Genomic DNA, 72,089 nt, shown 5'->3' with positions numbered 1-72,089 from the left:
TTCTACTCCTTTCCTCCTCCGAAAATAGATTGACTTACTATGAAGTCTAAGCCATGCCATATAATCTAAAGACGTTGCCAAATCCGATTAGACAATTGGTTCACACATAGGTATGAAAATCATACTTATGTTCCTAGATGTAGATATACTTGGCATGGAATTTAGGCCAATCTCCATTGGTTCTCCCCATAAGTCAATTTTACGAAGTTTATCGAGTTCTTGGGGTAAGGGCAGAATACTTTGTATATACTCAAACTGGCGTATCACTCGATCAGATTCATGCATCTCAACTATTGAAAAAACTATCAATAACACTTTGATGTGCCAAATATTGCAATTCGCCAAAAATTTGGTCGGGATGCATTCTTGAATTTTTGGATGAGAGTCTGACATCCATTTAAACTACAATATGAAATTATAAATTTTATTACATGCCTAATATTAAATTTCAAATTCTTACGTAAATATTATATAATTGAAAATTTTAAGAACTAACCTCAACTTTTGATCGTTGATCTAACAATAATCGAATATCTTCGAGCTCGTTCCATATACCCACACGACTCGTGTCTTCGTTCCATCTATTCAAATAATATTTTATTTCAAAAATATAATAATGAAAAAATAATATTAAAACTATATTATTAAATGAATCTTACCTTATTACGAGTGAGAATTGATTATGAAAGTTTACTCGGGGATGTAAAAATGGTAAGCAGTACCATGCCCATGACTGATGAAGGAGTACACAACCACCGATTTTTATTTTTTGTGCTTCTGTTGTCCGACACATTGCTCGATACAATGTAGCCAAGATAGTTGATCCCCAACTGAGTCGCTCGACTTCTTTTAAGTCGATTAGTTGTAAGAGCCACCTTAAATGTACTGGATTTAAAAGACCCCTGATTAACCTCAGTATGAATGCTCGAGCAAATTGTTGTCTTTCAATCGCACAAGAAGAGATGTCAAGATGTAAGAAATTGTCTTCTAACCATTACCATTTCTATCCAGCTACCACTAAACTTGTTTGGCACGTTGCCTAATAGTTGGTGGCAAATTGTGCTCCAATCGCCTTTTAACCGCACTAGAAGAAACGTCAAGATGTGAGAAATTGTCTACTAACCATTTCATTTCTATCCGGCTATCACTAAACTTATCCGGCACCTTGCCTAATAGTTGGTGGCAAATTACGCTCCAATCGCTGATGTGTACTGCCCTCGTAACGACTAACTCATCAACCGTAAACTGTGTTGTAATGTTATATCATCGAGCATAATTGTACACTTATTGCAAGAAAAATGGAATGTGTGTCTCGGGTCTCCATCTTTCCAACAAAACACTTATAAGTGTGGACTCTAATTTAGTCCCCCTGAGCATATGAGACACATGCAAGAATCCCTCCTCATCCAAGTGTTGTTCAATAACATGCGGTTCCCTCACACTTAAATTGTGTATATATGTCTCGATAATTTGATCTTTAATTTGATTATAAAAACATAAAAAATTTAAAAAATTAATAATATTTACAACTTAATAATTATATTAATTAAAACAAAAAATATAATAATATTTTTTACCATTTATAATTGGAGGTTGAAAATGTGTTTGAAATCTAAACAATTTAGAGGCACTGACATTTTTTAAATTATAAAAATCAAATAAAATCAAAGAAATTAGAAAGTTAGAAAATTAAGACAAGAAGAATTTGATAGAAATTGAATGAAAAAATTGAGAATAAAATAGTTGAGAGAATTGAGAAAATAAGACTGAATGAAAAAAAAAACAGCAAGATATATATAGGAAAAAAATAGATGTTGGAAAAAAATTAGCAATTGAAGAAAAAAAAGGTAAAGATTGGGAAAATCTACAGTTGGTAATGTAGTTGTTGCCCAACGAATTAAAGATTTTAAATTAAAAAAAAAAGCTAAAATGTGTTCAGTAGATGCATTTGATGTTGATGTGACAAGACAAAGATGAAAGCAATTTTTTTTTTAAAAAAAACCAACTTATTTCCTTAATTTTGGGGAAAACAAGCCTACATTCCTAATTTCCGTTTAAAAATGACATTGACTTAGGTCTCCCTTGACTAATGTACTAAAACATAAGAGAAATATAATACTCTTGTCAAACATAGCATTATTGTGAAAAATTCGATTTGTTTTTTTAATTTCTGATAAAAATGGTCTTCTTCTCGTCCTAGGGCTACCATGTTTCAGGTTTAGTTAGAAGCAGCAAGCAAGCAATTAATTGTCTTTAAGTATAACTATGTCAACTATTTTTCTTTCATATTTACAGACAGACAGAAAGAGTTACGGACTTTACCAGTCTTAGACAAGGATGAAATGGTCTTTGAAACTTACAACTGAAAGCAGCTATTCTTTTTAACCCAGTTTTACTTAAAAGGTGCCAGGAAACCTTAAATATGATCCAAGTTACAAGCTAGCATCGAGGTTCATTGGTTCATTATCATCCCAGTTAAAGAAAGCTTGTATAAGATCTTCATCAACAGGCCAGTCAATGTCGGCAGCAGCTGCAGCCGAAGTTTCCTGATGTGGTGCACTTCCAGAATAGCCATTTGAAGTTGAGATATTGCCTTGAGGTGCAGGGCTAAATGAAGTTTGTATATGATCTTCATCAACAGGCCAGTCCGTGTCGGCAGCAGCTGCAGCCGAAGTTTCCTGATGTGGTGAACTTCCAGAATAGCCATTTGAAGTTGAGATATTGCCTTGAGTTGCAGGGCTAAATGAAGTTTGTATAAGATCCTTATCAACAGGCCTGTCCATGTTGGCAGCAGCTGCAGCCGAAGTTTCCTGATGTGGTGAACTTCCAGAATAGCCATTTGAAGTTGAGATATTGCCTTGAGGTGCAGGGCTAAATGAAGTTTGTATAAGATCTTCATCAACAAGCCAGTCTGTGTCGGCAGCAGCTGCAGCTGAAGTTTCCTGATGTGGTGAACTTCCAGAATAGCCATTTGAAGTTGAGATATTGCCTTGAGGTGCAGGGCTAAATGAAGTTTGTATAAGATCTTCATCAACAAGCCAGTCTGTGTCGGCAGCAGCTGCAGCTGAAGTTTCCTGATGTGGTGAACTTCCAGAATAGCCATTTGAAGTTGAGATATTGCCTTGAGTTGCAGGGCTAAATGAAGTTTGTATAAGATCTTCATCAACAAGCCAGTCCGTGTAGGCAGCAGCTGCAGCCAAAGTTTCCTGATGTGGTGAACTTCCAGAATAGCCATTTGAAGTTGAGATATTTCCCTGAGGTGCAGGGCTAAATGAAGTTTGTAGCTGATAACCAACAGGTTGCTCTTGAAGGCCAAGGTTGGCTGGGGTTGTCAGTGTGTTGTTATATGTAGGATATGCATTCTGCTGCTCAGAATAAAAAGGTGGCACTCTCGTGGCTGATGTTCCAAAACCCGATGGACCAACTGGTATTGTCGCGAAATTTCCTAGACCAGCCGAGGCTTGCCCATACAAGATTGCATTTTCCACAGCAGCTGCATCACCTAGATACTGATTGGCAAGCGTCTTGCACGCGCGTTCCAGGGCGGTTTGTAGGTACCTCCTTTGTTCTTCCAGACACCTTTGAACATTCCTCTCAGCCTCCAATTTTTTAGCTCCCATATCCTGGATGCTCATCTGAGAGCATGTAAGACTTCCCTTTTAGATTTGAATATATAATGACTGCATTTTCAAAAATAGATTAAAGATCATCCTATATACAATTCTAGTAATTTCCTGAATTAACTCACCTGAAGTTTCAGATAGAGTTCTCCATGAGTATTTTTGAGATTTCTTTTAGCTCTCCTGCATATTGTATGCCAATAGTCCACCATAGAAATCAAACCTTGAACCGGTTAAGAAAAAAATATATACATACATGATTAAATAAAACCTTCTCAATGAAAAGAAAGACATACCTGTTATACTGATTGGTACACAATGGTAAAGGAATAGCACTGCTTGAACTTCCGAAGGTTCCTTTCATTCAGAATCAATACCAACATGTCATTCACATGTTACTCATCTAAGTTAAACATCACTACACATAAAGGAAGATAGTCCTTATTTTTGCCTCAGTCAATATACATTTATACATGCATCCATGCTTACATATATAGATAGATTAATAGAAAATCTTATTGTAGTTCTTATTTCTGTAACACATAAGTTTATATCGAACAAGTTTTTAAATAAGAGCATAACAAAATGATTCAAATTGCATGTTAAAATGAACAAAACATACCAGTTTGGCCTCCCTCAGTCGAATCCTTATCTGCATATTTGCCCAGTCTATATTTCTGGAATACATCGATTAACATCATGGACATAAATGTTAATCCTTCATACGGAAACTTTAACAGTTGGTTTTAAGAGCTAAAAAGGAAACACTTAATTAAATACAAAAACTTACTTGTAAATGACTCTTGACATGGAAAAGATTGAGTCCATCAATATCCATCAGGTCCAGGACAGCCTTTGGTGTTGCTCCTGCAAATAAGATTTACAGTCAGATCATTTTATATGTAATGGTAACTACAAGGTTACTTACGGACAGCGAAGGCAATATGAGTCCTCTGGTAACAACTCATATTAGCATGGAATTTAGTAAACTATCGAGAATTCAGTTCATGCATTAGGATTTCCTGGCAACTAACAAATGAGCCATAGGAAGGATGCAAATTGTATTACCAAAGAATATGGATATTACATCAAAATTATCACACAAACAACAACCATTAAAGAAAAACAAATTGTAGTATTGTTAGGAGAAGGTGAAAGACTGGCATCATCGTCATCTTCTTTTGGGTCGGTCCATCATTGAACAATCAAGCTTTATATCCTCCCATTACTCTCTATAATGTCAAAGAAATTCAGGGTCATTGAAGATATTTTTTCACTAATTCTTTTTCAATCTACAGCCTCATATAATGGATTCATACAACAAAAGGGCCTAAATATATTTGTGAATCTCTAATCATCTCTTTCAGTGCATTTCCTATCGTTCCCCTCAAGTTACCAATATTCAATATTCAATATTCAATATTAAAAAGTAAATGTTCTATATTCTTCCTCACTCTGATCAAAACAAAATCTAATGACAAAGTAATAAACTGAATTGAAAAAAAATGATTAAAAATGGCTAATACTAAGCAGAAATGGTAATACTATAACTATAAGTGCATGAAACTGATAAAGCAGTGATTGGAAAATACAGCGAGTGCATATACTGCATTCGTGCCATTGCAGACTCATAAAGACACCCTATTTTCAGATGATGTGAACATATCCAAAGTCATCAACGCGTGCGTGCAACGGAAAACAAGCCGACAAACTTGCAGTTGGTACCTTCAAATACAGTATCGAAGAAACAAAATTTGACATACATCATCAATACTAAGTAAAACTATGAGATCGTGACATATGGCATTTAGAGAAGCGACAAAATACAAGCCGACAAACTTTTCATATGTATTTGGAATAGTAAAAACATTATTCCTAGAATGCAATGTAACGAACAACAAGGAGATAAATAAATGAGACAGGAAATGTTTAACAGCCACTAATCGACAAATATTTTTTCGGCCTAGATCAGGAAGTGACACGGACAGCCTAGATTACTTTACGTCATGCGTAGAGAGGTAGAATGACACTGCAAAAGCTAAATGGAGCATGCAGCAAGCAAATCAGCAATTATTTTTAGAAATATTGCACATAAAAAGAGATCACATGGACGAAAAGCAAACCTTATTTGAAAATATGATCAAAAAATTATCTGTTTTTAAAAGCAAAGACATATAAGGTAAGCAGTAGTACATTACAGGAACTTAAACAAAGGGGAGGAGGGTAGGGAGAATAGCATCTACCATAGATGATTTGGTTTGATCTTACCTGCAAAAGGTTAGCTATGCAAAAACTAATTCCGTATACTTATATTCAAATGAAGAAAGGGAACTATCAGCATGCAGAAAAAGTAAAACAAAATCTATATCAGGAAAAGAAGATGTATATGAATTTTATGATAGATTATTTAGTTTGATCTTACCTGCAAAAAGTTGGCATATGCAAAAGCTAATTCCGTATACTTATAGTCAAATGAAGAAAGGGAACTATCAGCATGCAGATAGATAAAACAAAATCTATATCAGGAAAAGAAGTTGTATATGAATTGAAGCAATCTGTAAATGCTTAAAACATATATGTTTTGCAAAAATCTTCAGTGGAAAAACTTGTCAAGATGATCCAATTTGACCTTACCTGCCAAAAATTAGCAACTTATGGAAATATTCATTTGCACAAGCTTATGTTTCAAACAAAAAAAGGGAACTAGCAGCATGCAGTAAAAGATAACTTAAACTATATCAAGAAAAAATCACGTATAAATCAAAGTGTCTTTAAATGCTTTAAACATACAAGTTCTCTAAAAAAGAGGACAAATTCAGAGAAGGCTCATGTCCTTATGTAAATGAGGATGATTTAGTTTCTCCATCATCATTTTAAATTACTCTAAAAATTTGTCGGCAAAGGTTATGCATGTTCCTTAAATAGCCTGGAAAGTAGTAAGAGTTGTTACTTTCCAAAGAAACAAGCATATATCATTATACCAAGAAAAGAAAAAAAAGAAAGGAAAAGAAAATTTTCAGAGTTGAGCAAGCAGAATGCAGTTAGAGGAGAATTTAACTATTCAACATAGAAGGACTAAATTCGCTGAGCCAGCCTAAGCAGTTGATCCATGTTAGATATGGATGAACAGGGGAAAAAACACCCCCTAGACATCTTGCTCAGCACTTAACATGCATGTTGTTTCCAATTGAAAGAGAAAATCAAGCAATTTTATGAGTCATTTTCTTGAGATTACTACATGCAGAAAAAGGATCATTTCCACCAATACAACATATATCACTTACATAAGATTGTTTTTGTTTGTCTTCTTAAGAAAGGAAAGGGATGTTCACACTGGAAAAACAATTTGGAAAGAATGAAAAAAGTATGGCAGCGAATTCAAGGAAATGAGCACTGACTCTGAGGGCCACCAAGCCGATTGCAAACTTCAACAAAGTAAGAATGGAGTTCACTAGTCCATCGGAGGCGAGGTTTGATATCATTAGTGACGATGAGCTTAGGTTTCTCCCTCACCCTTTCCACCACCTCGTTACCAAAAACAGGATCGCCATTACTAACTGTAAAAGGAGGTAAATTTCCAGGGATTTCTTGCAAAGCAAGCAATGTGTTGTTATTACCACCGCCCTGTTGAAGCTGCTGGTCGTGTTGATTATGCCCATTGACATGATCACCTTGACCAGCCAACACTTGTTCTCCAAACACCGACACTTTAAACTCATCAGAATTCTGACTCACAACATTGTTTTCCACCGAAACACTGTTCAATTCACTCAGAATCTCACCCATTTTCTCTTTCCTAGTACACTTCAAATCTCTTACAGTTTTGCAGGTCTGCAACACAGAAACTAAGATTACCCCCAGATATATACAGCTGATGGATAAAGCCTGGCCAATATACAACATACCCTACAGAAACAAGAGAACTGAGGACCCCACCAGGAGTTTCTGTGGGGGCCACGGAACTAATAGTGTTAAAAATTATATATATTGTGATAAATAAAAGTAAGAACAATCCAAAGAAGGACACAACGGCTGTTTTGTAATTATCTGGATACTGGAAAAAAAAGGGTGGAAGTGAGACTTTTGAACCAGGACAAGCAAGGAGAAGAAATCGAGGAGAGGGAAAGGGGCGTGGAGTGGGGGGGGAGGGGGGAGGGGATTGCTATGCTTACCGGAGAGGTGAGTGAAAATGCACATGGTAATGGAGTACATGACGTGTACGGAGGGCGGAGGTGTCGCCGAGTGAATGGACTGTGACGGTGGGGAGGGCGGGGGGGGGGGGGAAGGGCGTTGTGGGTTTCAGTTTGTGAACTATGGATGCATGAAGGGAAACGTGGAAGGCAGTAGCCATTCGGTGTTTGGATTTTTGTTCGTAATTACAATCTTCCAGGTTGTGTTTGTATCTGGTTTCCGATGAGGAATGAATTTGACAAAAAAACTGTGGGTTAAATTGGGTCAAGGCCATCTAGCCCATGCTTTTCACCATTGAATTGAGTTGGCCGGAGAGTCAAAACACAATTCTTCCTTTAGTAAAATATCTCAAACATGTTATAGATAATGATATCTTGTCACCCAAATTTACATTCAAAATAAACAAAAAAAAATGGATGTTATCATATATTTTATAAAACCCTGTCATTGCAAAGAGAAGTGGACAAAGATTTAAAGAATTACCAACCACTGATTTTATGAAAGTAGAATTGGTAAAATATGAGAATATAATCCGGAGATCTTAGTTGTAAAAAGAGCCTCTTAGGAAGGTGTTTAAAGACAATTTATTATCTGAGATTTGAACAAAATTTGTCGTATTGCTTAGGTTGAAGTGCAACAAGTTGGTGTTGCTGACTTATGCTATGTAAGAGATGGGAGTGTCGAGTGTTTCTATTTCATCTCTAAGCAAAAGTAGTCGTGATGCTTTTCTTTTAGCACCTGCTCACTTCACTCTTCCTTCCATCTCTCTTACGTTTTAACTTTTACCATGCCTTAAATGTTGTTGACAGTGTCGGATTTTTGGGGACGCTGGCAGGTGCCCCGCACCCTAAAAATGGAAATTTTGTCATTTTGGTCTTTTTAATTTTTTAAAATTTTAAATTAGTAAAAATAAAATTATATTTTAATCTCCTAAAAATAATAAAAAATTGATTTAATTTTTTAAAAATTATAAAGATATAGATAATTTAATTTCGTCCCCCTTAATTTTTTTCCTGGAATGTAATAAAACAAATTCTAAAAATTATTTTTAAATGAGAAAATGGATCATTAAAGTTTTGCTCCATAGAGCGGAAAGATAACAAATTGGAAAGAAACCTAATTTTCTCTCCCTTCTTTCCTACCAAGTACAATCCAAATCTATTTTTTTTTCACTTTTCCTCTCCCTTCTTCCATCCCTATTTTTTTACTTAACCAAACACACCCAAGTCAACACTCCAATCCTTTTTATTGATGTGTGACACATCATACAAAGAAGGAATTATTCTTTTTTAGCGTTGTTGTGCTAAAAAGCAACACACCTTTAAGGTTTTATCCTTTGGTTTTGAAGAAAGTTGGGGTGCATTTCGATACCTAAACAAGTAAAACCATGACTACTATTGTGCATGGGAAGACTTGACCTTGAATTTTTTTTGTTAATATGTGAAACATCAAACAACCTAATAATTTTAACTTTTATTACCATTGTGCTAGAAAGCAACTATTGAAAAGCAGTGCATTGTCGAGATTTTGTCCTATAATTCTAATGAGAGTTTGGGGGAATATTTTGATGATTGAATAGATGAAATCATCTCTTTATGTGCAAAGCTCTTCAGGTTTTGCCTATTCAAGCATTAAGAGATGTCCCCTAATTCTCTTTAAAGTCAGGGGACAAAACTTTGAGGGTGCTCCTCTCGTAAATGGTTGTTCTTCAATTCAACATCCCTCAAAGAGAACAATTTCCAACTCACGTGATATTTTAAACATCAATAAAAGAAACAACAAAATGTGCCTTTTTTTGTCAATAACACGAAGGTATTGTCCTCTTTGGGTGTCTTGAGCAATGCACCTTCAAGAATTTGTCTATTAGCTTTGAGGAGAGCTTAAAGGTGCATCTTGATGTCTAAACGAGTGAAAACCATGATTATTGAAGAGTTTTGTGCATGAGAAGACTTGAATCCATGACGTTTAGGATATAGATAAATGTCAGGTGGACAACTAAATAACCACTTGAAATAGTCACCATAACACTAAAGTCCTAGCCTTTTCTAGTAATTCTCTCTTTAATAGCAGGCTTGCCTGTAGAAGCCGGAAACTCATCATCAAAATCATCATTTAAGTCCTCATTTGTAGTGCTAGTTAAGGACCTCTCACTGCTTTTCTTTACAAGCCTTCTTTTGTAATGATTGAGAATTTAATAAACAAAATCCTTAGGCTCCTACAGGTCACTAGTTATTATTTTATCAAAATCATCCCAAGCCACCCATTATCATGTTGAGGCCATCTCTTCAACTCAATTATACTTAGGAACCAAAATATGTTGAGGGAGGTCATTTGAGCTCTTTTTTCTTTAAACAATGTCTCAAATGTTATTTAGAGTCAATAACTCCTCGATTTCCAGAGTGTTATTTTTTGGTAATGATGAAATTACGTAAACTTAATGGCCCCTTAAGCTCATGAGTTTTTTTTACAACATTTTGTAGAAGGGAGCATCCACTTCGCGGGGAATGCAAACTTTATCCTCCAACTTATTTCTATACAAACATAGAAAGCAAAGCAAAATAAACAAGTAAATATTGACCCACTAATTATCTAGCGTTTAACTAATATTAGGTTGAATCATTTGGTCAAATCATGATCCGAGAAGATAACTTATATTAATAGGTAATCTAAATGACCCATAGTCTAATTAAAATGGAGCAAATCGATTAAAAAGACTATTATACCATCTATTAAGTCCAAATAGAAGATTTTTTATCTTGGGTATTGGAGCAGATGACTCACAGAATATAGAAACATAAATGTGATTGCCTGAACTAACAGTACATTAGACATGACTCAAGTAGAATAACCCCTAGATTCATTTATAGATTTATTCACTTGTGACATTCATAATGCAACTTACCTCAATCCTAAGTAAGTGACGGACTATGTATGAGTGATTTGTATACTTTAATGTATTGAAAGCTTGAGTTCAATTGATAATACAACTGAAAGTTGGTACGTTAGGTATATGACTTTTGCACGATGTAGCTTTCATTTACAATAGTAGAATTTATAATTCAATAAAGAGTAAATGATATCCTCTTATTGACATTATATGATAGATGGAAAAGTAGCATGGTCATACATTATTTGTCTAGGATGAATTATTTAATTACTATTTATTAGTAATTAACTTTTTCATGAAAAAAGATATAACGGTTACCATGAGATAAAATAAAAACATACTGGGTGAACTAATTTAACTCCAAAAGATTAAAGATACCTTATGAGGGTAACAAACATATGACAAGTTTATTGGATGAGTGTTTGGTAAGTAGCTTTCGAAATGATATTTAATAGGGAGAACTTAATCATGTACTTTAGTGGAATGACACTATGACTAAATAATTTTGTAATTAACAGATAAATAGTTAGAACTTAATTACAAATTATTTGAGCCTTAATTATATATATTCAATATGTCCCTCCGTTAGCTTGGTACAACCTTGATGGTTTGCATTTGAATTGGTGAGATAAAATAAATAAATAATGACTAATTAGAGGAATAAATTGCATGTATCACTATATGCATTTAATAAGTTTTTTGACAATGCGTTAGAGATTGCTTAGAGATTAAATTAATTTCTTTAAATTATTATTTAATTATTTGTAATTAAATAATTGAAGTTTTGAGACATGTACGGATTGAATGAAGTTTAATAAATTTCATCCCATCTGTGCATGTATCAAGTTTGAAGTAGAAATTAAATTAATTAAGTTATCACAGTTTTAATGAATAAGTTAAATTAAATTTACTTACTCATATATTCTAATACGATAAAATTTTTATGATTTTAACAAAATTAGAATTGAGTTGAAAAAATAATTTAATTAAAATGAATAATATTTTGGAAATAAAAAATTATTTATTAGGTTGGTTAAATTATATGAGTTGGTTTAAAGATCAAATAATACATATAATTATACAAATACATGAGACAGGCCTAATGACCCATCTGGCATGTAATGGGTGGCGACATTAGTCCCAGAGACAAGCTGCTACCACCGCCCCTATGTATTTCCAAAAACAATATTTTGTATTTTCTATTAAAATATGATTATTTTGTTTAATCTTATTTAACTAAGACTCTTATGATATTCTATATAAATAGAGATCATTGGCTAGGTCAAACACACACGATATTAAGCGTCAATACTTCGTCAAAATCTAGTGATATTTACTCTTCTAAATAAATTCTATATCATGGGAGAGTTCATTTTTAGTTTATAACCTTTGAGAGTTACTGATAATCTCACTGAATATCAATAAAGTTTTCATAAGTGTTCGTTGGTTCATGATTAGATCTACACTCTAAGCAAGTTGAGGTTCGAGAATAGTAGAAAAGATCGTATTGATCGAAAATTGAGAACTTTCTTTACCACTTATTCCTAAACAAATGTACGGTTGAGGTAAACAATTTATTACTATAAATAAAATAACCACTCAATTTTAGGGAAAAAAAATCAAATTTTGACTGTACAACAAAATCGACTATACCAAAATTTTTCAATACTTACTACTAACCCTATACAATAGGAAGAGGGGTTTGCACCAAGCTCCTTCATTATATAATCTCTCTCCATTAATAAGAAGACTCTAAGTTTACACTCCACTATCTAAACTCTAATCAAAACTCACCACAATTCTAAAAAAAAAAAATTAAAATTTAACGACCACTAGCGATTTTTGGCACCTATCTGAATTACTCTAACCTCTTACACCACATATTATTTCAACAACATATGTTTTTCAATCTACATCGACGTTTAGATTCTAAGAATAGAGGTTTTCACGTTGTTTATCGAAAAGAATTTTAGGGTTTTATTTTTTTTCAAGTTTCTCTCTTTCGAGAGAGATTCCAAAAAATTGTTCTTCAAAATTTTTTTCTAAGGTTTTGTCGGGAAATATTTGAGGAGAAAAAAATGTGATTCTTAGAAAAAAATCAATGTTTTTAAAATTTATTTGATGTTGAACGAATTTAACCTAAAAACAATTAATAAAAATTAAATTAGATCGACTAATTAAATCGATTTAATTGAAAATCAATAAATTCTCCATTTCAATATCATAGGTAAAATTGAAAATCTAATCAAATCCAAAATCAGAAAAATGGGTCCCCAAAACTAAAAATAAGTCCACATCTTCTGTAATTTGTTATTCTCTATTGTGATAAAAGGAGACATATTAGAAGTAACATCAGCTAACACAAGACATTGTCTCAAACCTTGGAAGTAGCTGAGTTTGGAGGAGAGACTAAAAGATTTCATCAATCCTTGGATTGCCTTGCGAAAGAGAAGAAAGAGGCATAATAACCTTGAAAAAACAAAATGAGCATGAAGAGGCATAATAACCTTCTGACCACAAGTAAAAATTAAAAGACATAATAGCCATATGAGAATTTAAAAAGCTAGCTGGCATAAGGTCTGCTTTATCAAGTATAAAATCCTTTTTTAAATGTTTTGTGGGACTTCTAAAACCCAATTACATCATTATTAGAATTTCAAAAATTATTTAGATCAATATTATGATATCTTAATAAAGTTTGTATTCCTACATTAACAACAATAATATTAATTAAAAAAATTACTTATTAAAGAAAATGTTTAACAAACTATAATATCCCCTTTATTACAAGTACAAGTAAAAGGGGAAAGAATAAATGAAAAGGATTCTTTTATAAAGCAAACCGAAAAAATAAAAAATAGAAAAAAGTTCAAACTAGCCGTTACCATATTTGAAGATCCAAAAAATTAAAACACAAACACGCTCCTTCCTTTTTCATCTCTTCTCTTTCGTTACTTTCAGCTCCTCTGATTCTTATAGCTCAAAGCTCTCTCTTTCTCTTTCACTTTCTGCTATTCTTTCTAAAAAAATTCTCACATTATGTTCACTGAGGGGTTAGACGAATCTGCAATAAACTGGATCAATCAGGTTTTCTTTTGTTTTTTTTTCCTTTCTTTGTTTCACTTTGGTTTCCTTTGATTTTCAATTAAATTTTGATTTTTTTTTTGCAGGGAAAAGAAACAGATCAAGAACCCAGAATTAGATCGCCATTGACTGAAAAGCTAGCACCTCACGACTCATTCCCCAAATCACCTCTTATTTACAACACTGCCACTCTTTTATCTCCCCATGTCTTGCCTCCTCCTCTCAAATTCCGCTCTGGCTTGCTTGGACCTCATAGTGTTATAGCTCCTGCTCTCCATGAAGATGACGATGACAGCAACGATGACGAAAGCGTAGCTTCGGTTTCTGATGATATTTCCGGTGGAGATGCTGGGAATGGGATTTTTTCTGATGAAGAGGAGATGTTTGAAAGAACTAAGTGTAGCTCAGAGTTGACTAGAGGGTTTTCAAAGCAGGATTTGAAGGTTGAATTGCCTGACAGTAATAGAAGATTTACTGATGGTGATTTGGGTATTAGGGATTTTGCTAAGAAAAATCTTACTTCAGCTGCCACTGGAGGGGGTAGTTTTGGACTCCGGGAACGAGTTCAAATACATAATGCACATGTAAGGAGTCTTCTGGCATCTTTTCTTTTTCTTTTTTCGTGTGTGTGTGTGTGCGCGCTTGTTACCTTATGTTTTACTTTCCCAAATTGTAAAAGCAATGCATTTGAATTCGAAATGATGGTTTAATTCCTGCCTGCAACATTCATATATGTCTAGATTGGTGTTAATATTGAAACTATCAAATTTGGTTTTGCTGCTTTTACTTCATACCAGATTTTATTTTATGATTGGCTTTGCTATGAATAGAAGATTATCTAGTCACTTAGTGGAATGGCTAAAACTTGTCTTTTTCCCTGGTTGTTTTGCTCTTTTTTGATGGTGATTGTAGGGAACTATTCTAGGTTATGTTAACAATACATTTAAAGATGTTGAAGATTTGGGGACACCAAGTGCACCTCCTATATTGGATATCGGAAGAGAAGGGAGTGATGAAGAAGAAATTGAGCAAATTCAGGATGGAACCTACAAGCCAGTACAAGCAGATTGTTTTGATGTCAGTGCAGAAGGATTACCAGATTTGAAATCTGAGTCGTTGAGTTGCCCTGAACTTGCTGAAGAAAGGTGATGTAGTTTTCAGTTTCATAAGGCACAATTCACATGGAAGCCTCTTATGTCTTTTGGCCTTTTTTCTTTTCTAGTTTAGTTTGGAGTATAGTACTATTTCTAATATTTCTTAACATTGTCTTACGCAGAGTAAATGAGACTGCAAATACAAACAAAGAAGAAAAGATGCCTTACTGGCAAAGTAACATGTCTGATGACTTGCATCACTATAACGCCAGGTGCACTCTCCATAGAGCTTTATTGAAAAAATTGTGTTGTAAACTAAGTTGATGTTTATTGAAAATTTTGTGTTGAAAACTACTTATCTCATATTCTTTGTTTTGTAATTCTATTGTTCCAGTGGTCAATATGCATGGCAGACTTTAATTGCTTATGATGCATGCATCCGGTTATGTCTATACGCATGGGCAAGGGGCTGCCCTGAGGCTCCTGAATTTCTGCGTGATGAGTGCCTTCTACTGCGAAGTGCCTTTGGGTAGGTTCCTTCTCTTCTTTGGAACATAAATTTGTTCCCATTAGCCTTTCAATGATCTCTCAAATCTCAATGAGTATTAAATATATAGGCTACACAAATTTTTGCTGCAACCACGAGGTGTACAACCAGTCGAAGTGAGCACTACAAAAAGTGTAGAACAAGTTTCATTGAAGGCAAAGAAGATTGTTGGAAAAATAAGAGTGGAAGGTAAGATCAATGTTATTATGGAAATTGTATAAAGAAATTTAATATTTGGAAGGACGGGTGGGGCTGTGAAATTATTGCTTGTTATAATAGAATTTTTATTATTTTGTTACTTATAGCTTTATATTAGTTTTGAAAATGACTCCCATATCTTTTTAATCTCTTGTAATTTGAGGCTGAAAGATAAATCAAAGCTCTTTCATAGGATGATTTCTTTTAGTTTAAAATCTAAGTTGTTCATGTTGGATTATTGCAGTGAAGAAACTTCGCATTATTCCAAGGAGGAAACTTAGGAGTATGTACTCTCAGCGAAGTGCAATGTACATGCAAGTGGGAGCGGAGTATGTGCGGCATGTCTCATCACTTGTGAAAAGCGGCATGAATTCTCTTAAAATAGCCTCATTTCCAGTGGCGTCTGAAGGTTTGTGTTTGTTATGATATAATATTTAATGTATTTTAGTTATTTTATAACTTTGAGCTTAAAATGAAACTGACATCTAGAAGTGTAAATCAGACTGTAGCTTCCTTTTTTTTGGAAGTTATGCTTAAGCTGGTTAAACACTTGTAACAGCTAAATTGTTTTACAACCAATTGAAATCTACCTACCTCCTCACAAAATGTTTCAGCATGTCTCCTTCTCTTAACAAAGATAGGGACTACACATATTGTTGGAACTTCCATACCATAATGTTCTCAACTAATATGTTATTTTTCATATTCACAGAGCCATTATCTTGCTTATTCCAGCTGAAGAGTGCTACAGAAGATACCAAAGTTGAACCAAGTTCAGCCATCTGCTTGCACCCGGGGGGTGGTGATTACCATGTCTTGTGAGTTGCTATCTCTTATCTTAGACTTAGGCTTGTACTTTGGCCGACAGGAAGTCTGTGTATGTCATGTCATAATTGATAATATTCTGTCATGTCTGTCACTCTGTCTAAGTTAACATAGCTTGGTTGTGCAAATGAGAGACCTTATCTAAGATGAGAGTTATGCTTTGAAAAGTAGAAAAATCTTATACTTGCATGTGCTTTTAGTTTCCCAGAGACTGAAGGTGATGCTCTTTTGGTGGAAGTCCAAGACAAGAAGAAATTAGTCCAGGGAAGAGCAACAATACCAGTTTCATCTTTGAGTGATAATCCTGTATGTATCATTATCTATTTTTAACAATCATGTTTTTGAAGGATGAAAACCATCCTTCATAATCTGATGTGCTCGACTGTTTCTGCAGAATGAGAGAATCAGATGGTGGCCCATATACCATGAAGATGAAGAATGTGTCGGGAAGATCCAGCTATCAATTGGAAGTACAATTACTAGTGATGAGACGAGTCAGATAAAGGTATTATATTTTCCACATCTAGGACAATTCAATTGACTTAATTATAAGAACTAGATATGCTGTATGGAGTTCTCTTGAAAATAGTCCTTATTTTCTCGAATCAAGTTCCATTTGTCCTTTCCTAAACCAGAATTGCGTTCTTCTGAAAGTCATACAAATTTCTTTTTGCTTTTTTTTTTTTTTTTTTTTTTTTAAAATTTGATGCTCATTTCATTAGCAGTTAGTTAATTAGTTTCCATTATCTACAACAAGAATTTTCTTTCACGTGCATGGATAGTTGTGCGGAGCTGGACTAAATTGTTTAAGTATGTCAGTGTCTAAAAGCATACAAGTGAGCAAGCATGAGTATATTTTACCTACTGAGTTTTCCATCTTTTTAGAGTGGGCCTGTTGTGGAGACTCTAGCCTACGATCTACTCCTTGAGGCTTCAATGCGTGCACAACGTTTTCATTCCAGAAACTTGAGGTTACAGGGGCCATGGCAGTGGTTATTGACTGAGTTTGCTGACTACTATGGAGTTTCTGATTCATATACAAAATTGAGGTATGTGATCTACTTATTCTTTTTCAGAAACATTGTGATTTCTATCATACTCCTTGCTCTTTCCTTGTAATGCTTTAACTCTTTTGGTTTCTTGTAGATATCTATTACATGTCATGAATGTAGCCACACCAACAAAAGACTGCTTAGAGCTTGTAAATGAGTTGCTTATACCCATTTTAAAGGCCAGGAATGAAAAAAGCTTGACAAGACAGGAGGTAGGCATCTCTGGTTACTGTTTTTGTCAATTTCATTTGATCTAATGGATTTTTTTTCATATTGTCTTTTAAAATGGTGAGAGAGTTGCCTTAAAAGTACCAATTGTGTTTCTAATGCTAAGTTATTTTGAAGTTTCAAAAGCTTTGACTGACAAATGAACAGAATCACTAATTTTGGAAGTGAGGTACATTAGGTTGTGTTGCTTCCATTCTTTGAAAATGAAATGTGTTACATATTTGTATGCATCACAATTTTCTGTTGTGCCAATAAGGTAAAGGAGAGTAAATTTTTTACTAGAAAACTACACTAGGTTATATTAAAAAATCACACTAAGTTTCACAAACAGTTCCACCTAAAACTCAACCTCACCAGAATTACGCCTACGATTATACCCGATGAAAAATTGAAAGATAAATAAAAAGTGATAAAAAAAAACACCAAAAATTTAATGAAAATTTCATTTGATCTTAGAGCTTGTAAATGAGTTGCTTATACCCATTTTAAAGGCCAGGAATGAAAAAAGCTTGACAAGACAGGAGGTAGGCATCTCTGGTTACTGTTTTTGTCAATTTCATTTGATCTAATGGATTTTTTTTCATATTGTCTTTTAAAATGGTGAGAGAGTTGCCTTAAAAGTACCAATTGTGTTTCTAATGCTAAGTTATTTTGAAGTTTCAAAAGCTTTGACTGACAAATGAACAGAATCACTAATTTTGGAAGTGAGGTACATTAGGTTGTGTTGCTTCCATTCTTTGAAAATGAAATGTGTTACATATTTGTATGCATCACAATTTTCTGTTGTGCCAATAAGGTAAAGGAGAGTAAATTTTTTACTAGAAAACTACACTAGGTTATATTAAAAAATCACACTAAGTTTCACAAACAGTTCCACCTAAAACTCAACCTCACCAGAATTACGCCTACGATTATACCCGATGAAAAATTGAAAGATAAATAAAAAGTGATAAAAAAAAACACCAAAAATTTAATGAAAATTTGAAAATTAAGTTTGGGGATGATTCAAAGAACAATCCCTATTTATAAAACTTTGTAGTTTTTAGATGTGAGATTATGTTATTTTAACAAATCTTCACCTTAACAAAACTCTAAATCTTCAATCTCCTTGCAAAACAACATTTGATATTTATATGCATCACAATTTTCTGTTCTGCCGATAAGGTAAAGAAGAGTAAATTTTTTACTAGAAAACTACACTAGCTTATACTAGAAAATCATACTAGGTTTCACAAACAGTTCCACCTAAGAAATTTAACGAGATTCGATAAATTATGCCTACAATTATACCCTATGAAATATTGAAAGATTAAAAAAAATGATAAAAAACACAAAAAATTTAACGAAAATTTGAAAATTAAGTTTGGGGATAGAGAAACAATCTCTATTTATAGTAGTACATAATCTCCAAAATATTGAAAGATAATTGCCTTATGAAGAATATGACAAGTTTGGAGATGATTCAAAGATGGAGAAACAATCCGTATTTAAGTAGTACATAATCTCCAAAACTTTGTAGTTTTTAGATGTGGGATTATGTTATTTTAACAAATCTTCACCTTAACAAAATTCTAAATCTTCAATCTCTTTGCAAAAAAATATTTGATAGTGTCTTCAAATTTCAATCTTTTAAGTTTTAACATTGATCAAGTCCAAACATAGTTGGAACTTGACTGCAATCACAACCTTATTAATCATATCGATAAGATTCTTGGTGGTTGAAATTTTCTAGATTTTTACCCCACATTCTTTTAGAATCTCTCGTACAAAATGTTATCGGACTTCCAACTAACTAGGAGTTGATTGTACAAGAGATTCTAAAAGAATGTGGGGTAAAAATCTAGAAAATTTCAACCACCAAGAATCTTATATGCAAAGTAGACTTCCAACTAACTAGGAGTTGATTGTAGTTTGTCCAGATCACCAGTATAGTCTGAATCACAATATTCAACCACACCCTGATTATCTTCTTGCCAAATTGCCTCTTTTACAGTCTCTTTGATTGTCATATATGCAAAGTAGACTTCCAACTAACTAGGAGTTGATTGTAGTTTGTCCAGATCACCAGTATAGTCTGAATCACAATATTCAACCACACCCTGATTATCTTCTTGCCAAATTGCCTCTTTTACAGTCTCTTTGATTGTCATATATGCAAAGTAGACTTCCAACTAACTTGGAGTTGATTGTAGTTTGTCCAGATCACCAGTATAGTCTGAATCACAATATTCAACCACACCCTGATTATCTTCTTGCCAAATTGCCTCTTTTACAGTCTCTTTGATTGTCATATATGCAAAGTAGACTTCCAACTAACTTGGAGTTGATTGTAGTTTGTCCAGATCACCAGTATAGTCTGAATCACAATATTCAACCACACCCTGATTATCTTCTTGCCAAAAAATAATCTAATATCCATTTTATTTTGGATATATCGCAAAATCCATTTCACAGCTTGTCAATACTCATTTCTTGAATCATGCATATACCTCGTATGATATCTTTGACATGTTTTCTCGTTTTGCATAATTCTCTTACGACAGAAGCATTAAGCTTGAAGAGTAAAGGAAGTGCTAACAGGTTTTAATTTTTCATTTATACCAAAATGCTTTAACAATTTTCTCAAATACTATTTCTGATTCAAATAAATCTCTTCAAGTTTCTATCTCGAATTATCTCCATGTCAATAATCTTCTTTGCTTCTCCTAAATCTTTATCTCAAACTTCTCAACTGTGTTTTTAGCTTCTCAAACTCTATTTGACTTTTGAAAGCTATCATCGTCAATATAAAAAAAATATATATATATATAAGAGGACCATTTTGAAGCTTGCGAAAATACACACAATGATCATATTTTCTTCTTGTGTATTTCTTCTTTGTTATAAACTTGTCAAATCGCTTGTACGAACGATTTCATCTGAAGAGGGGAATAACCCCTATTTATAGTAGTACAAAATCTCTACAGCTTTGTATTTTTTTAGACGTGGGGTTGTGCTATTTCAACATTTTCTACATGGTGTAACTGTTTCACTGAGATGACTCGCTCTCTTGCAGAAAGGCATACTGCTGGGTTGTGAAACACAAATTGAGAGTCTCTTGGCAAATGCTTTTGAAAACTACAAATCGTTGGATGAGAAATCTCCCACAGGGCTAGCTGACTTGTTTGGACCAACCCAGGAGACTGCAGCACCAGCTCTAGCTCCTGCTGTTCAAGTATACACTCTGCTTCATGATATACTATCTCCTGATGCTCAGACCATGTTGAGAAACTATTTGCAGGTAATTTCAGTTCTTCAGTAATGCCTAAACAAATCTCTCAGCCAGCTTAGCATTAATTTTTAAAAGCAGCCCTTTGGTACTGATAACTTGTTTAATTCAGCAAATGCATGAATATATTACTATATGTGTTCAATAGAGCGGAAATTTTCCCATGCATCTATTAATGGGTCATCCTTTTTAACTGTCTGATCCTGTAAGCAGGCTTTGTCTTGTTTGTTTTTGCCTTATGTTTCTATACGCTAAGCAAACATATAATGCCAGTTATGATAACTTTTCACAGACTGCAGCCAGAAAAAGGTGTCGGAAACACATGATTGAAACTGATGAGTTTGTTTCAAACAACTCTGAAGGTTTTCTCTTGGACTCCATTACCATCTCAACAGCTTATTTGAAAATGAAGAGTCTGTGTATAAATATTAGCAAAGAAATTCAGGCAGACATCAAGATCCACAATCAGCACATACTCCCCAGGTAATGACATATCTATATAGCACTGAGTTGTAGAAATATCATCAAAACCATGTATTGATTAACTGATTGTTTCATGTCTTCTGACATTTATGCCTCTGCTCCAGTTCGATTGACCTGTCAAACATCACAGCTGAAGTATATAGCACTGAGTTGTGTCAGAGGCTTACCAGTTTCCTAGCTGCATGGCCTCCATCTTGTCCTGCATCACATGTTAATGAACTTTTGATTGCAATTGCGGATTTCGAGAGGGATCTTGAGTCATGGAACATCAGGTTCGTGAAAGAAATCTTATTTGAAATCTCTTTGTATAAGCTGGAATAAAATACTTCAATTTTGCCAAAAATGACCACTAGAATCCTGTATGAGGATCTAAATTTGGGTTATTGCAATTGCGGATTTTGAGAGGGATCTTGAGTCATGGAACATCAGGTTTGTGAAAGAAATCTCATTTGAAATCTCTTTGTATAAGCTGGAATAAATTACTTCAAGTTTGCCAAAAATGACCACTAGAATCCTGTATGAGTATCTAAATTTGGGTTATGGCCTTGTATGTTGAGTTGAAGCTCTTTGTCTTACAAATTGTCTTGCCTGTTTCAGTCCTGTGCAGGGTGGAGTAGTCTCAAGGAGTTTGTTCCACAATTATATAATGGTGTGGGTTGAGGATATGCAGCTTAGGTTACTCGATCTCTGTAAGGCTGAAAAGGTATAAATTGGGTTCTTTTTCATAAACATTATCAAGAACCTGAAAAAACTTACCTGGAACTGTTGAATATTGTCTTTGGGACATAATCGTGTGCTTGTTGCAGGTGCCGTGGTCAGGAGTAACGACAAATCATTCAACCTCACCCTTTGCTGAAGAAATGTATGAGAAGATCAAAGATTCCCTTATTGGATATGAAGTGGTTATCAATCGATGGCCTCAGTATTCTCTGGTCTTGGAAAATGTAATTACACTCTCTTTCTCTTGCGGTTTATGTCTTTGAACTTTTCTGTGCATGTTCAAGTATACACTCTCTTCTCTGGTCCTTGAACATCTATGGTTAACCATTTTGTCATCTACTGACTTTGCATAATTTTGGTTTTACATGAAGGCTGTTGCCAATGTGGAAAGAGCCATTGTTAAAGCACTAGAGAAACAATATAATGACATCTTGACTCCTTTGAAAGATAGTATTCCAAAAAGACTTAATATGCATGTCCAGAAGCTGACAAGAAGGCAGTCGAGAGCTCTATATTCGGTTCCCATCCAAGTAAGTGCAACATAACCAATATAATTAAACTCCAGCCAATTGTGTCAGCATTGAATATAGCTCTTACCTTGTTACTAATGGTGGCAGTTAGGAATTTTCCTCAACACTGTGAAGAGAATTCTTGATGCCTTGCACTGTAGAGTGGAGGATGTGTTAAAGTCTTGGGCAGCCTGTCTGCCTCTCACCGGAGACAAGAAGTCACTGTTTGGAGAGCAGATGAATGGGATCACTGTCATGTTGAGAACAAAGTACAAAAATTACTTGCAGGCAACAGTAGACAAGCTTGTTAACAATGTAAGTCCTATTTTAATATGATTTCTTGTGTTCTTTCTTTTGCTATTTGAAAATGGAAAACACTCAAATCAAATGGCTGTTTCAGACACAAGCAAATAGAAATACGAGACTGAAAAGGATACTTGAGGAAATAAAGGAAGAAGATGGAGAGGCCGAAATCCGTGAGAGAATGCAGATGCTGAGTTCACAACTGATTGACTCTATATCTAACATAAATGAGGTCTTCACAAGTAGGATATTTGTAGCAACCTGCCGCGGTTTTTGGGATAGGATGGGACAGGTGAATCAGAGAAACCTTTTAGATCTTTTTAACTTTATCTTGTTTTCTCACATGTTTCAATTTACTATTTTCACCAGATCGTACTGAAATTTCTTGAAGGAAGGAAGGAAAACCGAGTGTGGTATAATGGATCATACTATGCTTTGGGGGTAAGTCATCTGCTTATATATACATGTTCATGTTAATGAAAGTCTTTTTGTACTGCCAATTATGTTACATGGGTTCGGGTAAGTGTCGGATACAGACATGTATGAATACAAAATAAAAGAGTCCGGATTTGCAGTGGTTATGGCATAACAATTGATAATGGTTTTTTTATGTTTTGTAGATACTGGATGACACCTTTGCATCCCAAATGCAGCGGTTGCAAGGAAATCAGCTCCAAGAAAAAGATGTAGAGCCGCCTCGATCGGTAATTGAAGCTCGGTCTATCCTCTGCAGAGAACCTTCTAATGCAACGGATTCATCCACCTACTTCTACGTTTAATACTAATACTGTTTTGCATATTGTTAATATACGTACAGCACAAAGAAAGTTTCCAATTCATATATTCTTTTTGTATATGTCAAAATATATATACCCAGATGCTGCCCAAAAACGCCATTAAATCATTCTTATGTTTTTCATATTCAAAACATCTTGTATTCTTTTTCTGATTGAAATTACATTGAAATAAAAACAGTTTCTCAGCTTATCTTCTCTGTTTCATATGCAAAGGTATATATTGTAATTATTGCCTTCATATAATTTCATGTGTTATAATTATATATTTATATTTTTAATACATTAATGATTCGTATTATATAGATTTCGAAAAGAAAATCATATATTCTTGTTAATTTTTAATATGGTTTGTTTGGATATTTCCTTGTTTCAACTTCCGATTGCCCCAAAGTTTAGTTTGTTAAAAAAAGGCTTAGTTTAGTATAGCTGCAAAATCTCTAAACAATGCTATATACCTAAATATTTGTCACCAAAAAAATGTGATAAAGTACATACAAATTTGATACAAACTGTACAGAAATAAGACAAGACCTAAACATCAACAAAATCAATTTTCTAAGACAACATACTCTAAATGAAACAAATTGTGATTGATGGATAAAATAAATTTATGAGAAATTAATGAAGGCTTCAAGGTGTGTATTAATATCGCTTTTTTTAAGGTTTTATTCACTCTCATCGATGTGCAAAAGAGTTATGGGCAAATGAACCTCAATAATACAATAAAGCTCAACGACGATTTACGTTTTGCACTAACGGAAACAATCCACTAAGTGGAGCATAACAAAAATATAAATTTTTATAAAAAATTACTGAACAATCTAGGAATATAAAAGATGTGAGAGAATAGAAAGAAACTTTGTTTCTATGTTTTTTGGGTGTGTCATGTAGGAAATATACTACTGTATAACAAAATCGTTAGCGCATTTGTAAATAAAAGAAATAATAAGTGTGTCGTGGAAGAATCACTATCTTAGAAGCAAGTTCGCCTTGATCGGTGTAATCATATAGTGGACATCACCTCGCAAGTTTAACACATTCAACATTCGCACAACCGAATAAAAAATATTGAACAAAATTGGTGTTACTCTTCTCAAAGGAATAGAAAAATAACCAGAAAATAGAGCTGAAAAATTGATCGGAAAATATACTGAAAAAAAAAACAAGTGGGGTATGGGAGAAAGGATATGTAGTTGATGTGTATTGTTATATAAAATGAGAAGAATATCTGTGCAATTTGTAGGACATTCTAAAAGGGCAAAATAGTAATTTTCAAGGTCAATCCAAAGGCCAAAAGTTGACTTTTTCAAAATTGTAATAGCTTAGAAAAATAACAAAAATTTTTTATCCAAAAGAGCATGTGCTAACACGAACATAGGTTGAGCGAGCAGCGGTGACGCGCATGTGAGGCAAGACAATATTTAAACTCTCTTATAAGCATTTCTTCAACCAATGTGGGATATGTCATTTTGCATTACCAACATGTCATACAAATGAAAGTTCACTCTTATTTATAGGAGGCATCATGTCTCTTTATAGGGACATAATTACCCACATAGATAGTCATATATCAAACAATACACATAATTACTCAAAAAAATATTCAAAAGATATCTCTATTTGAATAATTATAGCTAGTTGTTTAAGTGACGTAACTCATTACTATAAATAGTGACAACTTTTGGTTAATAATCAACTAGCATACATTTTGGTTATTTATAACTTTTCATTTATAACTATTGGAACACTATTTATATTTTGAAAATGTTTCAATAGTCATTCATTCTTTAGAGGAAGCAAAAGCGAAAAGCCTCATTGGTAGACTAATCAACCACAATTCATTGTGACAAATTAAGGTCTTTTTGGCACTTAACAAGCTTGTTTTATAGTGTTTTTATATGTTTTTATTTCGTTTTCAATTTTTATTTTCCGATCAATTTTTCAGGTCTATTTTCTGGTTACATAATTCAAAATTACATAATGGCCCATTAGATCTAAATTACGTAATTTTGAATTATGTAACGACTTAATGGGCCACTATGGGCCTAGAAATGATCTAACGGTTTTATTTTTGTTTTAGGGCTTAGAAGAAAAATGACGACTACAGCGTTGCAACACCCGGGAGTAATGTCGCAACATCAAACTTCTAAGCCAAAATACCCAGAAAATGAAGACAGTGTCGCGACACAGGTCCTATGGGTCACAACACCGAGTGACGAATTGGAATTTTAATTAAGGGTATTTTAGTCCGCACAATGTATCTTAATTAGATTTTTGGGTTGTTTACCAACCCTAAAGGGGTCTGAGCATAAACTCTATAAATAGGCATGTTAAGTCTCATTTGAAGAGGCCTGGCCAAGTGAGCTGTTTTAGTATTTTACAGTTTTTAGTTTAATTTTTAATTTTTTTTAATTTAGTCTTTTTTATACTTTTGTTATTGTTCTAACCTGGATTCGATTTCGATCCAAGGCTTTAATATAGTAGTTTTTCATTATTTCGGTGTTGATTCCAATTGCAATCGAGGTGATCTTCGGGGCTGTTAAAGGAGATTTCACTTCCAAGCTCAAAGTGATATAAAAAATATACTTATTTCTCTACTCCTTACTTTTATTTAATTTGATATTTTGCATATTAAATATGAGTTTAGGGGTTATTGTATTTAGATCCACGAGTAACTAATTTCTTTAGAGAAATTAACAAACAGATGTGTGAATAATTAACGAATGAACAAGGATTGAAATACGGGTTAGTTGGTTTAAATTATGTGTGATTAAACTCGAGGAAGTGACGCCCCTAGAAAGTAATTTAGGATAAACGAGATCGAGAGATAAGTTTACTGAGTACCTCATAATTTATCTCGATCAAGAAAGTGAGACCGAGAAGTAAGCGTGTATTGGTCAATTAATTAATTAGTTAGAGGTCGAGAGGTAATAACTAGTTAATTAGTAGCTGACTCGATAAAACCTGAGTTTTGAAATTAATTAGGATAATTGAAGTGAGTGAAGCTTCTGCTTGTTTTATTGGATTATTTTCAATTGTTAAATTAGTTGATTTTAAATTTAAATAATTTTATCGTTAAATTAGTTGATTTTTAATTTAAATAATTTTTAGGTTAATTCGATTAATTGATATTAATTTGATTTTTCCTAATATAATTTTAAATCGGTACTATTTAGATTATTAGTGTAGATAATTAATTTAGGTTTAACTCTTCTTCCCTTGAGTATGATCCTCGAAATGCTTCTCAAAGTGTTTTGTTGTAACACTAATCTATATTACAATTTGACATGTATATTTGCGGATACTGTTACTTAATTTTATATCTTTTTGTTGCAATATTTCTAGTTTAGACATTCGCACAATTGGCAGCACTTATATACATAGGTTTGAAGCCATCAGGGTGGAGAAGCCGCTATAATGTGTAGTGCCTCGTCATGTCCTTGGTAAACGAGTACAACTGACTCGAGAGGCCTCCCTCATGGGAGGGACCAAAGAAAAGGCGGAAAGCTAGCTTTATTATTCTGCAAGAAAATGCTGAAGAAACAGAAGGATGCCGGTAAGAGCTGGAAAGATGAGCATGGAGGAGGAAAGATGAGAGGCGGAAGAAGGAAAATGAAGAGATAGGAGAAAAAAAACGGACCAAGCTGTTTTCGACAAGATCAATGACAAGAACCCAATCAAAAACTACTTTACACACTTCACAAAACACTTTCAAAATTTTAACCATCTAATTAAAATTAGATTGAATTGGTGAACTCAATGAGTTTGAACCATGAAATAATCAACATTAGGATGGAAATCAAATAATTTATTCAAATTCAGCTGAGTGTTAAATATGATTTTTATATATAGATATATATATATCTAATTTCTGTTTATGTATAGAAAATTATAGTTAAAATATCTCACCTTTTGCTTTCGAAGAAATTGTTGAATGTTTCAAAAGTTAAATTGTTGAATTTAATTGGTCATTTATTTAATTAATTGTTTTTGTTTGTTTGTTTGCTTTTAACTAGTCAATACGCGCTAATTATTATGTGAACAGTGAACTTTTAAAACCGGATGAACGTTCTGAAATTTCATGCCATTTAAAAAAGAAAAAGAGGTTTCCCTCTCTCTCTCTCTATATAAAACTCAGCCTGGCTTTGATAAAACCATGAATGTGGGGGAGTCAACAATGAAGAGGTCTTCCTATAGTAATAATAATGCAGTTTTCTTTTCGGTGCTTGTGGTGTCTATACTTTTATCAATGGCGAGTTCAGGTGATCTCTTAGCTGAAGCCACAATTCCCAACTTCTCAGCTCTCCAAGGTTTGTTTTTGCTACTTCTTCTTGTCTAATTTTATCTTCCGTCACCTCCATTCCATTTTTATTATTTTTACCGAAGTAGATAAAAGTATTATGAAAGCCTTTGTATTAGTAGACGAGTTGTAATTTTCTTGTTCTATTAAAAAAAATAAACCACTTGTACAAACTGATCTTTTTGTTAAAAATTTCATCTATTTTTATTGCATATCACATAGAGTATACATGATACGTCAATTTTCAATAATAGAATTTGATGAAATTTTAATAGAAATAACCGGTTTACTTTTTGATTTACTAAATATATATAAATTTATTTAATTTTTGAATAAAAAAATAAAATACAGTTTAACTATTAATACAAAGACTTTCATAATACTTTTACTAAGAATAATTTAATTCTTTAAAGGTGAAATTTAATCTAAGTCCTCCCTACTTAACATATTATTATGATTATACTGGTCCCAAATATACATCCCACCGAGAAAATACGTAAAATATAGCAAACCAGCTTTGATAGTTACGTAAAGTATAGAATGGGTTAAATTAATAGAATTTATTAATATGTTAGATTGAAATTTGCATGAATCAATATTAGCTGCTTTTAAATATTTATATATATATATTGACTTTACTTAAAATAAATGATGATTGTCCTTTGAACATCCAATGACAGAAAATTTAGTCAGTTTAAATTTGGCACGTCGAAATCTAAAGACAGATCCTCCAAGCACGTTGCATAGCCCAACACAAGCCGAGCGCCCAGGCCAACATAACTAAGTCTTCCGCAAGATTAGGTCCATGCACTTAATTTCTGCTAATTAATATCATCTTGCAATTGTATTTTTGTATGTTTAAGATGTTATATGTTTTATATAAATTTTGATGCTTTAATAATCTATATGATTTCTTGTTGGTGTATACGTTATGTAATTGTATCACACCTAAAATTATTATGTCTAGTAAGAGCATGTATGCCAAGAGAAATAAATCCTCTTTTTTTTTCTTAATTCGTTGATATTTGAAGTTCTCATATTGAAGTGAATTTGTTAGAAATGATCTTATTTTTAAAATGTTTCCACTATATAATCAATTTTCACTTCAATATGAAAATTAAATCAAGTAAGTATGTTAAAATTACACACTACGTATATTAAAAATTAAATAATTATTTTTAAAATTGAGTTAAATTTTGTAAACATGATGATATACATGTTGGTAATATAAAGGGTTGTGGTTAATAGGCATATCCCACATTGGTTAAGTACAAGCTATCAAGATAGCTTTTATATAGCTTTACTTTTTAATCTCATCGGCTAATTGTGTTATAAGCCTATCACATGGGTGTGTGTTGTTGTTGTCTACTTGAATCTAGTTTGTGTCTTTGATATGTACTATATGTATATTATTTTGGATAAAAGTTTTGTTATTTTCTTTCCAGAAAATAATATCTTTAAACAATTTATTTTTATAGTTTTACTATTCTGAAAAATCTGGAATTTGGTTGTTGGGTGTGAAAATAGTGGGATAGTTTCAAAATTGCTCCTGCATTTTTTACTCTTTTGGCCCTGCCTATTTACAATTCGGCCCTTCCGTTTTTAGTATAAATAGAGGGTTGATTTCCTTATTTTGTTCACACAGAAAAGAAAACACAACACCCTCTAAAAAACTCTTTTCTCCTCTTCCTTTTTGATTTTCTTATACACTTTGCCTGTTTTTCCCTAAATCACTTTAGAGAAAATTCTATCTAGGAGTTTGGGTTTTAACTGAGACCGACTATGACCCCTCCAAACTTTCCTAGGAATTGATCCTACTGTGATTTCCTTGAGAAGAGCAACACCAATCGAGTTCCATTTTCCTTATTTGGGTGTACAAATATCGAAGTACTATGTTAACATTGGTGGACAATGTCCGCTACACGATTACACCGATTAGGGCGAATTTGTTTTTCCATACATTCACAACCCTCTAACAACTATCATCTACGAGTATGTATACATTCACAACCCTCTAACAACTATCATCTACGAGTATGTTGTGTTTCCACGATCATTGATAGATTTCACCTACTATATTTTACTGTATACCCACAGCCATAGCAGATTCCATCTGCGACGTTTTGTTGTGTGTTCACAGCCATTGGTAATAAAATTGCAAACTATTGGTGGTTAATCAACAATTTGAAGTGTTGGTGGTTGGAGTTCTAGGGAACTCCCAATGTGGTGTGTAGCAGTGGGGTAGGATAAATCTTATTTAAACCAAAATAGTATAGCATCTTTGATATCATGTGCATATATTTCTAAAAGTTATGTTTTGAGATTTATGTGCATATGAATGGATACATAAATATAAATGTATGTATATCTTTGATTATCGGAAATTCTGAATAATTAATTAATTTGAAATCTTTGATTGTGAGTTCTAATGCTTAAATAGTGGTAGCATTAAAAACCATACATTGAACTGATTTGGTATCTACGATGACTATGTGCAATGCTATTTAATGTATCCTAGCAACTGTTTGTATTTGTTTTATTGTAATCGAACTCACATTGAGCGTCATAGGTTACCTCCTTTTATATTCCGTCTTTTTAGATAATCCTCAAGGTTAAGACGCAGGCTCAGCATCCGAAGGGACTCAGCTTAATTTCGTTTTTCTTAATATTTTAAGTTATTATTCTTTATTTCCTTTAAAAAATTGTATTATTTATTTATGAATCGTGGCATGGGACTTAGGACTTAGTTTTGAGTTTTTATTTTGCATGATACTCACTTATAAATTTCAATTAGGTTATTAGACAATTATTATCTGATAAACCTCAGTTTTACTAAAAATAAAAGTAATTACCATATTTTCCGTTGCTAGGTAAATAAATAAAACTTGAGGTTTAATAAATCAAGTACTCAACTAAGTTTTGTAAACAAATTAAACAAATGATTTAAAAGGATTGTTTTCAAAAACTTCGATAGTTTACCAAGCTACTTTTGTCACATCTCGAAAGCCAGGTTAGTAGAAATGGGCATTAGATTGTGGGCTCAGGAGAAAAATCAGGTTTTGTGTCATAGAAGTTGAAATAGAATAAAATAAATAATTAGTTATTAATAAATATTTAAATTAAATAATAATGGTATTAATAATTGAGACATTAGTAAAAATAAGGGAGGACTTAGAGAGTAAACAACCCAATCTTTATTTCAAAAAAAGTTAGTTGGCTATAAAAAGCCACTCATCCTCCATTTATTATTATTTTGTTTCCCTTCATGTTTTCTTTTCATTTAAAAAATTTGTTAGATCTAAGATTGAAAGTCACCTTTTAGATTTTCTTGGCATCCAAACACCCTATTCCTTCAATTTTGCAAGAAAATTACTTTTTCTTCTCTAATTTCTCACCTAAACTTATCTCATTTTTGCTCAATTGGTACAAATTCCTGGAGGTTTTCGAACTAAAAGAAAATCTATTGTTTTTTATTAAGTGTTTTTAATTTGAATTTTCATAGATCTAAGTAAGAAAATTAAAGATCAACAGTTTTAAATCTATCTTTTGCATAAAAATGGTGAATCTAATAATAAAGAGCTAAGAGATGTTTTAAAATGATTTTTAGTATATTTGACGAGATTAAGAAGTTTACAAATTCAATTTATCAAAATCTTCAAGTAATTGCATGAATTAAATGGTCTTCTTTTGAGAATGAGGAGGAACAACGTTTTTCCCAAAAAAATATTAATTAAAGAAATTGAGCAAAGTTAAAGATCTAGATCTATAATTAAACCTTAGTTAGGGAGTTAGGAGATATAAATTAAGGATTTAATTAAGTTAAAAAGAAGAAATTAAGCGAAATAGATTATATGAAATAAGTCGAATAAGTATGTGTGAGTGTAGAGTTGTTGTATGAACATAAAAAGAGTAAGTTAGATTGTTTTTGAATGCTTTCTAATATGTATATTTTTGTGCGAAGCTGAAAACGTTGGTGGAGCTTCAATAAACCGAGATAAAGGCAAGTAGAAAGTTGTCTAGTTTGACAAGCCATGGTGAGCTATAAGTGAATGGATTTGTATGTCGTGTTTTTACATGAATTGTGAGATCTAAAGAGTCAAAATGAGGTTAGGAACTCCACTTGATATGCAAAACTTGGCACTAGATACTTGAGGGAATTGTGAATTTGATTGTTGCGTGTGTGCAGATCGTTAACTGTGAGTTGTTGTGTTAATTAGATTTAAATATATAATATAGATGCGTATGTGGGGCTTGAAAAGCAAGCTAATGACAGAGGTTCTAAATAGGTATATATATAATACATATTTATGCATCTCAATAAATATTTAATATATGTGGTATTGTTATACATATAAAATATATACGTAGGTCTATGGTCCTATGCGGTTTTATATTATTTAATACACATAAATGTATATGGGACTTTTAATGTATATTAAAGTTGACGTGACAAAAGTCACTAAATAGATATGTATAAAATATATATTTGTATATGATTTTATAATACTTGTGAACGGAAATTTAAAAATTAAATATTATAATATGGATTTTTATATCATGTGAATTTTATTGATAATGTACATTTATGCATGCACGAACCCGTAAGTGAATTATGAGTTTTATGATATTGCGAGTTTTGATTAGTGCAAAATTATATTATTGTGAAATGCTAGGTGTGAGCTCAACAATAATGTGAGCCTATTATATTGTGTAGTAAATTGTGATTAAATAGATATGTTGGCAATGTGAACACTTGAAACCGTTGGATATCATTTGTATGCCATAGGATTGTGAGTACTCACCTCTCTTATTATGTGTTGGGCATTGTGGCCTGGAGATAGCGTTGGAAAGATAAGGGAATGTCGAGTATAGCTCCGTTCACAGTAGATAGCGTGGTGTGTTTGGAGAGTGTGAGCATACGTACTATAGTTACATGGAGATAGCGTATGACTTTATGAGTCATGTGGAGTATTTTGGAGATCCATTTATCAAATGAGTATATAATTTGACAATGTTTCATATTCACGAATTGTCAATATATCAGTGTTGAGTATAAAAATTGTGTTATATGTGAATTGTTCAAGTATGTTTAAATCCTTACATGTTTGGTGTGTTTACTTGTGGTGTATGCATGTGTACTCACTGAGCTTTACCAAGCTCACAGTCCTTACTTTACCTTGCAGATAAATAGTTCACGGGTTAGCAAGGAGGGTGGCAAATTGGTGATCCATCACAAGGCATTTTTTTAGAGTATGTTTGTTGAGCCTTTAAACTCTGAAGTGAAGGAAATGTGGGTCATTCCAAGGGTTTAGTATTAGAATTAGACTTAGACTCTTTAAATAAAATTTTCAACGAGTTGTAAACGAATATTACAGACTATTTTTTTTTGGATTTTTTAACGTTATAATTGGTTGCTTGATTGCTTATCTAGATGGTTCTAATTACTTGTTTAATGTGATGATAATTAAATGAACTAACAAATTTTTACAACTAAGGGAGACCGCCAAGTATTAAGGTACGCCTTATACCTTTTGTTTGTGTGAATGGAATGATTAATTTAGAAAAGCATGCACTTAGGACTAATTTCCTATATGAAATATTCTGCAAATACATGGTGCGTATGGTTGGTTGGTGTGGTGAGAGTCACTTCGGTGGCTAATGTGATGTTCGAAATTTGGGTTGGACTGTCTTGGCTGAGTTTAGGGTGTCACGGCTTCAGTGGCTAATGTAATCTTCCGAACTCAAGTATAACGTTTAGGCCAAATTAGGGAGGTTACAACAAAATGGAAAGAGGTCACATGTTAAGCAATATGGCTAACAACCTCTTCGACTTGTTTCTCAAAAATAAATCAGCTAAATCCATTTGGGATACATTGGAGAAGAAATTTGGAGCCGATGATGTTAGATTCAAGAAATATATTGTTGATGAGTGACTCAAGTTCTAGATGATTGATGATAAGCAAATTATGTATCAAGTTCATATCTATGAGAAGTTAATTTTTGATATTCAAGCGGAAGGGATGGATATGTGTGGGATTCTCTAAGAAAATGTCTTGATTGAAAAGCTACTGAAATCCTGGTCTGACTATCGTAATTTCCTAAAGTACAAAAAGTGAGACATTCGTCTAGAAGAACTGCTCGTCCATATAAAGATTAAGGAAGCCAATTGTCTTAAAGATAATACTCTAGTTACCTCAACTCAATTTCCTTTAAAAGCTAGTCGAATATGGTTCTAGTTCTAAATTTAGCAGGAATAAAGATGTTGTGAGTTCAAAAAAGGCAATAAAACTCTAGAATAATAAGGCTATCAACTTCAAGAAACCAAAGAATAATAAGAAACCCAACAACCCTGTGAAGTGTTATGTTTGTGGAAAAGATGGACACAAAGCATACCAATGCTACCAACGTTCTAACCACCAGAATAAAACAAATCACAAACATATATAGTTGAAAATCTCGATGAGGTTATAGTTATTGTGGTTTTCGAAGTAAACCTGGTAAAAAATAATGCCGAATAGATTGTAGACACAAGCACCTCTAAATATTTCTACGCCAATAGAAAAATGTTCACTGAATTTGAAAAGGTAACTGAAGGTAAGCAAGTCTACATAAGTAATTCAAGCACTTCGGAAATACTCGGTAAAGGAAAGATTTTACTCAAACTCACTTCTGGTAAAACACTTGTAACAGCCCGTTTTTAGGATTAACCGGAACAGTAGTTTCGAGCCACCAAATCCGACGAGTAGATTTGTAAATATTATATTTAATATTTACGAGTTAATTATGATTTTAAAAATGTTTTTGATATTGTGATATTTGTTTTATAAGTGATTTATTAAGTTCAAGTGGTATGACCCTAAGGTCAAGTGGGTTTAAGAAATGAGGTATCGGGACCTCATTTCTATAAACCGAGTCATAAATATTTTTATAAATATTTATGGAGTGGCAAAAAGATGGTATTAAAGTTTCATTGAAAAATTTTATCGTTTCGATAGTTAATTAAGCAAAAAGAACTAAATCGCGTAAAATGCAAAAGTTGTATTCTAATTGTTTAAGTGTTTATTTTCCATGTTTTACTAAAGTATAAGTCCCTATTTATCAATTAAACCATTACTTTATGATAGTAGAGATTGGTGGTTTGGCATATATGAAATTATGTATTATTATAATTGACAAAAAGGTAAATGGAATATTAAAATGTATTAAATAAAAATAAAACATAACATGGCCATGCAAATTTTATTTCTTGGCCGAATATGGAGGAGAAAAGAAAGCCATTGAAGCTTCCTTAGTTTCGGCACTTGCATGAAGTGATTTAGGTATGTTTTGTTCGGTTTTTGATAATTTTTCTATTTTTGAGATCGTTGCTTCGTATTCTAGCTAGCCCGTATATCTGATTTCAAAACTGTTAAAGTATTTGAATGTTGCCATTGTTGAATGCATGAGTATTTTGATAGTTGATGATGGAAAATAAATTATTGTTGTTGGATATACATGTTTTGTAAAGTGAATTTTGGTAAAAATATCAATTTTGGATTAAATTGTGAATTATTAAAATTATGTGGTTGAAAGTCTGAATAAATGAAAATATGGGCTGTTATGAAGTTGTAGTAAATTCGGCTAGGCATGGGTTTGGCCAAAATTGAATGAATTTAATTTTTCGAGCTTAGGGACTAAATTGTAACGAAGTTGAAATATCAGGGGCAAAAATATAATTTTGCCATAAAGTAATTTATGGGCTGTTTTAATACCATGAATATTCGGTTAAGCTTAATTATGGTTAAAAATGGTTAATTTGCATTTTTTGAGCTCAGGGACTATATTGAGGGAAAACCGAAGTATCGAATTTGTCGATCTAATTTTTCATTACCACGAACGAGGTAAGTTCGTATGCAATAAGCATGTTAAATTTATGTTTCTAATGCTTTAATGTCGTATAAATTGTATATACGTGAATATTTTAATGTCTGACGACATATCGACTAAATGTGGCACTTAGTGTGCGGGGCAATCAAATATGGCACTCAGTGTACGAAATATTGAGAATGGCACTTAGTGTGGGAGATATTGAGAATGAAACTTAGTGTGCAAAATATCGAATGATTCAAAGGACAATTATAAATTGTGATTGAATGATTAAATAGAGCAAAGTGAACAGGTATACATGCTATATTATATGAATTGTTTATGAGACTACTTTATAATGGTGATATTCGGGCTTTGAGCCTAGCAAGCCATGTGCTGGTGTATTAAATCGGGCTTATGCTTAGCAAGCTTATTGCTGGTGTATAAAATCAGACTTTGAGTCTAGCAGGCCTTGTGCCGGTGTGAAATACAGGCTTAAGCCTAGCAGGATTTATGCCGGTGAATTATTATAAGTTTATGCCTAAAAGATTTATTGCTAATATGGTAGTTGAATACGTTAAATGAGCTAAAATGATCAGGTACGTGATAATTGATTACCTATTTCAAAATAAGGTAAGTATATGTGCAAAGAATGTATTGTGATGTATGTGGAAATGAAATATGGTTATGTGCTAATGAAACATAAATGAATGAATAAGATGTGATTTGTAAAGTTGCATATGTGAAATTTGTCAGATGCTATATGAATGAAAAATGAATTTGATTATAAATGATCATACGAGATTCATATGAGAAAGATATATAATTAAATGTGTTATTTCCCATAATGTGTTCATTTGGCTATATGAAAGTGTGAAAGGGTTGATGTATGAAAATTTAATTGAATAAGTTTGTGAAAGTTAAAGTTGGTTAAGTGAGTAAATATAATATTGAATGATGATAATTTGATATGAGAACATGTTATGAAATTTAGAAAGGTTGTGTGAGATAGCATATATGTTTACGGCATTGTAATGAAAGTATTTGTTATGTTAAGTTTATTAAGATACGAGCTTACAAAGCTTAAAAGCTTACTCTGTGTTTTTTTTTCTTATGTTTATAGATTTTCGAATATCTGCTCGGGTTGGAAGTCGATGGAGATGACATCACACTATCCTGTTATCATTTTAGTAAATAACATTTTTAGACTCGGTTATGTGGCATGTATAGGCTAGTCTTGGAGTTAATTGTTTTGAATGAGTACGTATTTAAAGCCATACGAAAATGACTTGCTTATTATGCTTAAGTTTGGTTTTACATGTTCTTAATTAAAATGTTTAATGAGTTTGGTTTTGGTAGTAGTTTTAATAGTTAGCTCATTTTGGAAATATGAAATGTGGTATAATTAGAGTGATGGATGATGTTATATTAACTTAACAGGTTTGGTTACTAAGTGGTAAGTAATGAATATGTTTTATGATTATTTTGGTTGATTGTATTGGTATGGGCTCAAATGGTTAATGATGGTAATGATTAAGTATGTTTTGGGTTAGTGAATAGAATAAAATTATGAAGTTTAGGTATATTAATATAGATATGAATTAGATGCATGCTGGAGTGTTATTTGTGTTCAAGTGTTAAGTATGGCTTTTATTTTTAGGATGAATTGCGCACTTGTATATATATGCATCATTAGTATGTTCAGCCATGTTATAATGTATTTAAGTTTCATATGTGATTGCATAATAATTCATGTAATATGATTCAATTGGTTTTAGTATGAGCTTGTGAAGAATTTATCAAATGATATGTTTGATATACGATTAATGAGATAGAAATTGGCATATATTCGAAGTATGAAGTGTAATGATATATAATGGAATATGATTTTAATTATGAAAATGGCATTAATATGATGGATATAAGGAACTGAATATTGGAAGTATTAAATATGTGAACATGTCTTTGATATATACAAGTTTGGTTCGAATTTAGTAATTATGGAACATAATCAGTTGGGTTTTGATATATCTTCGTATTGAATTAGTTGGAATTTTTGAAATGTGGTTATTTGCGATATATGTTCAGTAAGGTTCTGAATTAGAATTATGACCCATGTATTCGAATTTATAATAAGTGAATTGTGGATATTTAAAATTTATAAGTTTTAAATGTTTATTAATTCTTAGTGTATGAAAGGTGAGGAATGAGTGTGCTGAACTGTGTTTTATACAGTAATGCCTCATAACCCTAATCCGATAACGGATACAGGTTAGGGGTGTTACATTTAGTGGTATCAGAGCTATAGTTTAGTCGATTTTCCTACTAACCTAGCGTATGTGAGTTTATCTATACATGCCATATTACTACTCGTGATAGTGTGACATCTCCTAGCTCTAACGAAACTATTTTGTAAGACAGATATGCTTTCCAACCGAGCTAATTCCAATAGTACAGAATGTTATACTCAAACGCTTGAGTGAAATGTGGTGGTGATGAGTTGAAACTCATAAAGGTATAAATCAGAATGCATGATATCCTGCTATTGATAAATGTTATAATTATATGAGTATATGAGTTGTGATGTTTGGTTTGTGATTGTTACGTGAACATTTTGATTGTGAATTAATGATTTGATTTAGCGTAAGAATTATGTGTTAAGTACAAAAGTAATCATAAGTAAAAGATGGGTAGGTGTTTTGAGAATGTAGAATTAGTAATTAATTGGATATTCATAATAGTATGTGTGATGTGCATGTATATGTGAGAGATAAATTTGAGGCTTTATGACCTTCACCCCCCTCATCGGTAAAGTATTGTAATGAAATCCGTATTATATGGATCAAATAAGCTTACAAGCGTGGAATTACAGAGTTTCGTGATTGAAGGATTAGTATTGTGATCAGATAAGAGAATGAGTCCGCAAGTGAAGACAGAATAGAAAAGATATTGGATTGTGTTGAAGGTCATTCGTAATATGCCAAGTCACTGTTAAAGAAGAAGTCGAATTTGATGAGATGAAAGTATTCAGGTATGATGTCTAAAGAACGTATTAACTGGAAGTTCTTCTAAATTGACTTCTGTTAGTAATGAGATAATGTGAAATCAATGATGACAAAATTAGACAGTGGAATAATGTTTGAATTGAAATGATAGCTGAGTGCAGCGGTTATAGTTGGGTAGTTACTATGGTTTCTTCTGAGTACTCTATTTGTACATTTATCCTCAAAGGTATGTGCAACTGTATATTTTCGGATGAAATTCTTATCATATGAGAACGTTATCTATATATATTGATATATGAAAGCATTTTTAGGCTTTTCGGGTTACAATTGACATTATTATATCTTTCTCTGGTATTCTATTTCATTTTATTGAAAGAAAAGATCGACAATAGAATCTGTGTGATGCTGGTATTATGTTCCTATTGGTTATTGTTCTGTTGAATGTACATGAAGATTATATTGCTTCTGTTATCATGGATTCTAGTGCATATGAGTAATGCTTTACTTTTGGATTTCCTCTGAGACATCATCGAGATATTTACCATCTGATATGGGTGTTTTCTTAAAAAGTTCAGTATAGTATTATATTTGGGATTACACTATCTCGGTTTTCTTATGATTCTATGTGATTGTCTGCAAAGGATATTCTTTTAATAGAGATGACCATATCTAATATGATCTAAATTTTCTAGTTTGATCTTGGGAGTACAGTGGTATATTTATCAGATTTATAGAGGTTGTGTTTCTGCACTGGTTGCTACTGAAATCATATTCGAAAATTCTCTTGTGTTGAAAATGTATTATTGATAACTGGGACATTATGTATCCATACGGTTGAAATGTCGGCCTTATTATAGCACTATGATTTTAATCTATCTGATGGTTGTGGCTTCAGTACAGTTCAAAGCTTCGTTGATTAATAATTGAAAAGTTATTGTTTGATAGTCGAGATCGATTCAGTTTTCAAGTTTGATTGGATTAGTTGCTTAAAGGATTAATCGAGTTACTTGTATCTGAATCTATCCACAGGGTAGAAATGAACTTTGAATGTTCACGGGTAAGTAGATGGATAGTCTGAATGACAAACTCATATTTTAGAAGATGTGATACAGAATTATATCCATCAGAATGGTTTTATTGAGAAATGTTCTTGTAGATCGCGATTGGGAAGTCTGAATGATGTGATATTTATTAATAAAGTGGTAAACAGTTGAAGACATTGTTAATTGAAGCATCAGTTCTGGTTTAGCCTGCATTAGGTAAAGAGTTATTCGACACAAGAATTAAAGATGGTTTGAACTGTTGAAAGATTATGAGTCAGTGATTGATTATTAATGTGGGCAAACAATTATAGTATTGGGGGCTCTGAGCTAGAAATCTTTGTGTAATTTACTACCGATAATCATGCGATTAATCTTATCAGGTGATGAGTTATTATTGGCTGAGCTAAAAACTAATTTGATATTTAATCAGCAAATTTGTGAGGCTAAGAGGTGTGTCTGTGAATTACAAGTTAAAAAAGGGTACAACATAAATTGATTTCTGATTTAGAATTTCAGATTGGAACCAAAAATCGTTCGTTGTGTCGAGCTAGAGTTCGTGTATCGAGAAATCCAGAGATTTTACAACAATTGTGACGTCTAGCATAGTGGTAATTATATGTCCGTACGGGGAGTACTAAAAGAATGTCAGTTTTTATTGTTCAAATAGAGACACGAAGATTATATTGTGTTACCGAAATAAACTACTGTGAGTTTTGGGTGTGGAATTACTTTGTAACATTGTGTTCTAGAACTTGAAAGCAACCGAGAAAGACATTTACTGTTGGTTAAGCTTGCGTATAATAATTAGTTATAAGATGAATATTAAGACAGCATTGTATGAGTACGGTATAGTTGCAATTACTGAACTTTGTTATATCGAATCGAATTTCGATAAAAAGAATTTCGGGTCGATGTGATTGGAAAGGAGAAATGAAAGTAATTCGTGACCGTCTAAAAGAATTTCATATTGGTAGAAAATATATGTGGGCTTGATGCGTAAAAAAATTGAATTTTCAATTAGAAAATTGAGTATTTGTGAAAGTATTATAGTGGGAATAGAATTTCTCGATTTAGCTATAAAGAGAAGTTGAGTTTGCAATTCATCGGACTGAATGAGATTATTATCAAAACTTAAGAAGAACCGTAATATGTTTCTTATATATATGATGTGATGATACAGATAAGATCCTTTATCTATAGTATCTCTTACAGAAGTAGAAACTCAACTTCTTATGATGTATACCAAAGAGCAGATCCTAATCTTAGCTCATGAGATTGAAAAGTTGAGAAATATAAGGCTATGTGAGACATTGTTAAGGCTTGTGAAAGTAAGTCACTAATTTATTCTCTGGTAAGATTTTCGGGGACGAAAATCCCTAAGGGGGGAGAGTTGTAATAGCCCGTTTTTAGGATTAACCGGAACAGTGGTTTCGGGGCCACCAAATCCGACGAGTAGATTTGTAAATATTATATTTAATATTTACGAGTTAATTATGATTTTAAAAATATTTTTGATATTGTGATATTTGTTTTATAAATAATTTATTAAGTTCAAGTGGTATGACCCTAAGGTCAAGTGGGTTTAAGAAATGAGGTATCGGGACCTCATTTCTATAAACAGAGTTGTAAATATTTTTATAAATATTTACAGAGTGGCAAAAAGATGGTATTAAAGTTTTGTTGAAAAATTTTATCGTTTCGATAGTTAATTAAGCAAAAAGGACTAAATCGCGTAAAATGCAAAAGTTGCATTCTAATTGTTTAAGTGTTTATTTTCCATGTTTTACTAAAGTATAAGTCCCTATTTATCAATTAAACCATTACTTTATGATATTGGAGATTGGTGGTTTGGCATATATGAAATTATGTATTATTATAAAGGACAAAAAGGTAAATGGAATATTAAAATGTATTAAATAAAAATAAAACATAAAGTGGCCATGCAAATTTTATTTCTTGGCCGAATATAGAGGAGAAAAAGAAAGCCATTGAAGCTTCCTTAGTTTCGGCACTTGCATGAAGTGATTTAGGTATGTTTTGTGTTCGGTTTTTGATAATTTTTCTGTTTTTGAGATCGTTGCTTCGCATTTTAGCTAGCCCGTATCTCTGATTTCAAAACTGTTAAAGTATTTGAATGTTACCATTGTTGAATGCATGAGTATTTTGATAGTTGATGATGGAAAATAAATTATTGTTGTTGGATATACATGTTTTGTAAAGTGAATTTTGGTAAAAATGTCAATTTTGGATTAAATTGTGAATTATTGAAATTATGTGGTTGAAAGTCTGAATAAATTAAAATATGGGCTGTTATGAAGTTGTAGTAAATTCGGCTAGGCATGGGTTTGGCCAAAATTGAATGAATTTAATTTTTCGAGCTTTGGGACTAAATTGTAAAGAAGTTGAAATATCAGGGGCAAAAAAATAATTTTATCATAAAGTAATTTGTGAGCTGTTTTAATACCATGAATATTCGGTTAAGCTTAATTATGGTTAAAAATGGTTAATTTGCATTTTTTGAGTTCAGGGACTAAATTGAATAAAAGTGAAACTTTAGGGGTAAAATAATAATTTTACCAAAATATGAAATTGAGTTAAAATGAGTAGAATATGAATTGTAATAGTTGAATTTGATTGATTAGATCAAGTTAAGCCTCGTACGAGTCTATATCGAGGGAAAATCGAAGTATCGGATTCGTCGATCTAATTTGTCGTTACCGCGAACGAGGTAAGTTCCTATGCAATAAGCATTGTTAAATTTATGTTTCTAATGCTTTAATGTCGTATAAATTGTATATACGTGAATATTTTAATGTCTGACGACATATCGACTAAATGTGGCACTTAGTGTGCGGGCAATCAAATATGGCACTCAGTGTACGAAATATTGAGAATGGCACTCAGTGTGGGAGATATTGAGAATGACACCTAGTGTGCAAAATATCGAATGATTCAAAGGGCAATTATAAGTTGTGATTGAATGATTAAATAGAGCAAAGTGAATAGGTATACATGCTATATTATATGAATTGTTTATGTGACGACTTTATAATGGTGATATTCGGGCTTTGAGCCTAGCAAGCCATGTGCTGGTGAATTAAATCGGGCTTATGCCTAGCAGGCTTATTGCCGATGTATAAAATTAGACTTTGAGTTTAGCAGGCCTTGTGCTAGTGTGAGATACAGGCTTAAGCCTAGAAGGCTTTATGCCGGTGAATTATTATAAGTTTATGCCTAAAAGATTTATTGCTAATATGGTAGTTGAATACGTTAAACAAGCTAAAATGATCAGGTACGTGATAATTGATTACCTATTTCAAAATAAGGTAAGTATATGTGCAAAGAATGTATTGTGATGTATGTGGAAATGAAATATGGTTATGTGCTAATGAAACATAAATGAATGAATAAGATGTGATTTGTAAAGTTGCATATGTGAAATTTGTCAGATGCTATATGAATGAAAAATGAATTTGATTATAAATGATCATACGAGATTCATATGAGAAAGATATATAATTAAATGTGTTATTTCCCATAATGTGTTCATTTGGCTATATGAAAGTGTGAAAGGGTTGATGTATGAAAATTTAATTGAATAAGTTTGTGAAAGTTAAAGTTTGTTAAGTGAGTAAATATAATATTGAATGATGATAATTTGATATGAGAACATGTTATGAAATTTAGAAAGGTTGTGTGAGATAGCATATATGTTTACGGCATTGTAATGAAAGTATTTGTTATGTTAAGTTTATTAAGATACGAGCTTACTAAGCTTAAAAGCTTACTCTGTGTTTTTTTTTCTTATGTTTATAGATTTTCGAATATCTGCTCGGGTTGGAAGTCGATGGAGACGACATCACACTATCCTGTTATCATTTTAGTAAATAACATTTTTAGACTCGGTTATGTGGCATGGATAGGCTAGTCTTGGAGTTAATTGTTTTGAATGAGTATGTATTTAAAGCCATGCGAAAATGACTTGCTTATTATGCTTAAGTTTGGTTTTACATGTTCTTAATTAAAATGTTTAATGAGTTTGGTTTTGGTAGTTGTTTTAATAGTTAGCTCAATTTGGAAATATGAAATGTGGTATAATTAGAGTGATGGATGATGGTATATTAACTTAACAGGTTTGGTTACTAAGTGGTAAGTAATGAATATGTTTTATGATTGTTTTGGTTGATTGTATTGGTATGGGTTCAAATGGTTAATGATGGTAATGATTAAGTATGTTTTGGGTTAGTTAATAGAATAAAAATATGAAGTTTAGGTATATTAATATAGATAAGAATTAGATGCACACTGGAGTGTTATTTGTGTTCAAGTGTTAAGTATTGCTTTTATTTTTAGGATGAATTGCGCACTTGTATATATATGCATCATTAGTATGTTCGGCCATGCTATAATGTATTTAAGTTTCATATGTGATTGCATAATAATTCATGCAATATGATTCAATTGGTTTTATTATGAACTTGTGAAGAAGTTATCAAATGATATGTTTGATATACGATTAATGAGAGAGAAATTGGCATATATTCGAAGTATGAAGTGTAATGATATATAATGGAATATGATTTTAATTATGAAAATGGCATTAATATGATGGATATAAGGAACTGAATATTGGAAGTATTAAATATGTGAACATGTCTTTGATATATACAAGTTTGGTTCGAATTTAGTAATTATGGAACATAATCAGTTGGGTTTTGATATATCTTTGTATTGAATTAGTTGGAATTTTTGAAATGTGCTTATTTGCGATATATGTTTAGTAAGGTATGATTATTTCTGAATTAGAATTATGACCCATGTATTCGAATTTATAATAAGTGAATTGTGGATATTTGAAATTTATAAATTTTAAATGTTTATTAATTCTTAGTGTATGAAAGGTGAGGAATGAGTGTGCTGAACTGTGTTTTATACAGTAATGCCTCATAACCCTAATCCGGTAACGGATACAGGTTAGGGGTGCTACAACACTGGCCTTGAATAATGTCCTATATGTATCTACCCTACGTAGAAATTTGATTAGTGGTGGGCTATTGAATAAGGTAGACACTAAACTAGTCTTTGAATCCGATAAACTTGTACTTTCCCAAAACGGAGATTATGTTGGAAAAGGTTATTTGAGTGGAGGTTTATTTGTGATAGAGACTATTTTTAATAATAAAGCCACAAATTCTGCTTATATTATTGAATCGTTTGACAAGTGGCATGCTAGGTTAGGACATGTGAACATTTATTCTTTGAAAAAACTTGTACAAATGAATCTACTTCCTAATCTAGATAATAGTAGCTTTAATAAATGTGAAATTTGTGTTGAAGCCAAGCCTGCTAGACCTTCCTTAAAAACTATCTATGATAGGAAAATTGAACTTTTAGAATTAGTTCATACTAATCTAGCGGACTTTAGAAACATAGAAACTAAAAATGGAAACACTACTATATTACCTTTGTAGATAACTACTTTAGGTATACAAATGTTTATCTTTTAAAATAAAATATGAAGCTAAAAAAACCATTCTCCTTTATAAAGTGGAAGTAGAAAACCAACTTGATAGGAAAATAAAACGTCTTAGATCCGACAGAGGGGGCGAGTATGACACTAACTTTCTTAAAGAGGTTCGTGAGAAAGACAGAATTATACATGAATTTTTCGCTTCCTATTTTCCATAACAAAATGGCATAACTGAAAGGAAAAATAGAACTTTAACAAAATAATGAATGTTTTACTACTTACTCTTGGTTTACCTGATCATATGTGGGGGGAGGCCGTGCTTTCTGCGAATCACATCCTTAATAGAGTGTCTCATAAAAAATTAGATTATACCCCATACAAATAAAATGAAAGATGATATGCACTTTAATTATGTTCTATTTTACTTATTTAACTTTAAAATTAAAGAATAAAATGAAATAAAATGTTTACAAACTGTCCACAGTAAACAAACATGGTCTATTTTCCTTATAAACCCCTCCACTTATGTTAATTAAGCCATTTAACCAAAAAATTCAATAGCGATTAAGTTTACATTTTTTACAATTTAGTCTTTTTTTCTGACCGAACTTTAATACACCTATTTAAACACTCTATAAATATTTAATAAAAATATTTACAATATCAATTTACAAAAATGAAGTCCCACTACCTTATTTTTTCGCAACAACTTGATTTTAAAAGCAACTCACTTGAACTTTACCATTCGTCCAGTTAGCAAAATTTAATCAAATCAAAATTCAATATAAACTATATTTGAATCCTATAAAATAAATAATAATAATTACGAACTTATTGTCCAATCTGTGGTCTTAAAATCACTATTTCTGACTCCACTAAAAATGGGTTGTTACTGTACAAAACCTTTACTAAGTTCATCCAAACATTTTCAATACACACATATATATACATTTCTTTAAAATTTAGTCCAAATCTCATCTTTATATCAATTCACAACCAAAAAAATATACAATCACAATTTAAATGCATAAAAACTTAGACACATTTATACCGTATGAACTTACCTAGCCTACTCAGCAAACAAGTTGAATTTGTAAGGAATAATCGATAATTTTACCTTTTCTCTAATTATCTTCGGTTTAGTTCAATTCCTGATCTAAATATTAGTTCAGTTCAATTTATCAATTTCAAACAGTTTATAATATTCTATTTTATGCATGGATCAATTCAATTTCATTTTTTGAATGCCCTTAATTTTTTACATTTTATTCAATTTAGTCCCTAAAATCGAAACTGCAATATCTTTCAAATTTGAGCTTCGATTTTAAAAATGATCTCAATTATATTATTCTAGGACCCTCTACTATTTAAAATTGTAAATTCTTCATATCAAATTCACAATCTATACACTTTAGTCCTTTTGGACAAAACTAACAATTTACACTTTATAATCTAATCCCTTTTCATATCTAAGCTTAAAATGTTATGCCTTGATTTATTTTTTATTTTTTGTATGATTAAGCATAAATGAGTTACTAGTCTGATGGTTAAGTGTTACTGAAATTGCCTTTGAAACCTAATTTTAAATCTGTTCCCTTGAATTTTTTTTTTAAATTTTCAACATTTCCCTTGTTTTTAACCCTGTTGTCGCCCCTATGGGTTAAAAAAACCTAGCATTTAAACATCTTTTTTTCCCATTTGTGTGTTCAAATTGCATCCTTTTAAACTCTAACATATTTTTCTCTCTTGTGATTTTCTCTCCATTATTTCTTTCTCTCCCCCCTTTGTGTGTCCCTCATCTTGTCTCCTCTCAATTATTTTTCATACTTCTTTTTGTTTGTGTCACCAATCCTCATTCATCACCGCTGTCTGCACCACCTTGTGTCATTGCTGCCCCCTTCTCCGTCACCGTCACGTCGTCATCGTTTTTTTCTCATCCTTTCTTTTCGTCTTCATTCCTTTCATTGTGGTCAGATCTCCCTTTGCTTTTACAATCTCTTTGGCTGAATCTCCTTTGACTGCCAAGATCTCCACTGATTGTTTGTTCCCGATTTGATTACTGGTGTAGAGTAAGTGTTTTATTTTTATTAGATCTCAGATTTCATATTTGGATCTTTTTCACCATCTTGGCCAAATCTCATGTGTGTATATTCTTTGTCTAAGTCCCAAATATGGACCACTCAGATCATCTTTAATAATTGAGGCTAATTACATCCTCCATTTCGAACTGGTAGAAAGCGTAAGCATTTTTTAATATCAGATCTCACTTTTTCCTTTCAAAATATGACAATACCAATTCTAATAAGTGTGTGATTCATTATTTAAGGTACAGATCTGGATGTGTCAGACCAAACCTGATCTGTAGGATTGTTGTTTCAGATATGTAAATTGGAGAAAAGAGTAAGTGTTCTTCTTCTGTTTAGTAATCGAATCTATAGATCTTTTCCCAGATCTAGCATAACCAAATCTAATATGGTGTGTTTTGTTTGTTTTTTCATTCAAAGTTCAAATCTAGACGAGATCTAATCAGATCTGTAGTGAAGGAGTGTAGCGGATTAGATCTAATGTTGTTTAGATGTACGGATTAAGGTGTGGGTTCTAACCAAATGTAATATGCGTATGCTTATCCATAAGTGTTTTATGTGTGTGTTTGGTAGTATCCGTGCGAATCTATACCTTAATTGTGACTAACCAAAAGCATGAGTGCCTTTGGTGTTAGCCGAATGAGATTTGAGCCCTTTACTAAGGTTGGCCAAATGTAAGTGCCTCTGGCTATGGCTTCTGAGTTGACCGAAATTGTGTATATTGTTAATGAATGTTTTGTTCTGATTCGTATGTTTTGTAATATTATGGCATAAATTGTTATTGATATTTTGATTACATGTTAAAACATATTTACTGTCATCATTTTACTGAACGCATGATGAAAATCATGCTCGTTGTTTCCATTAAAACTGATTGCATGTTGAAGCATGCCTACTGTATCGATTCTGATTCTATTATGCCATAGTGCATTGCACAAAGATTGGGATGATATTTAAGGAGAAAGTTCTTGGTAGTTTATTTTCAATCTGGTGGTTTATCCACATATTTCTGGCAATTTATCTACAATTTTGGTGATTTATCCACATATATTCTAGCAGTTTATTTGCAAATGTTAGTGGCATGTCCAAAATATGGTGTGTAGGGATGGAGGAGTTCTAGGGAACTCTTACTGTGGTATGTAGCGGATAATGGGTAAGAATTTTTTCTAAAAAAAAAGGTTACATTGTTAAACATGAGCATGTACATACATGATATAATTTATGCTATTTATGTTAGTGGTTTCGAGACCACAAATACAAAGTCAAAATATTTATTTTGTTATTTTATTAAAGTTTACAGCATGATAGAATTATTATGTGAAAGTTTCGTAAAGAAATTTTACTGTTTGAATGTTTAATTCGATAAAAAGGACTAAATCGCGTAAAGTGTAAAAGTGGACTTCTATTAGCTAAAAGTATCTAATAGCTATAGAACCTTAATGTTAAGGTCCTTATGTTGTAATTAAACCATTTTTATTGTAAGTGGACAAATATGGACACATATAAGTGATTTTTTTTGTTTATTAATTAAAAGGTTAAAATGGTAAAATGGTTAAATTAGTTAAATAAAATAAAACAAAACAAGTTAAAGCTTTATTCTCATCTTTTTGCACCGAATATTAAAGGAAGAAGAAGCTAGTTTAGTGTTTAACATTCGGCAACCTTGAATTCTTCAATTAGGTATGTATTTTGACTCGATTTTTAATGATTTTTACGTTTTGAGATCGTTGCTTCGTATTCTAGCTAGCCTGTACCTTAGATTTTGAAATTGTTAAAGATATTTCATGTTTCCACTGTTGAATGTTTGAGTAATTGGATGTTTGATGATAGATTTTGAATATTTTTTAATAGTTAAATTAGTTTTGTAAAGTGATTTTTGACAAAAATGTCAAAAAAGGATTAAATTGAGAAAATGTAAAATTAGGTGGTTAAAAGTGTGAAATAATGAAATATTTGGAATGCTAGGGGTCCCTATGAAATTCGGCTAGGCATGGGTTGGTGCTAAATTGCATAAATTTGTAATTTTATGTGATAAGGACTAAATTGTAAATAATGTGAAAGTATAGGGACAAATGCGTAAATTTTACAAAATATGAATTATGGACTAAATTGAATAGATTTAATGCTGAATGTATTGAATTTGATAATATATAGATCAAGATAAGCCGAGATCGAGTTTAGATCGGGGAAAAAATAAGATTAATGAATAGTCGATAGTTTTTATCTGAGCAATACGAGGTAAGTTCGTATGATTAGAATCAAACTTTTACATATTTGAAATTATTTGAAATGAATGTTTATAATTGAGTAATTGATTTAATTGAACTACGGATGCCTTATTGATATATTATGATGGTTACCGAGCCCTGTTTAGACCGTATGAATTCGTAGGATACGAGTGACATATCACTAGGGTTACCATTTTAGTTGAGCTCCTGAATTTGTTGCGGACTTACCATAGCTCGTTTGAGCTTACCGATATATTAGCTTGTATAAGCTTATTGTTCAGCTCGTCAGAGCTTACTGTTCAACTCGTCAGAGCTTACTATTCAGCTCGTCAAAGCTTACTGTTCAGCTCGTCAGAGCTTACTGTTTCAGCTTAATAGAGCTTACTATATATCAGCTCAGGAGGAGCTTACCGATCATGAATCCAAAGAACAGAAATGATAATGAATTGATAGATTACTGATGTATATCACCCGAGTATCCTTTGAAGTTCTAATAGGTTCAACAGGCATAAATATTGTTTATATTGATGAGTACTGTTATTAAGTGAATTATGGATTATATGGTTAAGAGTGAAATGTTGAATATGATGTCCATGTTCTATGGATTTGATATGAATTATATATATATATTGAGTATTGATTTGAGATAATGGATGATTTCATGTATTTATATGACTAACCTATTGATGAATGCTTGTGTTAGGCATTTGGAAATTTTAATGAGTTTACCTTATTTATTTATCTTGATTTGGTACAAATGGTAAGTTTAATTCTAAAATATATGAGCTTACTAAGCTATAAAGCTTACTCTGTTTCTTTTTCTATGTTTTATAGAAGTTTATTAGCTCGCTCATTTTGGACAACTCGGAGTTACACATCACACTATCCATTTGCCGATTGGTACTTTTGAACTCGTGGATTATTGTAAATATGGCATGTATAGGCTAGTCTTAATGGTGATAATTATGGTTACTTGAGATTATGGATTTGGTACTTTTTGTGTATAAGTTAAGCCATGTGGTTTGGCTTATTTTGGTATCATGTTTTGGTTGTGTATAAGTGTTCAATTATGATATATGTTTTGCCAAGAAATAGATGAAATGAAAATGTGCAAATGATGTTTTGATATGTAGTTGACATATGAATGGATAATGCATGATATTAATTAGGTGATTGAGTACTAAATTGAATTGGTATATTATGTGTATGAAATGTTATAGAATGGTTGCCAATTGGGTTATGAAATGTTTTCATTTATGTTTGTGTATTCTTGTGTATATAGGGTGGCAAATAGCCTATTTTTGTCCACACAGGCAGGGACACGGGTGTGTGTCTTAGCTGTGTGTGACACATAGTCATGTTACACAGCCGTGTGTCCGTTGATGTTGTAATTGAATTGAAGTCAAAATGCTCCACACGGCCTCACACACGAGCGTGTGACCGGTCATGTGGTACAAGTCAATATGCCCTACAGTTTTGGCACGGCCTGATACACGAGCGTGTGTGGCCATTTCGAAGGGCTCACGAGCGTGTGGTTAGCCGTGTGACCCAAGTCTGTATACTCTCCAGTTTTTACACGGCCTTGCACACAGGCCTGCCTTCGGTCGTGTGATGCAAGTTAGTATGTATGCCTTGTTTCCATACAGTCTATGACATGAGCATGTCTACTAGCCGTGTGAGGCACACGGCCTGTTCACACGGGCGTGTGACCCTTATATGTTTGAAAATTTTCAAAGTATCCAAATTTTTTTTATGTTATCGGTTTAGTCTCGAACCACTTCTGAAGCACGTTTAAGGCCTCGTAGGCCCTGTTTAGGGACAATATGATTGTATTGAATGATATTTGTATAATGTATGAGATAAGATTATTAAATGATGTGTATTGATCGATAATACCTCGTAACCCTACTCCGACAACGGATACGGGTTAGGGGTGTTACAAGCTTGATTTCTATTTTATCCTATTGCAACTTAAAAACTTATGTGTTGAGACTCACATTGAGCTCTATAGGTCACTCCTTAATTTATTGTTTTTATAAGGAATTCACGAGGTTAGGATCTAGAATCGACATACGGAGAATCATCTCAGACTTTTTATTTTACTTTAAAAAGTATTTTCACTTTAAATTATCAATTTCTATTTGGGGACTATAATAATTTATTTGGTCTGTGGCATGGGTTGGTTTTAGTTTGCTTACAAGCAAAACGTTTGAAATTGAACAAACTTATGATTATGCTTAAATATGAATGAAACTTGATTTTAAATATAAAATTGGTTAAAAATACTTTTTCCGTTGTGTAATTGAAACTGGATTTCTAAAAAAATATTTTAATCAAGAAAATTTACAAAGTTTTCAAAAATACAAAATCTTTACAAATTAGTCTCTAGATTTTAAACTAGTTTAATAGCACACGTTTTTTTTATCTTGTTTTTGTAAAATTTGATATCAACTAAGTTTTCCAAATGACATAAGAGTTTTTACAAGATAAACTCTAACCCAATTTGGTTTAAAACCCAATAATTTTTATTAAACTAATAAAATTACCCAAACGTATCTTCCATAGAATAAGCAAATGATTTCAAAAGTAAACTTCTGAATCCAACTGTTTTACTAGGCCATTACTCAAAATTCGGACATAACTACTGGGCCGGGTTAATGAGGTTACATAAATATATCAATTCAACACTAAAATATTCAAGAAGTCAACAATGATAATTTTTAGAAACTTTAACAATTTTGCAAATTAGTACATGGGCTAGCTAAATCATGCTCTCATAACCTCAAAAACATAAAAGTTACAAGAGAATGACTTGATTAAACTTACAAATTGAAGTCTAAAAGTCTTGAAAGTTTAAAACCCTATTCTCCTCTTTTGCTTCGTTGAATATAAAATGTTTTGCTTTCATTTAACTTTAGCTTATATATTTATTTTAGTTTTAGTTAATCTCAATAAATTAACTAAAGTTTAATTAATTAATTTTTAATCTAAATTAACAATATCACTGGATTACAATTAACATCCACCACCGGTCATTATTAAAAATGTTCTAATTGCTTATTTGGTTTTTTAGTTAATTAAAAATTTATAGCGATAAATTTTTACAGTTTATTCATTGTACAATAATTAACTATCAATTTGACAAAATTAAAGGATAAAATTTTAATATATTTTAACATTAATCTATTCAACATTAATATTTAATATTTACGGACTCAAACATCGAAAATGAATTTCCGAAACCATTGAAAAACAGACTGTTACAACATTGTCTTATGTTTTCCCCCAATTTTAATTGTTAAGCTCATCACTTTATTTCTCATTCTCTCACCTCCTTTTCTCTCCAAATATGTTTAAGATATGGTTTGATATTAGTGAGTACAGCCAACTAGCGAGTAATTGTGCATTATAGAAGTGAAAGATTTATTTTAAGCTCATGAAATGATTTTTAATTTGAGCGCATTATAAAAATTTTCACTTTTTTCACTCACAATGCTTTTAACTCTAATTTTATTCGTTCGCTTTACTTTTAACATTCACATTACTTTTGTTCACTAAATATTTTTCATTCTAAGCACATTTTAGCGGGAGTCTACACACACTATATCGAACTATCTCTTCATTATTCACTCGAATTCATTTTTTAAAACCACTAAAATATTTCAACCCAACCCTTAATGTCCGTGGTCTAATGTCTAGTAGTAAATCTGAATTGTGTTAACAAATATAATTTGTTTTCTCTCCTTACTTTGCATTTAATCTATTTTGTTTGATTTTATTTCAATTTCTAGTAGGATAATATTGTTTTACAACCAACCAAATGATATGTTTAAACAATAATTTGAACAAAGTACGAGTACTTTGATTCGTACAACATTTCATTCAAAATAAACTATTAATAAATGTGAAACTTAGGTCTAATATTCTTTTATCCACGTGTGAACGACTTCACCCCAAAAAATTAATACCTGCACACTACGCAAAAATAAAAAAAAAAGGCCAAAAGAAAATAACCAAATCCAACAACCAGCTGTGAAGAAAAAGAAAATAAAGTTATAGTTTAATAAAGATATGGTAGCCTTTCCTGCCTCTATATTCAAAGAGATTAATGCTGAAAATTAGAGTAACATAAAGTACCTTTCGCTTTATCATTTTCTTTTATTCAAGTTTACAATCAGTCAACACGCGTAATCAGCGGTGAACACTAAATTCAAAATTCCATGATTTTAAATTTTTTTTTGCCATTGAAAAATTATAGCTTCATCTCTCTCTATCTCTATCTCTTTGTGTATATATAAACTCAGCCTGGCTTTGATGAAACCATGAAGGTGGAAGTGGACATAAGCAATGAAGAAGGTTTGGAAGAATAATAAAGTAGTGTTTTCGCTGCTTCTGGTGACTATACTTTTATCAATGGCGACTTCTGGCTCTCTCTTAGCTGAAGCAAGAATCCCCAACTTCTTAGCTATCCAAGGTTTGTTTTCTTTCTTCTTCATATTATTTTCATCACCCTTATTTTTAATTGTATGGTCGAGGGGAATATGAAATCAGTTGGAGTTTTAAATTTGACTTGGAAATCAATGTTGAAATTAAGGTAGGTAATGAGGACTAGTATAGTTTGAATTAAAACATCCAGTTTTTAATAATATTATACTTCACAATTCACATCAAATATTTTGGGTGTTTGTATAAAACAGAAAGCTTGAAGCGTGACATACAGCGTCGGAATCTGAAGCCATTGCCTCCAGGTGGTGGGACTCCCCCAAAACCAAATACACCGCCCCGACATTTGCCCCCAGTCCGATACAGATGAGAATGAGATTCGACTCCGGTAACCAAATTATATGGCTTTACCATTTTAAATTTTAATGTTCTAAAGGTGGTGATATTATGATGATAATGATGAGAGGATATCCAATTAGAGTACCTTGATGGGGCATTTTTATGGGGCACAATAAATTTCATAACAGTTTTTTTTAAATTTAATTTAATTATAGCGAAAGTTTGTCATTTTTGTTTTATAGATTTAATAATAAATTTAATTCTTTAATGTTTATATATTTTTATTAATTTAATCTTAAATATAATAAATTTAACCATCAATAATTATAAAATTTATCATTTTAATTCTATAGAATATGTAATCTGGAAAAAAATCACTAGTATTCTGTTTTGCATCGTACTTTTAGGTGCTTTCCTTTAGAAAAAAGAAAAAGGAAATTAAAAAAAATATATTTGGAGTTGGTATAATCAAACTTTAATTTTTTTAAAAAATTATTATTAAAAATAAAGTACATATAAAAATATAATATATGTATAATAAATATTTAAATAATTATAGTTTAATATTCAAGTAATTTAAGTATCACTGACATCAATTTAAAGACAAAAGATATAATTTAGACACCGTTTGATGATTTAAGTCTACATACAAATCTAAGTTTAAAAATTATTAATTAAATTCAATAAATTAATTTAATAATTATAGTTTAATTTTTTTAAGGAAAATCAACAATATATTAATAAAAGAAGAAAAACAAGCATTATGAAAATAAAGGACTAGACAATTGACATTCAAATAAAATCCATAATTTAAATGTTGTATTTACTAATTACTACTTATATAACATTTTATAGCATACATTGTTTATTTTGATATTTTAAGTAAATATAATGATTTATTTGATTCTTTAATTTTACAAAAATTTAATTTAATTTTTCGTCTCTTTTTAATCCTTGAACTTATATTTTTTGTCAAATCACTCCAAAATAGATGAAAAAATTAATATTTGATAACTTTGCTGACATGGCATATACATGGATTACCACGTGAATGACATGTCAGCATTTAATTAATTTTAAAAAATATATTTTTATAATTTTTATACTTTTTTAATATTTTTTAATTTTTGAAAATAATTTTTTAAATTTTTTAAATTTTAAAAATTTTAAAATTTAATTAAATGCTAGCACATAATCCACATATATGCCACATCCACAAAGTTAAAAAAAAGATGTTAACTTTTCCGTTTATTTTCGGGTGATTTGACAAAAATACAAATTTCAGGGCTAAAAAGACAAAAAATTAAATGGAGAATTAAAATGATTTTTTTTTATAAAATTGAAAGGTCTAATAAATCATTATGTCTTTCAGGGTATTCATTACAAAATTATTCACTTCCAAAAAGTGTTTTCTACTCATTGGTAAAAATTGGATTTAAGTGCTTTTACCTTTTAATTTTTTGTGTTTTGTAATTGAAATTATCAAAAAACTTTTTCTGTACTAACTATTTAAAGGGTACTTAGAAATTTAGATTAATTTATTTTTTCTATATTATATTCAATTATTTAAATATTATCTAAATTATTTTTAAAAAAATTTTCAATATCATGTCTAAAATGGATATTTTAATTTTTTACTGTATTTATATTTTTTTACAGCAATGATGAATACTTAAATTACAAATTACATTTTTCTATAACACTTTTCTAGAACACTTTATCAAAATACTTTTTATTTTATAATAGCCTTATCTCGATGGTCACTTAAGCCCGGGTTTGGGCTAATCTTGATGGTGATTCGGGACTATTTTGGTAGCGATTTTGTTTTTGGCTTGGGCTTTGATTTTTCGTTGGAAGATCTGGCCTCAAACTCCAACAAGTCGAACTTAAACAGACTAGATTTTCTGTCATTGAGTGTTCAAAGTACAATTATCATTTATTAACTCAAGTCAAAATATATTAAAAAATATATTTAAAAGTAACTAATATTGTTGAAATGTTTGATGAAAATCATGCCCGTTGTTTCTGTTAAAACTGAATGCATGTTGAAGCATGCCTACTGTATTGATTTTGATTCTGTTATGCCATAATGCATTCCATAGGGATCGAGATGATATGTAAGGAGGAAGTTTCTGACATTTTATCTGCAAATAATAGTGGCATGTCCACGATGCAGTGTGTAGGGATGGACAAGTTTTGGAGAACTCTTACTGTGGTGTGTAGCAGATGATGGGTAGGAATTTTCTTTGAAAAAAATATGCATTGTTAAACATGAGCATGTAAGTACATGATATAATTTATGTTATCTATTATATTGTGTTACTATTAGCTTGATTGCTATTTTATCCTATTGCAACTGAAAAACTTATGTGTTAATACTCGCACTTAGCTTTATAGCTCACTCCTTAACTTACCGTCTTTACAAATTGTAACAATCTGGTTTAGACCTTAGTCGAAACAGTGGTTTCGGGGCCACAAATCCGAGTTAAAAAAATATTTTAATATTATTTTCTGTCTTTACAGCATGATATGTGATATGTGTGAAAATTTTATCGTTTGTGTGCCCGATTTTATAAAAGGACTTAATCGCATAAAATGCAAAAGTGACATTCTATTGTTTAAAGTGCTTAATTGCTATGGTTTATTAAATAGGAGGTCCTTATGTTGTAAATGGACCATTAAAAGGATGAGTGGACAAAGATAGCCATCCATCATGTAGTTATTGATGTTTATAACTAAGGGTATTTTAGTAATCTAGTAATTAAGTTATAATATAATAAACCAAACCAAATTTATTTTCATCCATCTTTGTTTTTGCCAAAAATTGAGAAGGAAAGTGTTCATCCATGGTGTTTTAGGGTTCGGCTACTACTAAGCTTAATTGTAAGTTCATTTTTGTTCGGTTTTTGATAATTTCTACATTTTTGTGATTGTTGCTTAGTACTCTAGCTAGCCCATGCTTGAATTTTTGAAATTGATGATGATTTTGATATATGTCATGGATGAATCCATGAGTTTTGTGTTTCTAATTGATGAAAAATGAAAGATATGTGTTGAGTTAATATGTTTTGTATTGAGATTTTTGATGAATTTGATTATTATGGGCTAATTTGTGAAAATGGGAAATTGAATGGTTAAAATGTGAAATAAGTGGAAGTTATGGACTACTAGAGACTTTATGAAAATTCGGCTAAGCATGAGAAATGTAAAATTATGTGTATTTTGTGATTTTATGAAATAGGGACTAAAATGTCAAAATGTGAAATTTCATAGGAAAAAGTGTAAAATATCCTAATTATGTGTTTTTGGATGAAATTGAGAGAATAGGTGATTAAATGAGTTAATTTTGAATACATATAGATTAAGAAAAGAGGAATCCGGAATTAGATCGAGGGAAAGGCAAGATAATTGAGTAATTGACTCATTTCACCGTTTTCATACCCGAAGTACTTTCGTAGGTGTTCATTTCATTATAAATGAATGTTATATGCTTTGATATTGCATAAAATGTGTTTATGAGATTGTGAATAAGAATATACGGTAATGTTTGACGATGAAATAGACAAGTGAAAGTTCTCGGATAAAATTTAAGTACAGTGATGATGATAAAGTAATGTTATTAAGTTAATGCATTGGCTTTAGGCCATGATATCAGCACTTCGGGTGTGAATAATACCTTGATTTGGCTACGGGCTATGATATAGGTATTTTGAGAGGAGTTACCTTGATTTGGCTATGGGCCATGGTATAGATACTTATCGATTTTGATTCGTGAGTGTCTGATTTCTATCCCTAATGGTTCAATGGATAAAAGAATGACTTGTTTGAGAAAGAGATTATTAAGAGGTGGTACAGGTACATAAGGAACCTATTTGAGCATTATGTTGAGAAAGATCAATAAGATGATAATGAATCATGTTTTGAGACATGAAAGGAAGGTTTGTGTTAATGAGATGTTGATTTGGTAATGTGTACATGATTGAATTATATTTACTTGATGAATTGAATTGCTCAACTATGAACTTACTAAGCTATAAAGTTTACTGTGTGTTTTTTGTCTATGTTTTATAGATAGTCAAAGCTAGCTTGGACTCGGGGATCATCAGAAGCATCGTCACACTATCGATCAATTGTTGGTATATTTGAAATTTGTATATATAGTATATGGCATGTATAGGCTAGTGTTATTTTGGTATGTTTTGAACTATGATGTTAGCCATGTGATTTGGCTTGTTAATGATGTAAATGTTGATATGTTTTAGCCATTTAAGTTGGCTTAAGTTAAGTGCTTGATAAGTGATATATGTGATGCAAATAATGCCTTTATATGTTGGCTTGTTTTGGTATGTTTGCCATAGTGTTGGATATAGTTAAATGGATGTTGTTTTAGTTAGTTATCAATGTGTGAGTAATAGTAAATTGTGATGGTTTTGGTATAATGATTGGGAATGTTTTGAATATGGAATTAAATAGTTAAAATGGTTAATTATATATGGTATGTTATGTGTATGTTTTGGTAGGTTTTGGTTGCTTATAAATGACTTGAAATGGTACCAAATAGGTTGATTTATATGCATGATTGTAGGGTGGCAAATTCGCTTTTCAAATGGCCTATTTTTGTCCACACGGGTGTGTGTCCCGGCCGTGTGCGACACACGGCTATGTTACACAGCCATGTGTCCCCTGGGGTAGCCCTACAAATTTAAGTCAGTCTCGAGCACGGGCTAGACACACGGGCATGTGGTTGGCCGTGTGGCCCAAGTCAGTAAACCTTCCAGTTTTCCCGCGACCAAAGCACACAGGCGTGTCTCCGTCCGTGTGATGCAAGTTAATATGTATGCTCTGTTTTCACATGGTTTAGGACACGGGCATGTTCAGTAGCCGTGTGAGGCACACAGCCTACTTACAAGGGTGTGTGACCTATGAATGTAAAGTTTTTCTAAGTGTTTGGAAATTTTTATATGTGATCGGTTTAATCTTGAACCACTTTTAAGCATGTTTTAAGGTCTCGTAGAACTTTATAAGGGACAATGTGAATGTTTGCGAATAGTTTTTGATAATGAATGTATAAATGTACGTGAATGGGATATGTTATTCGGTAATGCCTTGTAACCCTGTTCTAGTGACGAATACGGGTTAGGGTTGTTACACAAATAATCTATGAGGTTAGGATTTGGACTCAGCATACGGATGATTGTCACATCCCAAAAATTGGGTTAGAAAAAATTGGGCTAATGAAACCAAGAGTGGTCATATCTAGATTCTTTAGTTTTGATTGTGACAATTAAGAAAAATAATTAAATTTAGTTCAGTGGTTGAGGGTTGGGGTGGTGTGTGTGAGGCTTTGGGCTCGAATCCTTTCCCCTGAAATTTTGTTTATTTTTAGCTCAATTCGTATCCCTAGTCTTTTGGCTTAAATCTTATTTCTTTGCAAATTATATTAGAATGAGCTTATTAGTTTAATGGTAAGACGTCAACTTACCATTTGGTCTTGTGTTCAAGTCCCTATGCGTGTTAATTGGTACAATTTGATGTTGAATGTAGGATTTTGGGAGTGCTCTATTGTGCAATTGTTTGGAAATAACACCATGTGTATGAAATCAACCTAAAAACTCGATTGAAACTCAATTAAATCCCGAAACTGGGCTATTTTTCGAAACTACCTAAAGTTACATAGTTGTGTGGTAGGCCGTGTAGGGCACACGACCATGTGAAGTTATACAAGTCGTGTGGGTAGGCCGTGTGGGACACACGGCCATGTAAAATCAGGTAAATTGTGCGGGTAGACCGTGTAGACCACACAAGCTAGGTTTTTGGGTTGTGTAGGCCTTTTGGGTCAACTTGGAGGCCCGATTAGGGGTTGGTTAAAGTTCTCATAAATTGGTTCAGTGTGCGTTATGTAGGCCTAAAAAAGCATAAATTTTAGTAAACAGACATGGGTAAGTGTAGGAGGTATGTTAAATAAGTTCAAATAAGTATAATAATGCATTATGATTTGCTATAAGTAGGTATGTAAGTTAAGCATGGCTATTTTGTAAACCATCTGTGTTATACGTGTCGAAACCATTTTTATTTTGAAAAACGGAAGTCGACTTTAAAACGAAAATGGAGTCGCCACCAATCCTCTTTGTTTAGGTGTGATCGGGTCACCTTGTGATCGATCATTTTAATAAAGCATTTCGGTTTATTAAAACAACATTTTTGGTCTACGAAAAACTAGAAAACGGATTCGGGAGTCAGTTACGTTTGAGGAAGGATTAGCACCCTCGCAACGCCCAAAATTGGTACCGTATTGATTAATTAACGTCCTAATGTTGAAAATTTGAAAAAGATTTTAAAATACAATTCCTTTAAAACGTTTGGATAACTTGAATTGGATATTGAGATTCTCTCTCTTAGAAGGAATAAAATATCATATCCAGCACGATAGGACACAACATCTCAAACCCTCGATACAAGATCATCTTATAATTTCCAAAACTCATGCATTTGAAATTTCAAAAGGATTTTTGGCTATCTGGTCAAATGGTAAGTCGAAACCTAGCACGATTGGGCACGATTTCTCGAATTTCCAAACACAAAATATTGCCTCATTTTAATTTAAGAAAACATGGACGAAATTTCAAAAGGATATTCAGCTATTCGGTTGAACGAAAAATCGAAACCCAGCACGGCAGGGCACAATTTCTCGAATTTCCAAACACGAAATATTTCCTTATTTTGAGAGGTTTTTTAAAATGAGGATGATTATAAAAGCGATCTAAAGTATATAAAATAATTTTTAAAAAAATAGTATCCATTCAAGATAAAATAATATATAAAACTGTTTAAAAATAATATATAAACAATTCAAAATATATAATGTGTAAAAAAAAGTTTGAAATATATAATATATGAAAATATTAAAGTAAATAATGTATAAAAATTTGAAATGAGCGTTATATAAAAAGTTAAAATAGATAATAACAAAAAAGTAAAAAAATAGATAAATAAATAGAATGTTAATAACAAGAGTGAAAAACATATATAAGAAAAATAATAATGAAAATAATATTAGTATATAAATAGAAATAAAAATATAATAAATAGAAATATAATAATAGTAGAAATATAAATAGATAAATAATAATAGTATTAGAATAACAAAATAAATATAAATAGAAACATAAAAATAATAGCAATAATATATTAAATTAGTTAATTTGATAATAAAATAGCAAAAATAAAAAAAGGATTAAATCAAGCCTTAAAAAAAATTTTGGGGCAAATCAGAAATAAATAAAAGAAAATGGACCAATTTGAACGTGCGAATAACAAGGAGGGACCAAAAGGGAAATAATCCCCACCCTCCAAAACACACAGCTTCAAGGAAGACCAAAATGTAGTCAAAACAAATTTTAGGGCCAAAATTAAGAATAATGAAAACTTAATTGCAAAATAAAAAAAAACAGAAGGGCTAAAAGCAATTGGACGAATTTAGAAAAAATAAAGAAATTGAAATGAAACGGACAAAATTCCCACGTAATTGAAAGAGAAAAGAAAATAATTCAATTCCAATGGAAATAGGAAAAGAGAGAATAATCCAATTCCAAATTGAAGTAGGAATATTAAAAGTCCTCCAAAAGTAATTGGTTCCCTTTCAAAGAACAAAATACCCCTATTTATATACATTGGGTTTACTAAAAATAGCCTAAATAATTTAATAATAAAATAAAATAAAAATCATATCTTCCTATTTTTAGCCTTTTACCAAGTCAACAAATTTTGATAACTACTTGGCTTTCTCCATGTTTTTGATTTGGCCACAATTTAATGATTGTCTTTCAATTTAGCCCTTTTTTAACTTGTTTCCGACCGATTGCATCCTTTGGCTTCGGTTATTATTTTTTTGGGGCCCAGTCCAAAATTTGTCTATTACAGCTACCCCTCTTTGCTCATTGTTGTGTAACGAGAATGGAGTAAAGACTATAAAATGACCAATTTTGCCTGGGCCTACTGAGTCTGGGCGCTTCCTTTCTTCCTCTTCAAGTAACCTCGCTTTAACCCACTGCATCTTCAGGGATATAGGAATTTTCGTTTCGATCTGCTCCACTACTGCTTAGGGAGATATGATCTGTAATCTTCATCCTGCTCCACTGCTGCTCAGGGAGATAAGATCTGCAACCTTCAACCTGTTACCCTACTATTAAGGCTCACTGTCCTCGATCTGCTCTACTACTGCTTAGGGAGATAAGATCTGTAACTCAGCCTGTTACCCAACTGCTTAAGGGGTTAAGGCTCACTGTTTTCGATCTTCTCCACTACTGTTTAGGGATAAGATCTGTATTTTCAGCCTGTTACCCTGCTACTTAGGGGGTTAAGGCTCACTATCTTTGATCTGTTCCACTACTGTTTAGGGATAAATCTATATTTTCCTGCCTGTTACCCTATTGCTTAGGGGGTTAAGGCTCACCGTCTTCGATCTACTCCGCTACTGTTTAGGGATAAGATCTGTATTTTCTAGCCTTTTACCCTACTACTTTGGGGGTTAAGGCTCGCTGTCTTCGATCTGCTCCACTACTGTTTAGGGATAAGATCTGTATTTTCCAACCTGTTACCCTACTGCTTAAGGGGTTAAGGCTTGCTGTCTTCGATCTGCTCCACTACTGTTTAGGGATAAGATCTGTATTTCTAGCCTGTTACCCTACTGCTTATGGGGTTAAGGCTCACTGTCTTCGATCTGTTCCACTACTGTTTAGGGATAAGATCTGTATTTTCAGCCTGTTACCCTACTGCTTAGGGGGTTAAGGCTCCCTGTATTCGATCTGTTCCACTACTGTTTAGGGATAAGATCTGTATTTTTAGCCTGTTACCCTACTCCTTAGGGGGTTAAGGCTCGTATCTTCAGCCTGCTCTCTTGTTACCTCAGAGAGATAAGGCCGGTGGCTAAAATCTGCTCCATAGCCGATACATGGAGATAAGACTCGCCATTTTCGATCTGCTCTATAGCCGATACATGGAGATAAGATCTATAATTTTCAGCCTGTTACCCAACTTCTTAGGAGATTAAGGCTTGTGAATTCACCGATGCCACTACACTGTCCTCTGAGAAACATGATCTATAAAATCAGTTTCATGTATTTATGCTTATGCCCAAATAATTGGGATCCTATGATCGAGATGAATTAAATGCTCCTAACTAGATGTGATGCTTATGTCAAATAATTAGGATGCTATGATCGAAATGAATCAAATGCTCCTAACTAGATGTGTTATTATATGAATGCAGAAATGTCATGAGAATGATTTTTAAAAGCTTAAAGTATCATCACTCGTTATTCATCAGAGTTTTATCAGTGTTGCATTATGCTGCCTACTTGCTCGGCTAGCCTTTTCCAATAGAAAACCTGTAGAAACAACCCATTTTGCTCAACTGGCTTGCCCCACTGTAGTTTCAAAGTCCCTTCCACTGTACCTTCTAGGACATAAAGTTTGTACTTCCCACTGCAACTTTAGGGGAATAACATTTTGTTTCTTCTATCCATCCTGCTGTAACTCAGAGGTATAGGATTCGTACCATTTTTTTCAATCAAATGATCTACTACACCCCTCTCTAGGTAACATGACCAGATACGTATGCAGAATATCAATTTTCTTTTTCGAGCTGATCCCATCTAATGCTTGGGCGAACATTACTCGTCATTCATCGAGGTTGTATCACTGATGCAATATCATGTATCTGATACTTTTGATAAAAAATCTAAAGAAATAGTCACAATTTAGACTTCTTTTTCCAACCTTTAAGTTTGGTAAGTTCTAAACAATAATCCTGTTTCAGGTTCCTGTATTATTTAGAAGCTTCTAGAGTAATATGCAGAACCTCTTTTGTGAAAGTATCATTAGTCCATTAATTATTATTTCAATGCAAAATGCTTGAAAAAGATCATAGCAATGGATAAGAGAGAAAATAATTGGGAGCATAGCTCGAAATAAATATGTTAATCAAAAGATAGCAAACGTAATAAGAAGAAAATTTATTGAGATGTATCTTAAAAAGAATAAGGTAATAAAAGATAGCAAATTTAAAATGGGTAAAAATGGAAAACTGGATGCCCTAGATATCGCAGCTTGAGCTTCTTTGTACCAACTTCTTGAGGACCATTTTGAGCTCAATTTGTGTTTAGAGAATCCGGAGGACTTCGTCGATGCCTCAAGACGTAGCATACTTCTTCATTGTTAATTCAGATATAGCAAGACTATTGTATGGCCCGCTTTGATAAAAATTTGAGTCGCCCTTTTCGAGTTTTCAATTCAAATGCCTTTGGTCTCAAGGTGCCCTTTGCGGGTTTTCGCCTTGGCCTCTCCTGTTTCTTTTTCTTTTCTTTTGTGTTTTTTTTGAAACTGTTAACTGTGACTGAATCTAAGTTCACTGAATTGGGCAGATCATTGCCATCCATCTCAGACAATATCAATGCTCCTCCAGAACAGGCCTTCTTTACTATATAAGGTCCTTCCTAGTTTGGCATCCACTTTCCTCTAAAGTCTTTTTGTATAGAAAGGATTTTCTTCAATGCCAGGTCTCCAATTCTCTAGGATGAACCCTCCTTTTTTCGCAAGCCTGCATCATCTGACTGTGACGAATATCCTTCAAATTCAACTGATCATATTGGGATTGGATCCATTCTATCTCATCCAACCTTTAGTTCTGGCAAGACTTGGAGAAAAGAAATAATGGACAAAACGCTTCCAAAACTAATAAGAAAGGTGTTGCCCCGATGAAGGTCTTAGCCGACGTTTGATAAGAATAAAGGGTAAACGGTAACTTCTTTATGTCAATCTTTACAAGTCTCAGTCACCTTCCACAATCTTTTTTTGTTGTTTTTTTTTGTTTTTTCTTTCTTTTTTGTTTCTTTCTTTTTCGCTACTTTTACTGTACTGTGATATGGTGTCTAATCTTTGAACAGACTGCAATCTTTTCACATTGTACAGTTGTATTAGACATGATCTTTTCTGATATTACCTTTCAGTACCCCTTTTTTATGACTATTGACCTTATAACATTGGTATATGAAGCGACCTTCACCCTTTTCGTGAAGACATCGACGATTACCAAGATGCGTCGGTGTATATTAGATGAGAATGTCCTGATAACATCCATGCCTCACATATAGAAAATCTATGAAGAAATGGAGATGGCACATAAGTCTTTTATTCCTCCATTTGGCATTTACAGCATAATTGATACAATCCCCTTCCATGGTGGATTAGCAGTACCCGAACCTCATTATTAACCTGGCTAACGTAAAACCCTTAGCATGTGTCTTTCGAGCACCCTATTGCATTCTTACGTTTTAGTAGCCTAGGCATATCTTGATGTGATCATGCGAAAACCTCTTTGAATTGGGAATAACCCAATGATATCTCACTTTGTCTTTGTGGTGAGCTAAGCTTCGACCTTTATCTCTTTCCTAGGCTCGCAATGTCCACTGACTTTTTGTAGTATAAGATCTGTTTTTCATCATGTTCTACCATTCTTAACAAATCAAGATATAGGCTACAATTTCTGTCATTTTCAAAGTCTTGAAATCCGCTTAAACACATATCTCACCCCAAAAGGGGGTCAGTTACAGCGTTGCTCATGTCGTTGATATCTGGGGACCTATTGTAGGTACAAAGGCATATTTTCAAAGAATAAATGATTCTAAGGATGATTATTTATATGATATGATCATGAATGAAGAATAAAAGAATATTTAGAAGACATTCCAAATAACAAAAGAATGTATATTATGAAATGGAAAAAATGAAAGAATATTTGCTCGACAAGATGCATTTTATTGAAATAAAAATTCTGGACACAAGCCTATGTCACAAAAATATTCTTATTGCCTCTAGGCTTAAAGCAACAAGCTTGTTTTGAATTTTGCTCTAGATTAGCTCTAAAAATACAGGGATCTCTTCCACAGTCCCCTTGTTCAAAACACTCCCAAGTATACAAGGATTTGGAAACTTTTATTCCCCAATTCTCTCTTTGGATATGTCATTCAAATTCCCCGATATTCCTTCCTTATATTCTCGACTATCACGTTTACCCCATTATCAGTATGAGTGGGTAATGGATTTCCTACGCCAGGTGCATCATCGAATTTCACAACACTCCTTTTAATGAGCCTTTGGACTACTCTTTTGAAAGAGGTACAGTTCTCTATCAAGTGTCCCGTGACTCTCGAAAGATATTCACATTGGGAACTTACATCGTACCACTTGGGGTATGGGGGTTCAACAGTTTTAAGTAGAACGGGGATACAACATGTGCATCGAATAGACTTTTGTACAGCTCCCGATACGTTATCGGAATGGGAGTAAACTGGAGCTTCTCCGTGTTTTACTTTGTATTGGGCTCTTGTCTTGACGAAGCTTACTAGCCCATGACCATCATTCTTGGTTGATTTATCGTGATTGGTTTCGCATAACCCACGCTTACATTGCTAACCTCATTTTCTCTCCTTTTCGGGGCTAACCTCCTGGTGTTTTCTCCAGCCTCTATCTTTCCACACCTTACCGCATCCTCTATCATTTCACTGGACATCACTATGTCTGCGAAACTCTTAGTTGCACTGCCCAGCATATGATTAATGAAGGGTGCCTCCAAAGTATTAATGAAGAGCATGGTCGTTTCTTTTTCCAGTAATGGTGGTTGGACTTGTGTAGCAACTTCCCTCCATCTCTGGGTATATTGCCTGAAACTTTCACTCGATTTTTTCTCTATATTCTGTAACGTGATCCTATAAAGCGCTATGCCCATCACATGGTGGTACTGCTTCATGAAGGCCAGTGCTAAGTCCCTCCATGATCTGATTTGGGTGCGATTCAGCTAATTGTACCATTTGGTCGCAGCCCCAGTCAAACTGTCTGGGAAAAGTGAACTAACAATAATAGTTGACATGACCAGTCATCCTCCGACAAAACATTATGATGTGGGCCTCAGGGCAACTGGTTCCATTGTATTTCTCAAACTCTGGCATTTTAAAGTTCGGAGGGCGCACTAGATCCGGAACCAAACTTAACTCCTTAGAATCTATTCCACAATGATAATCAACACTTTCTAATGCCTTAAATTTCTCCACCAACCATTTATATCGGCCCTCCAGTTGCTTGGGAAATTTCGCTCTTGCTTTTTCTGCCTCCACTACCTCTCAAAGTCAGAGATTGTATGATTTGCCCAATTGTCTTCTGGGTTAGAACACGAGCCCGTCGGGAAATTTATCGGTGCCGAAGTACCAGTCTGATGTTAGGGTTTGATATTGACAGACACCCATGGTAGTGGTACTGGGGTATTTGTTGGAGTGAAACCTGGAGGGTAAGCAAGGATCTCACTGTCATCCTCAGTATTAACCGTGGGACTCTTCCCTTTTTCTAGCCTTCCTATTAGTAGCTGAGACAATTGGTTCATCATATTCTTTTGAGATTCCAGCTTATGATCCTTCATATCCTGCTGAATCTTGGCCAACTGTTCTTGCATCTATAATTGCAGCCGATCCTGTATTTCTTTCTGCATTTGTTCCAGTTTTTCCAGCTTTTAATCCATAACTCTAGTTTTTCTCCGTGTGTAGTAGTGATGTTCTAGGGTAACTATAGTACGATTTCTAATTAATTAGGGTTCTTTTGAGAATTTTAATGCACATGATGCAATACAATGCAAATGCATGGAATGAATGCAAAAGAAAGTAAGGCGTTGATTCTGAATTCAATTCTATTAAAATAACTTTTCTATAAAACAAATTCCTTTACATAAAACAAATTACATATGCGGCTTTGCTATCATATTCCAGGCGATCCCTTTTTCTGTAAAAGTCAAACCATGCAAACTTCCAATAGATGCCTCCACTAGCTTCTCTTTGCTTAATCTGGGCCACAACTTATTACCCATTTATCCTCACGATGCTTGTTAGCTCCTTTAAGAAATTCGAGACATGATGGCTCTCGAATAATCTTTATCGACTTGAATCTTCAGGTAATAAAATGAAGTCTTGTTTTTCTTCGCGAACTATCAGCCTTCTTTCATTGTGTTTACTTGGTCCATATTCAAACAACCGTATTATAATCCAGTTTATCAAGAAATCCATTTTCCCATGATAAACTATTCTATTTAACAATCGAATATGAATCAACACCTCCTTTCTATGATGATGTAATGTAATGCAGTGATAAACAAAACAAAAACAAACACGTTAGTACGGAAGAAATAAATAACAAATAAAGTACCTATTCGAGTGACCAATAAATTTGGGCATGGTTCTACCAAAGGTGGACCCTCAAAGTTCACTATATGTGGCTCAGTTCTAGAGAAAGGGTACCTAAACCAGCAGATTCCTCGATCCTTACCCATTATAGGCTCATACGGACCGAGTTTAGTTCAGGGAAATACATTTCCCTATGGCTACACGGAGGTGAAAACCTCACGAAGACATAGGTACGGATGTATCCCGAAAGCGATCCACTATCCTGCACGGAGGTGAAAACCTCAAGAAGGAGTAGCTTCTCAGTCTCACTTAAAAGGGGTAAAACCATATGGTCTTTATGCGATATGATGCAAGAGTACCTTAGAAACTCAAACCACAACAATCATACAAAATGACCCAACAAATGCAATAAAAGGATTGTAATTTTCAAATCTGATTTTTAATTTTCAACAAAAGGACAGAAATTAACCAATTTACGGCTTAACTCTCTTAAGTCCCCAGCGGAGTCGCCAAGCTATCGAAACTATTTTTATTTTGAAAAACAGAGGTCGACTTTAAAACGAAAATGGAGTCGCCACCAATCCTTTTTGTTTAGGTGTGATCGGGTCACCTTGTGATCGATCATTTTACTAAAGCACTTCAGTTTATTAAAACAACGTTTTTGGTCTATGAGAAACTAGAAAATGGATTTGGGAGTTAGTTACGCGTGAGGAAGGATTAGCACCCTCGCAACGTCCAAAATTGGTACTGTATTGATCAATTAACGTCCTAATGTTGAAAATTTGAAAAAGATTTTAAAATACAATTCCTTTAAAACGTTTGGATAACTTGAATTGGATATTGAGATTCTCTCGCTTAGAAGTAATAAAATATCATATCCAGCATGATAGGACACAACATTTCAAACCCTCGATACAAGATCATCTTATAATTTCCAAAACTCATGCATTTGAAATTTCAAAAGGATATTTGGCTATCTGGTCAAACGGTAAGTCAAAACCCAATACGATTGGGCACGATTTCTCAAATTCCCAAACACAAAATATTGCCTCATTTTAATTTAAGACAAAATATTGTCTCATTTTAATTTAAGAAAACATGGACGAAATTTCAAAATGATATTCAGTTAGTTGGTTGAACAAAAAATTGAAACCCAGCACGGTAGGGTACAATTTCTCGAATTTCCAAACACGAAATATTTCCTTATTTTGAGAGGTTTTTTAAAATGAGGATGATTATAAAAGCAATCTAAATATATAAAATAATTTTAAAAAAATTAGTATTCATTCCAGATAAAATAATAGATAAAACTCTTTAAAATATATATATAAACAATTCAAAATATATAATGTGTAAAAAAAAGTTTGAAATATATAATATATGAAAATATTAAAGCAAATAATGTATAAAAATTTGAAATGAGCATTATATAAAAAGTTAAAATAGATAATAACAAAAAAAATAAAAAATAGATAAATAAATAGAATGTTAATAACAAGAGTGAAAAACATATATAAGAAAAATAATAATGAAAATAATATTAGTATATAAATAGAAATAAAAATATAATAAATAGAACTATAAATAGATAAATAATAATAGTATTAGAATAACAAAATAAATGTAAATAGAAACATAAAAATAATAGTAATAATATATTAAATTAGTTAATTTGATAATAAAATAGTGAAAATAAAAAAGGATTAAATCGAACCTTAAAGTAAAATTCTGGGGCAAATCAGAAATAAATAAAAGAAAATGGACCAATTTGAATGTGCGAATAACAAAGAGGGACCAAAAGGGAAATAATCTCCATCCTCCAAAACACACAGCTTCAAGGAAGACCAAAATGTAGTCAAAACAAATTTTATGGCCAAAATTAAGAATAATGAAAACTTAATTGCAAAACAAATAAAAAAAACAAAATGGCTAAAAGCAATCGGACGAATTTACAAAAAAAAAAAGAAATTGAAATGAAACGGACAAAATTCCCACGTAATTGAAAGAGAAAAGAAAATAATTCAATTCCAATGGAAATAGGAAAAGAGTAAATAATTCAATTCCAAATTGAAGTAGGAATACCAAAAGTCCTCCAAAAGTAATTGGTTCCCTTTCAAAGAATAAAATACCCCTATTTATATACATGGGGTGTACTAAAAATAGACTAAATAATTTAATAATAAAATAAAAAAATAAAATAAAAATCATATCTTCCTATTTTTAGCCTTTTACCAAGTCAACAAATTTTGAGAACTCCTTGGCTTTCTCCATCTTTTTGATTTGGCCACAATTTAATGATTGTCTTTCAATTTGGCCCTTTTTTAACTTGTTTCTGACCGATTGCATCATTTGGCTTTGGTTATTATTTTTTTGGGGCCCCGGCCAAAATTTGCCTATTACAATACGTATTTTGTTTTCTGTTCCGATAAGTTATCCGATTCAACTATGTAATATGATTTGTTATGATCTGTATAAATTGTGTAAGTTACGCTCCGTATAATATCTGTTTATGTGTGCATGCCATACAACCTATGTGATATGTGTCGAAAACTTTTTTTTTGAAAACGGGAATCGACTTTGTTTGAAAATGAAAATTAAAACGAAAATCGCCACCGATCTTTATTAGGTGTGATCGGATCACCTTTTTTTTTTAATAAAACGTTTTAGTTTACTAAAACGGTGTTTTTGGTCTACAAAACTTGAAAGAATGGGTTCGGGAGTCGGTTACGTGCGAGGAAGGATTAGCACCCTCGTCACGCCCAAAATTGGTACCGAATTGATTAGTTAGTATCTTAATGTTGAAAGTTAAAAATCGGGAACAGATTTAAAATACAATCATTTTTTTATTAATGTTGATTTTAAAAACGCTTGAATTAGATCAAAACGATTGTTAAAGATTTCCTTGTCTCGAGATATCGGAGTATCACATCCCGTACGTTAGGATGTGATACCTTGAACTCCCGAGCGCATGCTCAGCCACCTCGCGCACCAACCACTGCTCATCCACGCCTCTGACACTTGCAGAAGAAGTAAATGCAACAAAGAAAAGGAAGAAAACGACAAAAAATAGGATTGAACCATCTTGTAAACAGCTTTAAAAGCCACAATCTCACCTTTGTAAATTTTTTACGAATACTTTACGAACGGAGATTAATAAAAAAAGAACAAACTTTTTGAAGGTGCTTGTTATTTGCATTTAAATTTCTATTTATTTTATTTTTTTCATTTTATTGTACATGCGGAAGTATAAAAAATGAGAGGGGAAAGCTTATCGGAATCTGTCCATAGATCCGTCGTTGGAGAT

General features: G+C 32.4%; 2 protein-coding genes across 2 annotated transcripts; one reads left to right on the top strand and one right to left on the bottom strand.

The window, feature by feature from the left end:
- Positions 1–2,120: 2,120 nt before the first annotated feature.
- On the bottom strand, positions 2,121–7,556 carry LOC107956339 (uncharacterized). The gene is made up of 6 exons (XM_016892037.2): positions 7,019–7,556; positions 4,411–4,487; positions 4,243–4,297; positions 3,917–3,977; positions 3,749–3,803; positions 2,121–3,635 (listed from the first exon to the last, which is right to left on the bottom strand). Exons 1-6 carry the CDS (start codon positions 7,521–7,523, stop codon positions 2,433–2,435), a joined length of 1,956 nt encoding a protein of 651 aa, XP_016747526.2. The 5' UTR covers positions 7,524–7,556; the 3' UTR covers positions 2,121–2,432.
- A 6,028-nt stretch (positions 7,557–13,584) lies between these two features.
- Positions 13,585–23,996, top strand: LOC107955365 (uncharacterized). The gene is made up of 22 exons (XM_016891134.2): positions 13,585–13,785; positions 13,869–14,366; positions 14,695–14,927; positions 15,059–15,148; positions 15,271–15,405; positions 15,494–15,612; positions 15,866–16,030; positions 16,334–16,439; positions 16,647–16,752; positions 16,841–16,951; positions 17,332–17,495; positions 17,593–17,710; positions 20,782–21,006; positions 21,287–21,477; positions 21,582–21,749; positions 22,075–22,180; positions 22,284–22,421; positions 22,569–22,727; positions 22,815–23,021; positions 23,107–23,301; positions 23,379–23,450; positions 23,630–23,996. The coding sequence occupies exons 1-22, from the start codon at positions 13,738–13,740 to the stop codon at positions 23,786–23,788; spliced, it is 3,513 nt and encodes a 1,170-aa protein (XP_016746623.2). The 5' UTR covers positions 13,585–13,737; the 3' UTR covers positions 23,789–23,996.
- The last annotated feature ends 48,093 nt before the right edge of the window (positions 23,997–72,089 follow it).

Source organism: Gossypium hirsutum, chromosome A07 (genome assembly GCF_007990345.1).
Source record: "Gossypium hirsutum isolate 1008001.06 chromosome A07, Gossypium_hirsutum_v2.1, whole genome shotgun sequence".
In the NCBI taxonomy this organism is placed as follows: domain Eukaryota; kingdom Viridiplantae; phylum Streptophyta; class Magnoliopsida; order Malvales; family Malvaceae; genus Gossypium; species Gossypium hirsutum.
Note: the sequence above shows the minus strand (reverse complement) of the source record. Positions and strands in the feature narration are given on the sequence as shown.

What these genes read in the sequence shown, in the direction of transcription:
- LOC107956339 (XM_016892037.2), bottom strand. Translation starts at nt 7,523, where the DNA reads ATGTTGTATATTGGCCAGGCTTTATCCATCAGCTGTATATATCTGGGG. An exon ending in TGTACCAATCAGTATAACAG is followed by an intron (nt 3,804 to 3,916) that starts GTATGTCTTTCT and finishes TACAATATGCAG; the next exon opens with GAGAGCTAAAAGAAATCTCA. An exon ending in AACTCTATCTGAAACTTCAG is followed by an intron (nt 3,636 to 3,748) that starts GTGAGTTAATTC and finishes ACATGCTCTCAG; the next exon opens with ATGAGCATCCAGGATATGGG.
- LOC107955365 (XM_016891134.2), top strand. Translation starts at nt 13,738, where the DNA reads ATGTTCACTGAGGGGTTAGACGAATCTGCAATAAACTGGATCAATCAG. An exon ending in GGTGGTGATTACCATGTCTT is followed by an intron (nt 16,440 to 16,646) that starts GTGAGTTGCTAT and finishes ATGTGCTTTTAG; the next exon opens with TTTCCCAGAGACTGAAGGTG. An exon ending in TGTTGAGAAACTATTTGCAG is followed by an intron (nt 21,007 to 21,286) that starts GTAATTTCAGTT and finishes AACTTTTCACAG; the next exon opens with ACTGCAGCCAGAAAAAGGTG.